The 72,089-nt window shown below is 32.3% G+C and overlaps 2 protein-coding genes and 1 pseudogene across 2 annotated transcripts; 1 reads left to right on the forward strand and 2 right to left on the reverse strand.

Annotated features, from left to right (window-relative positions):
- The first annotated feature begins 8,380 nt into the window (after window positions 1-8,380).
- Window positions 8,381-12,595, forward strand: LOC137834983 (LOB domain-containing protein 4). The gene is made up of 2 exons (XM_068643264.2): window positions 8,381-8,702; window positions 11,949-12,595. Exons 1-2 carry the CDS (start codon window positions 8,526-8,528, stop codon window positions 12,315-12,317), a joined length of 546 nt encoding a protein of 181 aa, XP_068499365.1. The 5' UTR covers window positions 8,381-8,525; the 3' UTR covers window positions 12,318-12,595.
- Window positions 12,596-25,645: 13,050 nt separating this feature from the next.
- LOC137836173 (uncharacterized) lies at window positions 25,646-26,551 on the reverse strand (annotated as a pseudogene).
- Window positions 26,552-61,887: 35,336 nt separating this feature from the next.
- ASML2 (activator of spomin::LUC2) lies at window positions 61,888-64,784 on the reverse strand. Its single transcript, XM_068645069.2, has 4 exons — window positions 64,283-64,784; window positions 63,833-63,970; window positions 63,563-63,721; window positions 61,888-63,404 (listed from the first exon to the last, which is right to left on the reverse strand). The coding sequence occupies exons 1-4, from the start codon at window positions 64,709-64,711 to the stop codon at window positions 63,321-63,323; spliced, it is 810 nt and encodes a 269-aa protein (XP_068501170.1). The 5' UTR covers window positions 64,712-64,784; the 3' UTR covers window positions 61,888-63,320.
- Window positions 64,785-72,089: the final 7,305 nt, after the last annotated feature.

Raw genomic sequence — 72,089 nt, forward strand, 5'->3', positions numbered from 1 at the left:
AACCGGTAACTGGATGGGCAAGCTTCGCTTCTAGATGTTAGACATTGCATAAATGTAATGCATGTGAAAAAGAATGTTTGTGATAGTTGTTAGAATTGATGACTTAAACAAGAGGGGGGGTGAATTGTTTCTAAAAGATTTTTGCAATTACTTTACTTTAGAATGAATCTTTAACAAACAACTCAGATAAGCATATCAGAAAATCAATCAAACAGTTTAACATAAACAAATATAGGAATTTCAACCGGTTAAAACACAATTTAATTGGTTGTTTATGGCAGAGAAAATATCAAACAGTTAGAGAGTTGAGAGAGAGAGTGATGGAGATCAAGCTCATGAGGACATGGAGGCCAATCAACAAGATCAAGACGAGGTGGAGGCACAAATAGAAGACGCCCATGGAGGTCAAAGTCCACCTCAAAGGATTACAAGAAGCATGTTCAAAGCTTTGGGAGCTAGAGGACATTTATTTTCTCTTTTTGTAATTTCTTTAGTTGAAGGTGCTTAGAGGGAAACATTAGAAACCTCTTTTGTTTTAGCATCTTATAGGCTTTAGTTAGGAGCTTTGGGGGGGTGTATTAGTAGATAGGTGTAGAAGTAGAATAGGAGGTGCCAAAGTGAAGGAAAGGGTCACACCTTCCTCATGCATAGAATAGGCGCCGGTTCTAGAATGATTTGGGAGGGAATTTTGAATTGTTTTAGCTTGCATTTTCAGCACCTTAGGCTATAAATAGAGGTGCTCTCTTTGTAAAATTCAGATTGGAATTAATCTAAGAAAACTCTACTCAAATTTTGAGTGATCATTGGAGAGCTTTTGAGCCTTCTTCTCTAGTCTTATCTTGATGGATCCATGGAGTCCTCAAGTGGTGGCAACACTCTCATCTAGGAGCATTCCACACTTCTAGTGGCGAGATCATCCATCATCCTTCCATCTTCATGAGCATTTCTTCTCTCCTTCCTTTCTTCTTTGTTAATTCTTTGTTCTAGCTTGTTGTCTTGATGTTTGGTTCGGCTTTTCTAATTTTTCCAGCACCTATGTTTTGTTCTTTGCCTTTTAATTTCATTTTGTTCGGTTGAAATGTGTTCTTATACAATTTTATTCGGTACTTCTTAATTCTACCTTTTTTGTTTGGTTCAATTTGACTATAATTGGTTCATCCAAATGAGTTTGGGATTTGGTACTAGTTTTTGGTGAGTTCTTGTCTTAGAACAATGATCCAACTCTAAGAAAAGTGCCTCTATAATGTCCAACTCAAGGTGATTCCTAAGAAGGTCAAGAACCTTTCTCTTTATGGCTAGTGGAATCACATCAGAGAGATTTACACATAGAGATTTTACTAGTTCACTCAATCCCTGAGTTACATCCAATCCTTAGTCAAACCACTGAGTATTCCACTATGTAGCCAAACACAGATTACAAACACCCACAAAGAGGTGATCTTGAAACCACAAGACCTACTCACCCTCTTTGCACACAACACACACCTTAAGCCATAGTCACACTAACTTTACAAGATTTTACAAACACGTTTGCAGAATGTAATTTGAACAATTACAAGAAACTAAGAAAGGGTAGAAAACATCTGGAATTACAGTAAACCAAAAACCCTATGATCAGTTCTTGAATCACAACAAAGCTCAAAAGCAATCTTGCTAAACTTTGGAAAACTCCTTTCACAAACAGATTGTAATCTCTCTTTTTGATCTCAAATCAGAGTGTAAAACTTCTATTTTTCTCGTCTATGAAATATTTGAAAGAAGGCTATATTTATAACCTTTGAAAAACTACCGTTTAAGGCAGATTTGAACAACTGAATCATTTAAAACAACTTTCAAAATACTGTTATGAAAACTCACTTTAATCGGTTGAAACTACGATATAACCGATTAAATGGTTTCAGCAGTTACACAACTGATTCAAAAACAGTTTCAAAACTCCTTTGCCATCTAAGTGACAAACAACCGATTGTCATGGAACTTTAATCGGTTGTTTTTCCCTTTGCATGAAAAAACACTTAGTTCTTTAAAACAGTTTGAAACAAGCTTTTTGTAGGAATCAAGACTGATTTTACAAAGATTCTAAACCCCATAACTAAACCCAAACCTAAAACGCAACACAGCTTCAGGTTCCATAAGGAGTTGATACATCAAAGCTTCCCATATTCAACAATAGTATAATTGGTGTGTTGTTAAATATTAAAGGAAAAATGAAGGATGATATAAATGCTTGTAAAGATCTAGTTGAGATGGGTGTTTGCTTGGAGTTGCAGCCATAACCTCATGGTAAACAAACATATTTGCCTCCAGCATGTCATACTTTGTCCCAAAATTATTTACATAAATTTGTCTCGTAAAGAGATTAGAAGAAAGAACATTTGATGCTTTGACCTATGTCTAGTTCTTCTTCTGCTGAGGTCCTTCTGATGTTTACTAGGGCCTTGTCTTGGATGCTGAGATGTCTGACGTAATTGGAAAGTGTCCATGGGGTCTTTAGTCATCTGCTTATCGAGTTGGGTTGTATCATGCCCCCCAAGTTAGAAAGAATTCGACCTCGAATTTAGAACCCCTGTAAATAACATAGTTAGTTTGTTCACTTGATTTCTATATGTGAGTTGTGAAGCAAACTTATGTTCATTGAATTTTAGGAGTTTGGGTGGAATGATTCTAGTTACATGTAATATTTGTAGAGAATGTGTAAGATCAAAGGAAATTTGGTGTGAAAAGCTTCTTATAAGGTGTAAAACTTTAGAAGGATTGTGAAAAATATTCCCACATTTCTCTAATGAATATTTCATGTAATTAGAGCTATGAATAGATAAACAAGAGAAGGAAGGAGAGTACCCAAGTGAGGCAGCAATATTTGTTTTTGGACGGATCAACAGTATGGTTTTCACCATGTTTGGTGAGGTGATGAGCCCCATTTTGTTATTTTTGTCATCTTTTTCAGATTTTTTTTTTGTTTCACTTTTATTTGGTCTTTATTTACCTCTTTTTGGAGATAAAGGTTTCAATATGATCTTATGGCCTTGGAAGTGAAAAGAAATCTTGTTAGTTAGGCCATCATGTAAAGTTTTCCTATCATATTGCCATGACCTTCCTAAAAGAATATGGGTTGCTTCCATGGGCACAACATCACATAACACCTCATCTTTATATTTTCCAATTGAGAAAGATGTGAGGACTTGTGTATTAACAATTATTTCACCCTCTTCACTTAGCCATTGCAATTTGTAGGGTTGTGTATGAGAAATGGTGGGTAATCCAAGTTTCTCCACCCCTCTTGTACTTGCCACATTTGTACAACTACCCCCATCAATTATCAAGGAACATAATTTGTCATTAATAAGGCACCTGGTATGGAAAATATTTTCCCTTTGACTTTCATCAAAAGGTTTTAAAAGTTTCCCTAACATGCGCCTTACTACTAACAAATCACATTCACATGGTATTTCACACTCGTCCTTGGGGTTTTTGAAGAGGAAGGTGAGCTAGCTCTAGATGATTGGGAACTATTGTCACTCATGACTATCCCCCTTTAACCATCATTGTTCTTTTACTTGGGCAATTAGCAACAATGTGGCCAAAACCAAGACATTTACAACAATTTTGACTTGAGTTTTTGGTGGGTGATTTAGGAGTAGAAGGTTTATCTTTATAATTTTTATGATGTGGGGTGGTTTATTTAGAGAAATTGGAATGAGAGCCTTGGTTTTGAAATTTGTGTTTGTCCTTCCAAGATGATTTGTAAAAGTCATCATTATGAGTATTTTTAAAAGAATTTCTCTTCAAAACTTGCGATTCAACCTTGATGGCTAGGTGAACCAATTTTTCCAAAGAAGTATACTCATATAATTCTACAACATCTTGTATTTATCATCGTAATCCACTCACAAATCTAGAAATCTTTGACTCTTCACTTTCATGCATATTAATTTTAGTCAAAGTTACTTCTAAATCTTTGAAATACTCGTCTACACTCCTAGATCCTCGATGAAGTTGTTGGAGCTTCAATATGAAATCCTTCCTATAGTGAGGAGGAACAAACCACGCGCGCATGCATAACTTTAAATCACTCAAAGAGACCACGATTGACCTCTTGTTTAGCCCAATGTCCATTACAATTTGATGTCACCATTGCATGGCATAATCATCAAATTCTAGGGAAGCTAACTTAACCTTTGGTCCTCTTCGACCTTATACACATTAAAAATTTGTTCTACCTTACCTTCCCATCCTAGATACACATTTGGGTCACTATCCCCATTAGAACTAGGTAATTTTACAAAAGGTAGGATCTTCTTTGGTTGTTGATGATGGCGCCTAGCTTCATAATTTTGCATTCTCCAATCTTCCGTTAGAATTAATGGCCTAAACAAGAGGGGGGGGGGGGTGAATTTTTTGACAAAAGATTTTTGCAAAGATTGGCTAAGAATGAAGATTTATCAACAATCACAGAAAGAGCAATCAAGGAAGCCAAACAATCAAAGCTGTTAAAACTGTTTGTAGAAAAACAATCGGTTGAAATTTCGTTTTAACCGGTTGTTTATAGCAGCAAAGATAAAAACCACATCAAACAGTTTGTAATGAGTGAGAGAGAGAGAGAGAAAAATTACATAATCAATTTATACTGATTCACTACTTACCAGAGCTATATCCAGTCCCCAGAAAACCACGGGTATTCCACTAACAATCAATCAACAGATTACAAACACTCAACACCACAAAGAGGTGATCTTGACCACACAAGAACACTCACCCTCTTTGCCTTTCACACAACCAATGTCAGAACAACCCTCTGACCTCACAAATTTACAAACATACAAGTATACAAAAAGAAAACAATTACAAGAATTAAAAGAAACATATTAGGCAATATTACAAAACTTTGAATCAAATCTCTTCTCAAAAACATTTTCAATCTTACTTTCTGTGTTTTTTTGAATAATGAGGGTAATCAGATTTATAACTCTTAAATATAGTCATTTTAGGCTGTTAATCATGAGCCAAAACAGATTCAAATAAACTGAAAACACATTTAACAGGTTTTTGAAAAGTTGTTAAGAAACTTGACAATCAACCGGTTGAAATGTCGTTTTAACCGGTTGAATTGGTTTTGACAGTTAGTCAACCAAGTCAAAATCAGTTTTGAAAACCCTCAAACAAGCTGGGTGTAAAACAACTGACTAAACCGTAAAATCAACCGATTGTTTTTCACTTGGTTTAGAAAAACAATTTTCTTTTTTAAAACAAATTGATTCAGTTGTGCAAAGGATTAAGAATGGACTTTACAAAAATTCTAAACACCCTAGAACTAAGCTCCAAACAAAGCAACACATGTATCAAGCTCTCTTTACAGATTTGGTTTCATCAAAGCTTCGTTTTCTACATCTTCTTCTTCCTCTTCACTTTTATAATGCATATGGTACCTTGTAGCTCTTATAGGCTCCCACCTCCTTTCTCTATCTAGTCTCTCTTGAGTATCTACTAGTCTTTGCAATCTCTCCACTAGTTGTCACATTTTCTCTTCCACTAGTTGTCACATTTTCTCTTCCTGGTGCGCCTTTTGAGGAGATAGTGATTTTGAAGATTCTTTTGAAGAAAAATGAGCCATGATTTGCACAAATGAAAGCAAACAATTACTGAAAAAGAACAAGTTAATGCACTCACTCACGTGTATCACTCGGCTATTTAGTAAATGATGGAAAAAGGGTAGAAGCAGTTAAGAAAGGTTTTCAAAAATGCCAAAGGATCTAATTTTGGTAGTAGCACTTCAAGTGAAAGAGGTCAAAACTCTTATCACTTGCTCATACAAAGAATCCCCAACAAAACTTTAAGAGACTTTAAAGACAAGCAAAAAAAGTTGAAAGAAAGAAAACTAAATCAAAAAAGAAGTAAGATGATGACAAAACTTAAACAAGACAAGCAAGAAAAACACTTATGAAGACTCAAAGACTTACTTAAACTTCTTAACTATGAAGTTTTTTTATTTTTAGAAATATTAAAAGCAAGAAGGATAAAATTTCACAAATATGAAAACAATTTGCCAAATAAAAAGAATCTCCATTTTAGTAATTTTGAACTTGAAAAGTGAATTGCATTAACTTTGTTTTTGTCTTTGCTTTTGTTGTATGGATTCAAAATGTCCATAATTTTCGCATGCATATTTTAATTCACTTTCAATTTTCACAAATAGATTGAGATTCAATTCATATAATCACTTGAATTCTTTGTTTGGAACTAAATCAACTACCACTTAAACAAATTCTAATTGCTTTTAGCTCTTCACAATTTAAAGTTAAAATAAGTATAATGGATTTAAAGACTCCTAGAACACTAAGAACATAAGACTCAAGCAAAATAGGTAAGGTAAAAAAAATTGACACAAATAATACAAAAGAAAAATTTAAATTGCTTATTGCTTAATGAATAAAAAGCGCAATTGTAAATGACAAGGAATTTAAAAACTGAATTAAAAGGTGTTGAATTGTAAGGAATTTGAATTGCTGTAAGATAAAAACATAATTGAAATGTGTTTGAATTTTAAAGCATAAAATCAACTCAGAAAAGGTAAGCACAATTAAAACCATGTTCTGAATATCACATGATGTGAGTTGATTTTTGGATTGCACATTTTATGGGTTGCACTTTGTTTATGAGTAGAATAACCAAGTAGAATACTTGGTTATAACTCAGAAAAGATAAGCACAATTAAAACCATGCTCTGAATACTTTGCACATGATTTAATTAGAATATGATGATAAGCTCAAAGTAGATTGCCACTAGACACGAACTTAACCAAGTGAGTGTGAAGGTTCTCTTCTGGAGAGCAAAATAGAAAACACAATATAAGGTGATGATGACGAAGAGGTGCAAAATTAAGAACAAAAAAAGGAAGCAAATACAATAGATGAACTGAATTGTAAATGAAGAAAAGGAAGAACATAAAGAATGGAAGAAAAGTGGTGCTAAGAAGGAAAGAAAAAGGTGAAGAGATGAAGAAAACTTATGGAAAAATGGAGTAATGAGTCACGCCACTTGGAAGGATGAGAGCTTCCAAGATGAATGGTGAGGAACCACCATTTGAGATGCACTACTCTCAAGATAAGACCCAAGAACAATTTAGAAGACAAAGTTCACTAATCACTTATGCAGAGTTTCTCTTCTTAATTCAAATTCAAGTGTGAAAATACACGAGACAAGACATCCTTTATATAAGAGAGAGTGACTTGGTGAACAATAGTGAGAAGGATAAGGGCGTAATTTGTGAGAAACCTTCTAGAAGATAGGTCAAAGAAATCTTAAACCTAAGTGGTACATGTCATGAAAGGTGGGTTGGGCACAAACCCAATTTACTAAATACACCATACTCTAGCTTATTCTTCTATTTGTACTCCTAGAAAGAGCCAAAATTATTTATAAACTTGCCTTGTAAAAATACCAGAAGAAAGAACATCTGCTGCTCTAGTGTATGTCCAATTCTTCTTCTGCTAAGGTCCTTCTAATGTTTAATAGAGTCTTATTTTAGATGCTGAGATGACAAACCTAATTGTGAAGTGTCCGTGGGGTCCTTAGTAATCTGCTTGTCGAGTTGAGTTTTATATTGTTGAGATCTACATCGATAAAGAACCAATGTTATATATCTCCTAGAACCGGTGTTATATGCATTTTCTGCACTAATGGAAGTTGCCTCTATTAGTCAACCTTCAAAATTCAACATTAATAAATTAGAGTCCATGTTTCTATAATATGCTAAATGTGCAACATAAATCTTGGGGTCAACTTTTGTTAGAGTAAGACAAAACTCTAATTAATTCATTTGTTTTCTTTCACCTCTACAAAGAGGGTGATTACATTGTTCCCTTTAATTTGTTTCTTGACAAGATCTTTAGTACCCTTAGTACTTATGCAATCTGATCTAATATTCTGTGTTCACCTTGTAAACTCCGAGAAACAAATTGAAGAAAAGGAAAATCCATGTCACTTTTGGATAAAAAAGAAAAAGTGCAGCACAAGAGACTAACGAGAAACACTTACCAATGTACTTGAGTCTGAAGAGAACAACAACAACCCAATCAACACCTAAATTGACTGAAAACAAAATGAAGTGAATGACTTGTTCTGAATCGAGCTGAAATAAACGAAGAACATTCAGATGGTGAAGCCAAGAAAGCTTCCGATAGCGAGAAAAACAATAAAATAAATCAGAGAGACAAAATATATTTTTGATTGTGGGGTCAAAGATCTTATCAAGAGAGATGATTTTGTCCAGCACAATCTATAACCTCTTCTTTTGTGGGACCCTTAAAGATTTGCTGTCACATAGGGTCTCTATATAACAACATCACCTCCAATTCCCTCTTAAGTCCACCTTCTCCACTCTCTACCTCTCTTTTTTCTCCTTTTCCTTTCTTCATTTTTCACCCTCATTGCTAAGAACTCTTCATTAATTTGATTTTGGCTAGGTTTCAGGAACAACCCTAATAACTCAGAGGGCTAGCACATTGTCTTGTTTTTCCATAAGAACATGAAAGAGAGTGGTAGAAAACAAGGTACCATGTCGCCATGTGCGGCCTGCAAGCTTCTTCGAAGGAGGTGCACGAGGGATTGTGTGTTTGCTCCTTATTTCCCTGCTGATGAACCCCAGAAGTTTGGCAGTGTGCACAAGGTTTTCGGGGCTAGCAATGTGAACAAAATGCTACAGGTACAAATTCTTATGCACCTCTCCTTTCTCTATCATCGTATCCACGCATGAAATTTCTGTCCTTTTCATGAAAATACGCTTGTGGAATACTGTTTTTGGTCCAATTCAACTTTTTCTGTACATTGAATGTCATGCAGCATTATAGAAAAAGTTAACTTACGGTTTGGAATCATACTGGTGGCTGCATTAAGTCACTTTTATCCATAATTTCCTTTCATTCTGCATGACAGGAACATAATTGCTGTCACAATTGTTGAAAACGTGAATATATTTTATGAAACTGTTGAAAAGGTAAAAACAAACACGGATTTAAATATTTTTTACTCAAACTGTATATTTTTCAGCTTTTAAGAATTATTTACGCAAAACCACCTATATCTAATATACCAAGTAAAGGTTAATCCACAAAGCCTATATTAGAAATCAGAAAAGAACCATATTGAATCAGCATATATAGCTGTGTAGATCATTTACTCATTCTATCAGTAACAATCATACTGTGTTTTTTCTTAATTATTATTTGAAATAACATTAAAATGATAAGTTTTCACAGAACTCGGTTAAATCAATTAACATTAATTACAAAATAACTTCAACAAACAGGTCTACTTTATCTTAAAAAATATATATATTAGTTTTAGAAGTCATGAAACCGCCTCATAGAAGAGTGAGAGAACACAAACATGATAGTTAAACTCAACATGAACCAATTATTTCTAAACCTTTTAGTTATGAGGTGAACGAAAGTGATTGATTTTACGTCTAACAACTTGCCTTTATAATTTCACTTTGGAAATGAAACTAACCCTAGGGCCAGAGTAATCAAATCCTATTTTAACAGCCTTTGGAATCTAACATTAAATTACTAAAACAACGTAAATCGTTATGTTTCTAATAATTGAAGAGGTTGCCACAACTTGAAAAGATCTAGTTTATTATCATATTCATTTGTTCTTTAAATTGAAAGTAGTTGTCCAAGAAGAACAGTGAAAAATGGTTTTGTTTCTCCCATATTTACTTCCGTTATAGTGGTTAGTTACAGTTGAGGAAGGCCCTACAGTGCAGACTTTAAATAAACTGTTTGGAATTGTGATTGTTTGTTAAAGTAATAAGGTAGCAGTGTAGCAGTAACACCCACCAAAGAAAGTAATAGCCCATATGATTCCATAATTAGTCTTATGAAGAGGACAGAGGATGAGATGTATATAAATTAGCTTTACTACTTGAAGGCACACTGAGTGTGAAGAGGATAAAGTAAAAAACGATGTTGCTAATTGCATCATTACTGGTGGTTATATGCATCCCAATTTGTTCAGCATCTGTCTTTATGACCACCGCTAGGACTTGGCTTTTAGTCTTGGACTCCTTGGGCAATGATAATTCTGCAAAAAAGAAAGTTTTAGTATGCTCATCTTTTCCTTTTGTCTCTAAAATCAGGGTTACATTGAAAGAGACACATTAGAAATATGTCCAAAAGTGATGTTGATTCCCCAGATAAAGATGTTTCAACCTGTCAATAAATTAATATTTCAAATCAATTATTTTGTAAGCATGATATCTTCATGACATACCAATCAAACTCATATATATGTGCCTAATTAAAAGAATTATATTTCCCCCATATAATGTTTATTGAATGAGATAAAACACTTATAATCCATTAAGCATGATCATAAAGAATGTACCCATAAAATTGCATGATTTTAATTAAAGTCAAAATTTGTAGTTTGAGTTACCGTTTCTATACTTTTGTGCGAAATTGATTTTCGTCTTTATTCTAAATTTTAGACATTTTAAGTATAATAAAACTATTGGAATGAGTTATACTGTCATTTTTTAGGTGAAAAACATTTTATTTTAAACTAGATGTTAAAATATTTTATGTTAACACCTCGCTGACATGAATATTATAATATTATAATAAAATTTATGCTGAAAATTCGTTTGTTACATAAAAAAGACACTATTAAATACCTATTCCAATAGTTTTCTTAATAAAGTTTAATAAAATATTGGAAAAGTATAAAATTTAAACTAAAAAAAATAATTTACTTTTAACCCAATTTTTTATTCTATTACTTTTACTTCTCTAATTCTAGCATATAAACTAGGCAAGAACTAGGGAAGGAAAACAAATTTCAGGGTTGCCCTTTTGGGTGATGGTTTGTTAAGATGTATATTGTATTTCAAAGTTTATGATTCTGAAATGGTTACACAAAATATTGTCTTTATAGTCAACTGTTTAATATTTTTGTTTTCCCCTCCAAAGTAACAAAACTTGAACGTGCATCTTATCATCCCTTTTTTGACAAAGCATGTAATGAGTTTATATACAAACAACCCCTTTGGTTTACATCATATCCCTCGATCACTACAAATTCAAAAAGCTAGTCCATGCATCTTTGGTCAAAAATTCACAAGCCCCCTTCAAGATCAGTTTTATTTTTTCTCCTAGTGATCTGTTTCTGTACGTAAAGCTTTTTTCCCTTCAATTTTATAACATTAACATGCGGACACAAGTGCAACCCACATATAAAACTTTTTCTTTTTCTATTTTCTTTTGCCTCAATGCTCTAACCTCACTACGACCAATTATTACCCTAAAAGTCACTTACACGCCACATAACTATGAGATGTCATGTAATATAATATTTACTTTATAGTTTGATCATTAGCAAGTATAAATCATTTATATGTTTCTTCCTACTTAACTTCTTTCACTATTTTTGTACATGTTGTCCAATAAATAATATGTTATACATACACTACAAAAAAAAAATCATTAAATAAAAATTAATTTTTAAGATAAAAAATAATTACTTACCATATTAATAAAATTAAATATTATTTTAAAGATTAAAAAAATTATTAGTATTTAAAATAGTTTTTATTATCAATAATTTTTTTAAATTAGCATATAATTAGTTATAAAAAATTATAAATAGAGTAACTAATTACTTTTTATCTTTAAAATTAATTTTTATTTAATGATTTTTTTTGAATAAATGTTATTTTTAGTTGTTACAAATTGTATTTGTATTGTCTTTTAGTTCCTATAACTTTAACCATAATATCCTAAAAAGAATTGCAATTGTATTTATAAGGACTAAAAGTAAATTATTTGTAGGAGTATAATATAGGAAAAGTAAAGTTTGTTATGAAAACTAAATACAAAGTTAAATGTTTTGGATGATTATAGTCATCTTATGGGTGGTATTTTTAATATTTGTTTATGAAAATTGGCAGGAATTACCTGAGCACCAAAGAAGTGATGCAGTGAGTTCAATGGTATATGAAGCAAATGCAAGGGTGAGGGACCCTGTGTATGGATGTGTGGGAGCCATTTCCTCTCTGCAGCAACAAGTTGATGTGCTCCAAACCCAATTGGCGCAGGCACAAGCAGAGGTTGTTCACATGAGAATGCGGCAACTGTCACCACCACCATCAGATCAACACCACCACCAAGCCTCCCTAATGGCACCTGAGCCCTCCAATTCATCATCAGAAAACTTGTTCCAATCTAGCAGGGTATTGTCTGCACAAACCAAGTCTCTTTTTGGCATGGAGATGGTGGTTGACCAGGCTATGATGGGGCAATCCTTGTGGTCATACTAGCATGTTTCATGGCATGCATGCCTTCACTTTCTTCATTTTCCTGTCATTATTACTCTATCACGGGCTTGCTTTCTTGTCTGCCTCGTTACCACTTTTGTCTGCTTTTCTATCCCTCACTATCATATATCTTTACCCTAGTCTCTTCTCATGACTCAAAGGACATATCCATCTATCTCTCTGCATTACCAAGAGATGATGATGATGATTAGTTAGCCCTAGTGTAAATGTCTAAACTTGTAATTATGAGTAATCATATCACTGCTATTAAGTTGACTATACTTTTTTGCCTCTCTTCTTCACCATCTGTCTCTTCCTTTTCTTCCAAACATCACCATTTATGAGAGAAGGTGAGGAGAACTAAGTATGAAAACGATTGATAAAGCTTGACTGGTTTACCGGCAACTCATTAAATTTTTTCTATTAAATAAGTCTTATGGTTGTTGAGATCATCTTTTCATAAATCTTTTGATCTAATAAATATTTTTCTGGAAGATATCATCTTATGGTTGTTAATGTGGTCTACTAGTATAAGTGCAAAATAATAAAATGATTATCCCATTCGTTGATGACTTCAAAGCAACCCTGGTTATATCTCTATTTATGAGGTTAAGACGCGTTTCTTTTTGGTGTGTAGTTATTGTTCATCTTTCTTATTGCCTTTGGTTTTCTTTGGGTTGTTGTTTCTTCTTCTTGCCTCGGTCCACCTCTACCACCGTCATTATTTCTCGTTAGCTCTAAATGTTGTGAACATATCAAGAAGCGATTTTGCAGTATAAAGCAAGATTAATTGAATTAGTGAGGGGATTTGAATACAAAGTTTTATCATTCAAGTATTAAGTGGATGAGGATGCAAAATGGGATTAGTGGTCTTAAGGTTTGCTATATGTGGTGTGATGACCCGGTTGAAGTAAAAGTTAGAGTGAAAGATTTTTTTGAGAAAAGGTTTAGCAAGGAGGAAAGAAGACATGTTAAATTGGATAATGTGTGGTTTACAAGTATCATAAGAGAGGATAATGAAATGTTGGTTGGAATTATTTCTGAAGCTGAAATTAAGGAGGCGGTTTGGAATTACGACAGTTCTAAAAGTCCTGGACCAGATGGTTTTAACTTTGCCTTTATAAAATTTTGTTGGGATATTATAAAAGGAGATGTTTTGAGTGCGGTACAAAGTTTTGCAAAGGGTGGTAGTTGGAGGAAAGATACTAATGCTTCTTTTATTACTCTTGTCCCAAAGGTTGTAAATCCACAATTTTCGAATGACTTTAGACCGATTTTCTTGGTGGGATGTGTTTATAAAATTGTATCTAAAATTCTTTCTTCAAGGTTGAAAAGGGTATGGATAAAGTGATGAAAAATCATCCAACCTCGAAACATTTGACTAAGAAGATTGGAAGCAAAAAAAGGATCTTAGAAGACTCTCATATCAAGGAGAATTAATTTTTGTTTGCTTCCATTTTTTAATCTAGTTTTATAAACATTGTAGAAAGTAGTATAGGCTTTATTTTGGGCTTGTATTTCGATCATTGTCTTGGTCCATGTTTTGGACCAATTTTCATGGGCCATGTATTGGGCCAATTAAGTAGGGTGTAAATAGAAAAAAGAAAGAGTCTAGTTAGAGTTACAATTGGGCCTCCTTGGACCCAATGGAACTCTAGACCATCTAGGATGCACAAATAAATTACGAGAGTGCAAATAGAAAGCATGGAGTGGTAAGGAAGGCATGAAGATCCACATGTCATCTCCTTAATGGAGAGGATTCCCACCAATGCCAAAAACACATTTGTCTTCATGGGAATGGAGATGATTCTCTCCAATTAGAGGAGGACAATTGTCAACCTCTAAATTAAGAGGATTTGCTCCAATTAGAGAGAATCACTTCTTTTTCTATGAGTGGAGAGTTTTTAGGGCTAAAGCTTGCACCTTGGTTTCCCATAACACTATAAATACAAGTGCTAGCCCCCTAGTAAATTAGATTTGAATTGATAATGAAATGTTGCCCAAGTTGCTTTGTCTTCAAATTCTCACTCTCAAGTTTGCACTTCTATTAGTGTTTTGCTTGAATCTTCTTAGAAGTTGGTCACACCGTTTTTAAGCCTCTACTTCCCCTCTTCATTTCATCTTCTCCACACTTCCATTCAGTCATTGATGTCATTTTCAAGTCCATTCTTCCACAACATACAAAACTACAACAAAAGAAGAAGCCAAAACAAACTAGTTTTGCATCATAAAGTCATTGACCCTAGGCAATTTGCATTCTTAGAAGGAAGGGGGTGGATAGTGAGCTAGTAGCTAATGAGACCTTTGAGGAAGTAAAGAGAAAAAAGAAAGAATGTGTAGTGTTTAAGGTGGATTATGAAAAGGCTTATGACTCAGTAAGTTGGGTGTTCATTTATTACATGCTAGGAAGATTGAGATTTTGTAGAAAGTGGATTGAATGGATAAAAAATGGCTTAGAATCTTCTTCGATATCTGTGTTGGTAAATGGCAGTTCAACTATTAAGTTCAAACCAAAGAAGGGCTTAAGGCAAGGGGACCCATTAACACCATTTCACTTCCTCATTGCGGCTGAAGGGCTTGTAGGGGTTGTTAGATAGGCGAAAGAGAAGAGATTAGTAGAGAGTATCGAGGTCGAGGAAGGGTGAGTAAATGTGAGTATGCTACAATATGTAGACGAAAACCTATTTTTTTTCTAAGCCACAACTCAAAGTGTTTTGACCATAAAAGCAATTCTGAAGTGTTTTGAACTTGCCTTTGATCTTAAGGTTAACTATTCCAAGAGCAAGGTTGGTGGAGTGGGTGTGAACGTCAATCAGACGATGGTTTATGCTTCTATTCTTAACTGTAATATTATGAAGGCACCTTTTAATTATTTGGGGGTGACTGTAGGAGGGAATCATAAGAGGTGTGTTTTTTGGGAAGGGGTGCTCAATAAGTTACGGAGTAGGTTGAGCTCTTGGAAAGGGAAATTCCTCTCTTTGGCTAGCAGAATATGTCTTATCAAATCTGTGCTTAATTCTTCATACATCTCCTTCTTTTGTATGCTAGCTATTGTGGTGAAGGAAGTGAAAAAGATACAAAAGAGTTTTTTGTGGAATTGGGGCTCAGAGAATAGAAAATTGTCTAGGTGGCGTGGGACAAGGTTTGTGAGTCGAAAGATAAAAGTGACTTAGGGTTTATTGATGTAAGAAAGTTTAACTTGACTCTTTTGGGAAAATGGATTTGGAGACTTAAGTCTGAAAAGAAAAGTTTATGGAAGGATATCCTAGATTCTAAGTATGATGTCAGTAGTAGTCTTGATGGAGTAAAGTTTAAGTGTTCTTTCGTTAATTTTTTGAATGAGAGAAGACTGGATGCTACTGAAATTAGGGACCACCTTCTGTGTAATGACTTTTTTCAAAATTATACAACTTGGACATGGCATGATAAATTATTATATTTTTAAAGTATTTTCCAATGTCAATAGTTTGTTGATTCCATTATGGTTGATCGAATTTTAGAGTACTTTCCAAACTTAATGAGTACTTTGCAAAAGAGACTTTAGCGTGAGGTGCAATAAAGAAAGCAACTTCAATATATTTTTTCTAAAAGGAAGCAGGGTAAACATTTATCGTGTTAATTTTCATAATGTTTTTGTGCTTAATTTTTGTACCTCAATCAAATACTTCACAATGAATGTATTGGTCAAAGGCATGCAAAACTATTATAAAGTTTATAAAAATGAGAATTTCATAACCTGCCATGTTATTTCTTGACTATTACTCCTAATTTGAATCACTAGACATACAATGGATGAATAATGCAACTTGTACGCTTACTTACTTTAAATATAGGTTCCACTATTTCAACTTCTACTAAACTTTTGCTCCCATGTACTTTTTCGCTGTCACCTTACTCTAATGAGAAGAGATTGTTAGAATTATAGGGTAAAACAAGAAGGGGGGGGGGGGGGGTGAACTTCTTTTGAAAGATTTTCGCAAGTATTGAAGGTAGAGTGAAAAGGTAAGAAGAATTAATCAATAGAATATGTGTCCAGCCAAATATAAAATTGTTTTTAAGCTTGATGCAGAAAATCAACCTGTTGTTTTTACGAAACAATCGGTTGTTTTTATCAGCAGTTTATAAAAACAAAGTTAAAGCAGTTTAAAGAGTGTAAGGACAGAGAGATTGACACATAATGTTTATACTGGTTCACTCAACACCTGAGCTACATCCAGTCCTCAGAACCAATAAGAATACACTATGTAATCAACCCTAGATTACAAGATACACACACCAAGAGTGATGATCTTGAACCCCTCAAGAACACACACCACTCCTTGGCAAAAATCACACCAAGAATGTTGATCTTGATCTCCTCAAGAACACACAACACTTCTTGGCAACACCAGTACAAAAATATAATTATCAAGAAAGAAGGGAATAGAATACACCTGGATAAATCACAAGATCAAAGTTCAGAATACAAGATCCAATCCTCTTCCACACCTAAGATGATCCAAAAACTCTTTGAAAACTTGAAAACTCTTTTTGATTGATCTCTCTCACTTAGTTTTTGCATAGAAGCGTAAAACCACCTTTTTATCTTTCAATCAAATGGTTAAAACAGTTACAACAAAAAACCAAAAGCTGTTGGAATCATTTAAAATAGAAAAACCACTTAACAAAATTTTGTTAAGGTTTTCAGAAAAATAGTCGGTTGATTTATCGAAATAAACGTCTGATTTTTGTTTGACAGCAAAGGCAAAGGAAAAACTTTTCCAAGTCATTTTAAAATCCATTAAGTGTCAAACAATCTGTTGATTTGAAATTTAAACCTGTTGAAATTTGTTCGACAGCAAAGGCAAAGGCAAAGCTTTTCCAAATCATTTTAGAATCCACTAAGTGTCAAACAACTTGTTGATTCGAAATTTCAACCTGTTGAAATTTGTTTGACAGCAAAGGCAAAGACAAAGCTTTTCCAAATTATTTTAAAATTTACTAAGTGTCAAACAACCTGTTGATTCGAAATTTCAACCTATTGAAATTTCACTTCCTTTTAGAAAACACATATTTTCAAAATGTTAAAAATTTAAATGAACTTGGATTATCTTAAGGAGTGAATTAACAAGTTTCAAAGAACTAGACAACACACATACCCACAACATCAAGGTCTTCAAGCTTTCCACTTGGATTTGGAGTCATCAAAGCATTTTGTTCAACAAAGATGTGAGTTTGTCAATGTGTAGTAATATTACCCTAAAGGGAAGCACAAGGTACACATAAGAGTCAAGGTTAAGGGATTAATGTCCATGGGAGTAAATTCACAACTTAAACAACCAAAAACTTATTTTTCTCACAATTATTTAATTGCACCTAACGTAACTTATTTGTAATTAATTTTTAGTGTTCATTTCAATCAAGGATATTGTGGATATTATGTAATGAAACACATGCACACAATCATATATGCAAAATTAGTGACTCGTGAAGAGAGATAAAAAAAATTCACTCAAACATTTTGATTATTTAAATGTGAATTTTACTTTTTATTTATTAATTCAATTTTTTGTAAATACCCCATGATTCATGCCCATTGAAGGATAAATATTTGTGGTGGGATTTAATTTGTTTAACTGTTTCTAAGTTATTAAATTTTTAAGTTTATTAAATATATAACTGAATGTTATATTTTAGTTTTTTTTATAATTTTTATTGGATAATACCATTTAATTATCAATAAATTGGTTTGTCTCCAAATTGTACATTGTGATATGCAATTAATGATATTATTATGAATGGAGGAAACTATCAAAACATTTTTTTTAAACAATAACTTTATGAGACAATTATTACAATAATCATCATAAAAGTTTGGCTAACTATGATGCTTGTGGGACTAGCTGTCATTGTAACGCATACTTTCTATGTCGGTTCCAGAAAAACTCTTCATAAAAAGTGATATCAGGATTACAGGTGCATAAGATATTATGACAGTTATTGATAGTTATGAATAATTGTCATAATAAGTTAGACTTTCTATGATGGTTTTCATTAGAATAGTCATAAAAAATGGTGTACAAAAATGAAATTTAACATTGATTTTGTCAATTTTATGATGGTGTGTATACATCCAACATAGTAAGTTGGACCTACTATGACGAGTTTTTAACTGTCATAGAAAGTGTAAACTTTCTATATTGCCTATTAATGAGTACATTTCTATTCACTCTTAGAGCATCTAGCATTAGCTTCTTAGACTATAATTAAGAGTAAAATCAACTACTTTACACGAGATTTGCATAACTAGATGAAATTGTACCATAATTAGAATCATTGCATAAATATTTTGTTTGGATGAATATTGCTTTTGTCTTGATCTTAACCATCCACACAGACTCTGGACCTTATTAATGATAATGCAAATGAAGAATTACAGTGTGTTGAAGTTTGGAAAGTCTCACTGAAGAAGGACTAAACACTTCCATCTCTCACACCCATTAGATGGTCTCCCTAAATTGTTTAAAGTTGGAAAAGTTGCTTTGAAGAGAAAGATTCAAATTCAGTTATCCTTTGCAAAGATGTTAAAGATTTCTAATGAAAAACTATGTCATTTTTGAAGATTGGAAAGTTTAATTATGGAAGGACTAGATGCTCCTTATATTTCTCCATTGCTCTTCCATTTTGTCCATCTTTTCTTTCTTGGGCTTCCATTTCCAGGGCTTCTCCACTACTACAAGGGTGTTTCCGCCCTAATACTCTTTGCCTTGCATTGTCCCTCCCGCGTTGTCGTTACCCACCACCACCAGGTTAGTAAAGTTTTTATTTTATATTGTTATATATTTATTTTAATTTTTTTCCGCTAATTATTTTTCATAAGTATGTCAATTTATGTTTTTTTTTGTAGTTCTTATTAACTTAAATTGAATTTGATGTAAAGTTATTATTTTTAATGAGGTTATTATATTTTAAATTATAAGTATTATTTATTTTAGTTTAAATTTTTAAATTGGAAATTTTAGGTTATAATTATTAATTAGTTATATTTGTAAAGTTAGATTTGTAAATTATAATTGAATAATTTATATTGGATTTGATATATTTTAATGAATTGTGTGATACATGTAGGTATTGGGTCTGGGGGTGTTCGACCCCGAAAAAGATTATTCTATTTTGAAAAGTTCATGTTTTAAGCATTATGCTACCCAAATTTTGTTAGATTTAAGTTCAATGAGAGATCATTAGTATTTGTCTACTACTCCTCCAAAATTGATGAGTATGAAAGAGGAGTAGAAGAATTTATACTATTAAAGGAATAGAAAGAATAGGGTAAATCCCTTGTGTATATTGAACACATAGGGTTATGTTTATATAGGAAAAGAAACATATGGGTTAAGCCCATTACATAAATATGAAATATCTAACAATATCTATAATATCTCATAATATCAAATAATATCTAATTATATATAATAATATCTAATAATATATAACACTCCCCCTCAAGTTGGTGCATATAGATCATATGTACCCAGCTTGTTACAAATGTAATCAATCCTAGGTCCTCGTAAGGCTTTAGTAAAAATATTTGTTAATTGATTATTTGAATTAACAAACTCAGTCTTGATATCTCCTTATATAGTTTTTTCTCTAATGAAATGACAATCAATCTCAATATGTTTGGTCCTTTCATGAAAAACTGGATTTGAGCTAATATGAAGAGCACCTGATTATCACATATAAGTGTCATTTGAGTGACCTCTCCAAATTGCAATTCCTTAAGTAACTATTTAAGCCAAATAAGCTCACAAGTAGCCGAGGCCATAACTCTATATTCTACTTCTGCACTAGATCTTGCCACAACACTTTGTTTCTTGCTATTCCAAGAGATCAAGTTATCACCAATGCAAACACAATAACTAGAAGTTGATCTTCTATCAGATGAAGATTCTGCCCAATCAACATCTGAATAAAAAATGACTTTAGTATGGTTATTATGACCATATAACAAACCTTTTCCAGGAGAGCCTTTAATGTACTTCACTATACGAATGACTGCATTCCAATGATCTTCACATGGAGAATTAAGAAATTGACTCACCAAACTGACTACAAAGGAAATATCAGGACGAGTAACAGTGAGATAGTTCAATTTTCCAACTAATCTCCTATATTTCTCAGGATCTGAAAAAGGCCCCCCCTGATTGGGTAGAAGCTTGACATTGGGATCCATGGGAGTATCAACATATTTCGAATTCATCAACCCAATTTCCTCCAAAATATCCAATGCATATTTTCTTTCAGAGATAACAATACCAGTATTGGATTGTGCTACCTCAATCCCCAAGAAATATCTGAGTTTGCCAAGATCTTTGGTCTGAAAGTGTTGGCAAAGGTGTTGTTTTACTTGTGAGATGCCATGGTGATCACTGTCTGTAAGAACAATGTCATCAACATATACTACAAGATAGATACACCCAGCACTCGAGTGACGATAAAAAATTGAATGATCTGCTTCACTGCGAATCATAACAAATTGTTGAACAACATTGCTAAATTTTCCAAACCAAGCCCAAGGAGACTGCTTGAGGCCATATAAGGATTTGCGAAGACGACATACCAATCCAGAAGACTCCCCTTGAGCAACAAAACCGTGAGGTTGCTCCATATAAATTTCTTCCTACAAATCCCCATGAAGAAAAACATTTTTGACATCCAGTTCATAAAGAGGCCATTGTTGAAGAGCAGCCATAGCTATGAATATGTGAACAAATTTCATCTTTGCCACTGGAGAAAAAGTATCACCATAGTCTAAACCAAAAATTTGGGTATAACCCTTAGCCATAAGATGAGCTTTGAGACAATCAATAGTACCATCAGGACCAACTTTGATAACAAAAATCTAGTTGCAACCAACAACAGATTTCCTAGATGGTAAAGGAATAAGTTCTTAAGTTCCATTATTCTGAAGCGCATTCATTTCATCAAGCATGGCCTGACGCCAACCAGGATGAGCTAAGACATCACCTACAGATTTTGAAATGGATACAAAAGAAATAGACGAAAGGCAGGTATAAAAAGGTTGATATAGTCTATGGTAACTCAAAGCAGTATAATGTGGATAGGGATTACGGGTAGAACGTATACCTTTACGGATAGCAATAGGAAGATCAGGTTCAACTATCGGAGGTTCAACTGTAGGAGCCAGATGGGGATGAGGTGTTGGCATCAGAATAGAGTCTGTTGATGGACGATGAGACGTTTGACAACGACTATACACCTGAAGAGTTGGTGGTGGTGGTGAATCGTTAGGTGCACTATGTTGGGTTTAATAGTGCCAAAGTTCAAGAGGGGGATGAATTGACCTTTTAAAACTTTCTCACAAAAACAGTGTTTAACCCAGTTTTACAGAAAATAAATTGATTTATGTGAAAATGAACAGATTTATTTCAGCACTGTTTTTGTTTGAAACGCTTTTAATACAGCAAGGTTAATCACAAGATTATGCAGATAGATTTTCCAGATGCACACACATAGATATCAGATTGAGATGTAGGCTCTTCTTCCCTTGTTCCTTTCAATTTTCTTGCTGGCAGATTTGTCCCTTGTTTGATTGTCTGGACAATCTGTTTTGATATGCCCTATTTTGCCACATCCAAAGAAAGTATATTTAGAGGAATTTGAATCATTGGGTTTAGGATACCTTCTTTTCTGCTGGTTCCTATTTTTGCTTTTCTTCCTCAGGAATTTGCTGAATCTTTTTGTAAGAAGGCTGATTGTATCATCATCTTCAGCATCTTCTTTTTCTTCCTTGATCTCATTCAGTTCAGTTGCTTTCAGTGCAAGACCTTTGGGTTTTCTCTCTGTTGTTTCCTGCTCTTTAAGTCTTTTAAGCTCTAGCTCATGTTCCAACAGCTTTCCAAACAGTGCAGCAGTTCCCAACTTTGACAGATCATGGCTTTCAGAGATAGCTGTCACCTTTGGTTGCCAGCTTCTGTCGAGGCACTTCAATATCTTTATGTTGAGTTCCTCTCTGTCAAATTCTTTTCCCAAGCCAATGAGGTGATTCACAATATGGGTGAATCTTTTCTGCACATCAGCAATGCTCTCCTCGGGTTGCATTCTGAACAGTTCATATTCTTGGATGAGCGCATGTTTCCTTGACCTTTTCACATCTTCATTGCCCTCATGAGTCACTTCTAAGACTTCCCACATCTCCTTAGCTGACTTACATTGAGATATCCTGAAGAACTCATCCATTGTCAATGCAGAGGTTATGATGTTCTTGGCCACAAGATCATGTTGAGTCTTCCTCCTTTCGGTCTCATTCCATTCTGATCTTGGCTTTACCTTTTCTTCATCCTTGACAACCTGCATTGGCACATAAGGTCCATTGACCACAGCTTCCCAAATTAATGCATCAATGGATTCCATGAAAATTCTCATTCTAACTTTCCAAAATGCATAATTCATTCCATTAAACATAGGTGGTCTATTAACAGCAAAACCCTCAGCAAAAGGCACATTAAACTCAGACATTATTACAAACAAACTTGATTAAAATACAAGTCCTAGCTCTTGATACTAATTGTTGGGTTTAATAGTGCCAAAGTTCAAGAGGGGGGGTGAATTGACCTTTTAAAACTTTCTCACAAAAAACAGTGTTTAACCCAGTTTTACAGAAAATAAATTGATTTATGTGAAAATGAACAGATTTATTTCAGCACTGTTTTTGTTTGAAACGCTTTTAATATAGCAAGGTTAATCACAAGATTATGCAGATAGATTTTCCAGATGCACACACATAGATATCAGATTGAAAAACAGTGAAACACAAAACAGCAAACTTCAATTTCAAGCAAGTGATTAAGGTTCAATTGATAACATGCTAATTAATTGAGTGACCTTTACAAACAACCTGTTCCAGTGGCTTTTAACAAACTATGAGTGTTCTTCTTGATGTCAAGCAATTTTCCAGAAATTAAGAACAATGAATCACATAACAGCAAGCTTCAACTTTAAGCAATTGTTTAAGGTTCAATTAATAGCTTTGACAGTTTCTTGAGCAACCTATCACAGTCAATCTGTTCCAATGGCTTTTAGCAGATTATATTTGTTCTTATCAGATTCAAACAACTTTTTCAGAAATTAAGAACAGTATGCACAGTGCCCAGAAAGAACAGATTTATTTTCAATTGAACAGATTTATTTCTTTGTTGTTTTACCAATTATGCAGAAACGAAATTGCAGAGAGTGAGAGAGAATGAACACAAGCAGTTATACTGGTTCACTCAACTGAGCTACATCCAGTCTTCACCAACACCAGGTGGAAATCACTAAAACACAGTACAACCAAGTACAATTCCCACTGTTCTTGAAACTTACAAGAACTTAGGTACTCTTGCTGAAAAAAACCTATTTCAGCTCACACACACACTCCAAGAAAACCTATCAAGAAGAGTGTTCAACCAAACTATTACAAGAAATAAGAAGTGAAACAACTACACCTGATTGAGGATACAAAGATCTGCCTTAAACCAGTAGGCAAGATTGCTAGAACAGTAGCAGCACCTCACACCAAGCTTTTGGAACCAAACCAAGAACAAACACTTTGTGATTTTTGAAATCTTTGAAGAACAAATGCTAATCCTTTGTAAACACTTAATTCTCTGCTGTCAAAACTTGTTTTTGCAAATGTATGAATGAATATTAAACTCAGAAACAAGTTTGCATTTTATAGAAAACCAACTTATAACAGATTTTTGAAAAACAGTTAAAGCTGTTATAAAATGAACAGATTGAAAATAAAATGAACAGATTTATTTTCAAAATCAGTTAGAGAATTTGTTAAGTGAGGAGACTTAGTCAACCATTCTGGTGCTGAGATAAAACTGAAAAACGTTTAAGCTTGACATGGCACCAGAGACAAAAAGAATCTATTCATTTACAGATGAACAGATTTATTTTTCAAAACGAAAACAGAGAAAGTTTAACTATTTAAAATTCAGTCGTTTTGAAAGATAGAAGACTTAGTCAAAATACATGATGCACAAAATCTAATTTTTACAAGACTTAGCCAAGGCATCAGTGTAAAAATGAATCTGTTTATTTAGAAAAGAACAGATTTATTTTTATGCAGTAAAACGTGTTTTTTGTAAAACATGTGAAAAACAGTTTAAGAAAACTTATGCTTGTTCTTATCACATGGTTAGTGGCTTTGAGGTGAGTTACTCAGCAAAAAGCCCACTCTTAGACAACCTCTAAGCACTACCTAAGACATACTTAAAGCAAAGCAAAATACAAATGAAATGTACATATAAGTCTTCATCAAACACAATCTTGAAGGGGCAACAACCATCTTCAACACACTAGGCACAACAAGAGGAATATTAACTTGATTAGATGAAGAAATTGAAGGAGAAGGACAAGACTTAAAGTAAAGGGAAGATTCACTAAAGGTGACCTCTGCTGAAATAAAATAACAGTTTAAAGAAGGTGAGAAACATTTATATCCTTTTTGTGATCTAGTGAACCCTAAAAAGACACATTTGTGTGACTTAGGAGATAATTTATCAAGACCAGGACTAAAATTATGAACAAAACATGTGGACCTAAAAACTTTGGGAGGTAAAGAATGGAGAGGGTCATGTGAAAATAATATAGAATGAGGAATTTTGTTATCTAAAACTGAAGATGACATGCGATTAATGAGATAACATGCATTAAGAATAGCATCACCCCAAAAACGCTGAGGAACATCACCATGGATTAAAATAGTACGAGTTGTTTCAACAAGATGTCTATTCTTACACTCATCTACCCCATTTTATTGAGGTGTATAAGCACATGAAGTTTGATGAAGAATACCATGAGAAGCCATAAATTTTTTAAAAGAATGAGAAAGATACTCATGTCCATTATTACTGTGCAAAATTCGGATGGAAATTCGAAATTGATTTTTAATTTCATTGTAAAATATTTGAAATATAGAAAACAACTCAAAACGGTTTTTCATTAAAAAAACCCAAGTACATCTGGAATAATCATCAATAAAAGTAACAAAATACTGAAATCCTAAATTAGACCTAATACGACTTGGTCCCCAAATGTCATAGTGAACTAAGGCAAAAGGAGATGAAGTACGTTGTGAGACACTATTAGGAAAAGAACTACAAATGTGCTTCCCTAATTGACACAACTCACACGATAAAGTAGACACATTAGACAAACTTGGAACAAGCTGCTGCATCTTGGCAAGACTAGGATGACCCAACCGAGCATGAATGAGAGATGAAGAATCCATAATCGCGCCAACATGTGCAAAGATTTGTAGTTGATAAAGTCCGTGAGACTCACATCCAGTGCCAATCATCCGTCCCGAACTCTGGTCCTGTAAAGTAACAGAATCTTTGTTAAAAGAAATAACACAATCAAGGGAACGAGTGAGACGATTAATAGATTATAAGTTAAATGGAGACCCAGGGACAAAAATAACATTATCAATAGATAAAGAAGAAATAACATTATTAATAGTACCAACAAGATGTGATGGTACCTTATATCATTAGCCATGGTAACTGAAGGTAAATAACCCGTAGTAGATAGGGAAGAGAAAAAAATTTATTACCAGTAATGTGATTTGTGGCACCTGAATCCCAAGGGCCAAGGGAAGTGGAGTGAGTAAGGCCAAAAAAGGATGTACCTGAATGTGCAACAGAAGCCGTGGAACTAGGATTCTGACGATCCTCATACAATTTAAGAAATTCATTGAAAATAGCAGGCTACCCTGGGGTATCAATTGAAGTATCATCCATAGTAGAAGGTTGAACATGGGTAGTTTGAGCAACCGCAACAGATTTAGGAGGACGACCATATAACGCATAACATCTATCAATTTTGTGGCCAAGTTTGCCACAATGGTCACACTTGTGACGCCCTTTGCCCGGCTTGTGAGGGCTAGTACGATCATTATGTTGAGAGACTAAAGTAGAAGAGTCATCAACATGAGACGTTATATCAGTGGTGTGTTTACCTGGCACATGCAAAAGGGTAGAACAAGTGGAGGTAAAATTGGGCACGATAGAAGATCCCAAAATTTGATCACGAACGTGAGAATAATCATCAGGGATGCCATGTAAACCTAATAACATGAAGAACTTGGATCTTTGTTCTAGTTCTTGAGAAGGAGTGGGGGCAGGAGGTAATAACTCATTAAAATCATGAAGAAGAGCATGAAGTTTACCCAGATATTTCCTCATTGTACCATCAAGACGTTTGGGAGCAACAATTGTGAGAAGATTTTGACACACCATAAAGACGTTGAGTATCATTGGTGTATAATAATTTTGCTTGTTTCCAAACTTCTGAACATGTCTCATAAGTACGAAAAATTTGTTTTAAATATGAGTGAATGGTAGATTTGATAAAAATGCATAATTGAGCATCAATTTTCAACCAATGGGAAACCTCATTTTCAGCAACAGTAGGATGAGTAAGATGATCAACATAACCTTGACTCTGAAGCCATAATTTAATATATGATGCCCAAGTGTCATAACTGTCTCCATCCAATTTGTCAATGGAAAGATGAACATTGACGTAATTAGTATAAATAGATGGATTCGGCATAATAATTGTGGAAGAAGACACAGTGGTAGCGGCAGCAGAAGAAGCGATAGTGGCAGCGGAAGCGAAAGAAGGCATAAAAGATAAGAAAAAATCCAATCACCGATTAATTGGTGGCAACAACAAATATGAAGGCTCTAGCAGCGATTCCGGCAGCGTCTCCAGCGGAGGATCCGACGAGATTCTGGCGACGACTTCGACGAGATTCTGGCGACGTCTCCGGCGACAGTTTCGACGAGGCAATGGCAGTTCTAGCGAGGCAGTGGGGCGGTGGCTGGAAAATTCCAGTGAATAGTGGGTTCACCAATAAAAATTGAACCCTAAACCCTAAACTCTAACCTTATGATCTAGATACCATATTAAAGTAACAAAAAGAATAGGGTAAATCCCTTGTGTATATAGAACACATAAGGTTATGTTTATATAGGAAAAGAAACATATGGGCTAAACCCATTACATGAATATGAAATATCTAACAATATCTATAATATCTCATAATATCAAATAATATCTAATAATATCTAACATATACAATTTGAACAACGTAATGCCAAAAGTAGGTGATGAAGTAAAGTTTAGGTATTTGTGCATTAATTGTTTAAACGAGAGAAAATTGGATATTTAACAAAATCAGGGAGCACCTTCTATGTAATGGGTTTCTACGATCTTATACAACTTAGACATGGCATGATGAATTATTACATTTACCAAGTGTGTTTGTATCCCAATAATATGTTCAATCCACCATGGATGATGATCTATTGGAGGACATGATTCGCGATGTTAGAGCTTAGTCTTTTGCAGAAGCACATGGATACGAATGTCAACCAATGCATAGATTTCATTGTATCCTAGATCAACTAACTTCGCACGGTTGTTGGTGATGTTAAGATTCATGAATTTGAAGGCAATAAATATGAACAGATAAAAGTTTTACAAAATTGCTTTTGTTGTTGAAGGAAATGCTTCCAGGGGGAAATACTTTACCTAATTGTAATTATGAGGCCGAAAATATTCTTTGTCCGATGGGTATGGGGTATAAAAAGATATATGTATGTCTTAATGATTGCATATTATACAGGAAGGAATATAAATTGTTGAAATTTTTTGCAATGTGTGCGTTATCACGTTACAAGTTGAAAGAAAAAGACGAATATAATATTTAAGAGATTGCAAAACATAGACCCCCAATGAAGGTTGTGTGGTATCTTCCGATTATTCCAAAGATTAAGCGTTTGTTTGAAAATCCAAATGATGCTAAAAATATCATATGGCATGTACATGAAAGTAAATGTGATGGCATGTACCACCATCTAGCTAATATTATTCAATGGAAGAAATTTGATGACGAGTTTCCCGAGTTTGGTAAAGAAATATCTGACTTGGTTTACTAATTGTTTTCATGGATGATGCAAGGGTCACTAGGAGTTACTTGTGCTATCCGTAAATGATAACAGTGATGTGTGGTTATGCTCATTGCACAAGAAGTCACCCACATATCTCAAACAAATAGTGGACGAGTAATTAGATTATTAACTTACCTTTGTATAATACTTAAATGTCTCCTAACAAATATTTTTTATTGATTTGCTCATACCATGGATATAACATACTGAGAGGTTGACATAGTTCAAAGTTTCATAAGCTTACATAGTTGATCCTAAAGGTTTTTAATTTTCGTTTATAATTTTTTGTCTTCATCTTTTCTTATTTGTCAAAAATATCAATATTAATTTTTAATTAATATTAAATTGTAGTGTAATAAACAATCGAGAAGGTATAAGTGTGGCTACTATGTTATGCAATGGATGACTATTATTATAACACTTGACATTAACAAAGGTTGGGAGCATGTAATGATATTTAAATTATTATTTATAATAAACTATGTGTACTTTAAACGCTAATTTTAACTTATTATATATTGTAGTATTTTATGGATGTTGAACCACTAAATTCAGTCTCATTGGACCATGTGAGAAATGCTTGGACCACATATTCATTAGGTTCTATAACACTCTAGGATACACGATGAATAATATAGATTTAGTTTATATCTTCTTAACTATTATGTTATATTACATGTTTCTAATGCATAAGAAATTAGCCAAATAGATAGGAGTATATAGGAATATATATATATATATATATATATTTATTTATTTGTGAATGTAAATGATTTATTAATATACATATACATATATATATATATAAATGATTGGTTGAGTAAATGTGAAATTGGTTGTCTAGCTAGGCTTTTAAAATGAATAGGTTAACTATGAGGAGGAAACACATTAAATAAACTGAATTAAAAAAATCATTATAGACAATGGTTACAACCAAAATCGTAGTCTACGAGACATTATAGGCGGCGATTATGGACATTATATCGTTTGTATGGTTCGCTAGCGCAAATCAGAATTTTGAGTCCTATAGCCGGTGAATCATCCCCCAAACCACAGGGGTCAAAACTCTTCCTTCGTTCTATGATTTGTTGAGTCTTCCCATTCCTTTTCATTCTTCTCTCGCAAAGCATCTGATCCATAATCATGTAGGGAAATTTATCCCTGGTCCAAATGAAGTAACTCGTAGTGGGACACTCCACACCCGAGCTAGAGTAGAGCAAGGAAGAGTTTGTTCCTTGAGTCCATGAACCCAATCCACGAGACAATCCATTCTCTTTGTTCCATATAACAAAACAAGGTTCCAAAAGATTGGTTAACGAATGACCAATCATACTATCCATCATTGTTTAGTGGAAAGCAATTGGAAATGATGCTTATCTTATGAGTCATTTACTTATGGAAGACATGGGGCACGAATGAGAACATGGTTAATTAAGTAGGCTATGGAGCATGAGCCATATTAGTACTAGAAAGACTTCCTTTTTCAATATGTCTTGATAGTAGGAGAGAAGTAGTACCCCTACAAGTAATGGATAATAAATGCTTTCTTTTCAAGCGAAAGGAAGAAACTTTACTATAGGGGAAGACTGGTGTCACTCGGATGGAAAAGTGATCCAAATTGAGTGGTCCAAAAATTTCTTGAATGAGTGTGTCAAAAAATTATCCGTAAAGCAATCCACCAATCCGTAATTGAAAAATTGCTTCTGGATTCAACAATCCGTAACTCAATAAATTGCTTCCAAAACACCCTGTTATCCATAAAACATAAAGTTTTACTTATGGAACGACCAATTCGTTGATCATATTTTCACTTTCAGATTAATCCATTCGTAGCACAATCCCAGATCCTCATTTCCATGAACCTAAAAACATCATAACTATCCAACCTCTTAAAAAGATTTCAGTTCTTACCTCTAAAAGCTTACCAACACTTTGACATGCAACCCACTCCTCCACCAACGTAACGTCACCGATCAACGAAGAAGAACGGTAAAGGTTTAGGGTAAATAAAAGGCAAAGGTTAGTTTAGAAATTTTAAAAATTGTGGGTACGAGAAGAAAATATAGGGGTGCAGAAAAAAAACATAGGGGTGTAGGAAGAAACTCTCAAATAGTAAATGGGTTCAAGTAACTACACACCCTTCTAAATGACATTTTACATGAGTTCCGTGACAAGATTTCTGGAATAGGTTTTCTAGAATAAGTTTTTCATAACATATAAAATGTATTCTCGAACGAATTTTCTGAAATAGGATTTTTAGAACAAAATTTTCAGGGTATGAGATGTTCTTCAAAGTAAATTTTCAGAATAAACTTTTACAAGATTTCCAGAACAACAAGAATATATATAATACCTCAAGACAAGCTTTCCATAACAACTCCCTCTTCTTCTTCTTCATCATCTCAAAGAATGTAGCGACGATGGAGAATAGATGTGAAATTGGAGTGCAGAAGCAACTGCGACATGGTGTAACGAAAGGGGATTTTTAAGTCTTTTTCTTTAATACATGGTGTAGATACTAATTATGAGGGTGGAGGAAACAAAAGCCCAACTCGAAACCAATGTTATTCTCACACCCAATTATCCTTTTTCACTCACCATTCTTTTTCTAAAGACTAGAACACCCCTCATAATTTATTTCTCCTACCCTCTCCTCTACGCTTTACCACCTATCATTCACACATTCCAAGACTAATCAAAATGGAAAGTATCGTGTTGATCTAGCCCAACCCCCAACTAAAAAAATGACGATATGGTTGGTCTAACTTTAGGTTGAACCATTTTTGTCTATTAAAAATAAAAAATAACTATGTATTTTTAAAATTTAAATTATATTCATAAAATTATTTGTAATCATTAAATCTAATGACTTGTATATAAATTATTTCACATGTATATATTTTGATAAAATAATATTAATTTTAATAATTTTTAAATGATAGTATGTGTGGACTACATGTACATGTATTTGTTTATGATAAAATGATATTAATTTTGATATTTTTAAATTATAAGATTTTAAAAAATTTATAATGTGAATGGATTGTATTTGATAGTTTCAACCATATATTGATTTGTCCAACTAAATGATTAAGAGTTTTGAGAGTATTGAAGACTTTGAAAGATTCAAGTGTTTACGATGATCTTTCAAAAGTAGAAACATTCAAAGTCAAGGACTTTGATAGAAATCTTTTATATAGTTATCTTATGCTGATAAACCTTTTGTCGTAAGTTCTCTTTGTCTTAATTTGATCAATTACTAAGTTGAGAAGCTCCTTGAAGAGAGATATGGAGCACTTGGTGGTTGAGGATGTGTTTTAATCAATCAAAATATATTTTGAATATGTTGAAATGTTTTTGGTTTGCTAGAAAATCTCCAAGAAACATTTTAATTGATTAAAGTGTTAAATTAATCGATTAAAATTACTTCAAACCCAAAGTTGAACATTTTGATTTGTTTTAATTAATTAAAATGAGTTTTTAATAAATTAAGAGGGAATGTATCTTAACTAAAGTCGATTATAGGGTCCTTTAATTATTAACAAAGAGATTCAATAAAACTATCCAAAATCTTAGTAAAAAAATAAAGGAATAACTACTTATAATACTTGAAATCAGTTGAGAAAGATACAAACTTTAAATATAGATAATATTAGTTAAGATTTAGAGGATAAAAGACAACTAACTAGCGATTATAAAATACATCTCTCACTATGAATAAGGGAACACAACTTGAATGTTCTGGTTTGAAGTCATTTAAACTTTGAACTAGAACAAAATCATTTAAGTCTCAATTTTTTTTTTTGAATCTCTTTGTTTTATCAAGTGTTGTTTCCATATATCTCTCCTTTTTAAACCAAAACTTATGAAATCAATTTATATTCTTTTGAAAATAATTTTTCCTTTTGAAACATATATGAGACTGTAGTAAAAACATATTCTTTGATCCTTCTTGCGTTAACCTTGTGATCAAAATATTTGCACAAGAAAAGAATCTTGTTTGATCGCCTAGGTTTTTGCATCAATTCTATTATGTTTCAGTTTTTTTTTTCAAGTGAATTTGTTCCTATATTGATTTGTTTGTGGTAGGTTTCTATTCTCAACTTCTTTGGGTAAAGTATTAGTTAGTAGATTACTCTAGTGTTCAAAGCAATATACTTGTATATTGAAATAATACTAGTGCAATAAATCTTTTAAAAAAACTCTATCCATTATTTTAAGGCTAAGCATATTGAAGTGAGATATTCTTTTATTTGTGATTATGTCCAAAAAAATATTTTTGAAATAAAATATGTAAGACCGATCACCAATGGAATGATATGCTTACTAAGGATGTTTCTATAGAACTGTTTGATTTTATTAAATCAAATTTAAATATTTAATTACCAGACTCGTGACGAGTCAGATGATGCCATTCTCCATATAGTACTAATGTGTTTATATAGCCTTTATAAAGTAACAACATCTTAATGAGTAATCATTTGGAAAGATCAAACATATTGAAAGACATTAATGACGAAATGATAAATCTCTTATTGCATGTGAATCCAAGCGTCTTTGTGCGGTACAACTGTGACATTTTAATGTTGCACGACACCACTTCAACATGCACGACATGGAAGGATAACTGTCTCTCTACTTTCAAATTTTCTTTTTCAAAAAACCTTTTTTATTTCCTAAACTTTTCAAATGCGTGCTTGCATTTTTACAAAAAAAAAAAAAACTTACTCTTTGAATTTCTCTTCTCTTTCATTCCAAACTCTTTGTTTCAAAACTACAATGACACCTAAGAAGATCACTAAAAAGGTTTCATCTATCTCTAACCATGGAAAAGATACGTTGGTGAAGGTGTTTGTGGCCAATATAACTAAGATTGGTCTGTTGAAAGAAGAAGGTCCATCATTCTTAAGTGGGTGGGACGGTGACCTAATTATTGAAGAGGTGGAGATTGAGTTGTATGGTCAGTCCCAACTAGTGTCTAGGTTAAGCACTGAAGTTAGGAGCTATATGAAAGCTCAAACCTATTTTCGTTGGAAAGAGTGATTCATAACATCCTCTTCATCATCACCATGCCTCACATAGGTTTTCAAGACCACGCTTTGGACAAGAATCAATTCGTCTCATATCATTTTTTTGCAAGCAAAGTTGATAGACCTTCCCTCTCTCATTCCGGAGCATTGTGCGACTTCCTTCAAGGATAGGTTCGCACATAAGAGGAACAAAACTCGCATACCCTATCACATGTTGTTCACTAGGGTCTTGTGTCTATTTGTCATTCATACTTATAAGCTGCCATCAAATGAGAATGATGGAGAATGGAATGCCTCCATCCTTGCAAAAATGCATGTTGCATACAAAGTAGAAGTTGCACTGAGCTAAAGTTATTTCATTTCAACAAATCCATTACTCTTTCTTGGTCAAGTCTGGAAAAGAATTTCTGCCATGAATGAATTAGTGCTTTATGCAATTTTGACTAAAGTATCTTTGACCAGAGCCTGATATTTTCATTTAATTAATCATATGTTAATTTAAAATGTGTATAGCATTTAATGCAACTTCTTCATTCAAGCTGCTTAGATGTAAGGAAGACACTCAAATGATTTGAAGTTGTTCTAGAGTCAAAAAAGGATTTGCAATGACTTCTTTCTTTTACATCTATATAAAGCTTTCTTTGAGGAAGAAGAGTACAAATTTTGAATTTGCAAAGTTCCTAAACACTATTAAAATATTTTTGTGCTATAAAACCCTTATAAGAACATTGTTGTGTTTGTTTAGAAAACTATAAAAGAGAGCTTAAACCTTGTTAATAATGAAAGATGTTACCCTTCTCTAGTGAGCAACCTTGTGATCTTTAAGATTACCTTTTAGAAAATCCTTTGTCTGAATCAGAATCGGTTTTGTGTTAAAGAATACTTGCTAGGTTAGCCAGGAGTTGGTATGTCCTAAAATAATACTCATGTTTTTATCTAAAAGCACTAGTGTTTAAAGAATACTTGACGGGTTCGCCAAGAATTGCTACGTTCCAAAAAAATACTCGTATGGGCTAAGTAGAAGTGGCTGAGTCGAAACAATACTTGTGTTTTATCTTGCAGTGTTAGTTTGCATAGTGAAACTCAGTTTGTTGATTGAGAGCTAGATGTAATATGCACTATTAGCGAACCCAATATAAAATTCACTAAGTAGTTTCCTCCTTCTTTATCTTGTTAAAACTGCATGTTATTATTCCTGGACTAACTTATGAAGCAGATTTTTGAATAAAGTGTTTGAAGGTCTTCGAAAAATTGTCTATCAAACATAAAATTATTTTCTGACTATAGACCATGAAATGATATTTACAAAAAGTTGTGATAATCTTTTAAAACACAATTAAACCCTCTTTTCTTATGCTACCTATCTTTGATAAGTCACTTAAGTATATCTGAGAGCAAGGCAAGTTACGCAATAGACATGTTAAGTGGGTAAAGTTTTTGGAATAACTCCTTCATGTCATTATATCCAAAAAAAAAAGGAAAAGTAATGTGCTTATGCTTCATCTGGAAGATATGCATTACTCATCTTTTTGGGCTCACAAATATTGGGATTTGATAAGACAAAGGAGTTGTATGAACATGATTTAGATTTACAATCCACTTATGCAATTTTTCTCAAGAATCCTCTTAATGGGTTCTACATTTCCAAGGGGTATCTTTATAAAATGGGAAAACTTTGTATACTCCAAGGATCCATAAGGGAACTTCTTGTTGGAGAAAGTCATGATGGAGGTCTCACAATCCATTTTTGAATTGATAAAACTCTTGCTTTCATAAAAAGTAAATTTTATTGGCAACACATGAGAATAACTTGTCTTCAAGCTAAGTCTAAATTAATGCCTCGTGGACTCCACACACCTCTCCTTATAGATAACATGCTTTAGGTTGACATCATAATGGATTTTGTGCTTGGTCTCCCAATAACTCAAAAGGGATTTTGTTAGAGCATAATTGCAATAACCATGTGTTTTTGACTAAGTGTTTAATCCAACAAAGCATGAAATATGAAGAAGTTGCGTATGATAGATGATACATAAAAGAATAAGTTATACAACATGCAAGTGTTTCTTCTAACAAACCGTAAAGCACCATGCAAATTTTTTGCTTCATCTAATAAGCATTAATGATGATCAAACAATTAGTGCAAACAAATTTTAAGTTGATGTGGACATAAAGAATATTCTTGAGGATTAATTTTGTGTTGCAAGAAATTTCTTCTCTGTTTGTCACCAAGATGATTCGTGTCAAACTCTACATGAAAGATCTCTTGGGATATGAGCTAAAGTTGCATTGTCTACCAATCATCCTGACAACAAGCATATTTCAACTGTGGCCCAACTATCTGCCAGTACGATATGCATTTCTACAGTATTTTGGTGCAAAATGCTATGTTACCTAGAGAGATAATGTGAACCTTAATAGGTTAGGAAGGATCTTGATAAATGCAAGAGATGTTGGAGAAAGAAACTCCATGGAAAATACAAGAGAAGTTGGCATAAACAAGAAGCACCATAGAGAAACCCATTAGAATTGTATTAGTTTCAATGTAAAAACAAGAACAAGTAAAGAAATGAAAGTAAAAATGGATTGAGATAGGAAAAAGGATTAAGAATACACCACCTTTAATCTAAGAACTAAAAGACTAAATACAAGAGGATTCGTCACTTGAGAAAGCTTCTTAAGATAAGAAGCAAAACAAGAGAAGAGAACAACTCATACTCTCATAAACTCACAAATGCAATTTTCATTCAAGTCCAAGATGTATTCATGTTTACAAATGGAAGAGACTCCTTTATTTAGATAGGGATTTCATCTAAGTAGTGGAAAAGACAAAAACATGTGTTAAATTTGCTTATCAAGAGTTAACTTTACTAAACAATGATTAGTACACGATAATCCCTTGAAATTAGGGAGTGCACAAGGGTAGTTCCTTAAATATAGGGAGATGTATTGATTACATGTGAAAAGCAATGACGAATCTTGGATAATTCACATGTGAGACACCTATCTATTCTCCAATGGCACAAAAAGACTCTTTAAAGCTTGAAAGGTCAATTGGAAGAATCAAACTACACCATGTGCACTTTGAAAGTGACATGTGGTAGTTAAAAGCTCTGAAAGACACTTCCAACTACAAGGTAACATGAATCTCGTCCCATGCCTCTCAAGTTCAACTTATGAAGTTCATACTTCTCTCAAGTTCATTTAAAAGCTCAAAAACTACCTAAGTATAAGTCTTCTAATCTCCTATTCCAAAGCTTGGAGTTTTCCACTTGTCAGTCTTCATGGAATCTCCTTCTTTATTTCGTTTTATCATAATTCCTGTATTTATTCCTCTATTCTCCTCTTCTATTTCTTTAACAAGTTTTTCTTCATCTTTTTGTGCATTAGCAGGTCCTTCATTGGAGCATAAGCACACTGATGTATGAAACCAATGTGAATTTGAAGATAACCCCTACATTTTGTGATAATTGGTCGATAAATTTAGGGAGGTTGGTGTCCCTCTATAGTCCAATTATACGTGGGTAGTGGTTGATGAAACTCAAGATTTTGTTGCTCAAGTGCCTCTGCCTAATATAGAGGTTTAATTGGTAGGGAAGCTTTTGGCATATTTTTGGTTTGGCCTAGAAATTTGGTCATGGAAATATTAGTATGGGCAAATGTATTACATTGTGTTATTATTATTTTCATTGTTATAATTTCTATCAATGTTGAACTAACATTTTTCCTTTGTTTATGCTTTTTTCCGTCATGAAAAAATTTATAAGAGAACCTATTATTGATTATGATAACATGACAGAAGCTCAGGATGATCTCATATCTCAACTTCTGACCATATTACATAGGTTGAGGAGGAAATCCTTATAGATAACATCAGAGTATTTGGAGTTGATACTTTTGTTGTTCCTTAGTACATTTCCTTACCATAAGCCTTAGTGGTTGTTGGGAAAACTTCCACGTTGAACATTTTAGTCATAAAGTTATGGGTCATGTAAGTCATATTATGTTCTCTATGTTTTTCATATTATAATATTTGGAGCAAGGAAAATTAGAAATATTTGGATTTGTGGAGGCTTTATCCATGCAGAAATCTGGGAACAAAAAGGTCTAAATCCAACAATACTTGCAAACATGGATGGGTGACTCCTTGAAACATATTTACTTAGCTCCATAAATTGCAGAGTTAGTTTTCTAACTTGTATTTTTTCAAATTACACTAATTATATAACTAATTCTTTGTTACTCAATGTAGGCCCCATTAGCAGTTATTGGTAATTATACCTAGAGGTTACATAGTAGTGTGGTTTTGTTCACTTCAAAGAAAATCCATCTAAGAATTTGAAAAGTTTATTAAAGATAAATTTAACATTTTTCATTTATTAGACAAGTAAAAGTGTATTCAAATTAACATATGTCTTTACTGTAATTAGAGTTATGGTTGACACATATATTTTAACTGGAACAAGTATAATAAGGTCATTACAATTCATGTACCCTAAGGTTAGAAAACTTTAAATACATGCAATAATTATTTTATTTAAAAGTTGCATAAAAATAATTTATAGATATACATATTTAATTTAAAGGATTGAAAACAATTTTGCATTGCCAAATCATTAGGAATAGTTTTAGAAGGAACTCGTTTGTTAGGAACAAAATTAGAAAGTTTTGCATTAGATGCATATTTTGTCATGTTAGAATAAACATAAGTTATGTTAAACTTAATTTATATAAAAAACACTATAATTGTTGAAGATCTCACATTGATTAAAGATAGACATTTATAAACATTTAATATATAAGTGAATGCACGTTGATTTTTGTAAAATTAAATTAAATTTAAAGTGTATTTCTTAATAATAATTATCGAATAAACAAACAAGATTTCAATAGTTATAGAAATATGAAGAACTTGGATGAGAATTTTGCAATATTTTTCTGGTCAGGGATTGTAAGAATCTTGGTGTGGCAGTCGCTTTATCCCATGTTACTTGATTACAAAGTGCTAGACTTGTGGGCCCATTTACATCGCCATGATTACAACATTGATATGCTTGCTTGTACTATATAAGCCATGAGTAGTTTTCTCATTAAAGTTCAGTGGCCGAGGTGTAAACATATGTGGTCACCCAAACAACTTTCTAGATTGGTTAATTACAACAACAACGTAGTCCTCATATTTTGGCTTCGAGTAACTTTATTAAACAATATAACAAATAATAGTCAACCAATTATAATTATTTTTTCCTAGCCAAATCCAATGGGGCCAGTGTGTATGGCTGTCTTCTTTTCTTGTGGTTTTGTGGGCAAAAATTGGAGGCGTATGCATGATACGACATGCACTTGCCACTCACAACAAACTACACCTTCATTATTTTGATTTCGATAGTGTATGGGTTTAGTCTCAAACACACATAAAGACAACAATTGAAAAATGTTTTCAAATTCATCAACAGTTATGCACTTATTTCCACTTCACTCTGATCTTGCCTTCCCTTGTCGTGAAGGGACAATGAACTTAATGAGTATCTTTGCTTGCAGGACCCATTTGTTATTATATTGGGCAACCCTAGAAAGCTTATTATTGGAGGAGTAATAAACTTATATTATTCATTTAATAACACTCGCATTTGCAATCATGTTTTGATGCGATTGCAATAACCATGCAACAGACCTAAAAACAATAATAATAATAATAACCATATGAAACATTTCAAATGTTGGAATGTAGAAAAATAATGTTGTTTAATTTTGTATTGATTTAGTGGCAGGAGTCTGAATGATGTTTTTAGGCAAACTCGAATTCCTAGGTATGAATGCAAAGGCTAAGGTTTTACACATGGCAGTGAGATGGAAATCCATTATGAATAATAATGCCAACAGGTCAACTTAGAGAGGAATGAGAATGTTTCGATCACTAGGCTGTATTAGTGCTTTCTTACGATTGTAAGAATGCTTGCTTGTGACCTCCATTTGCTTTATTTTTTTTTTCTTTTCAATAAATTTTTTTTGTTTTTTTTGTTTCCCTTCTACTAGTAATAATTCTATTTGTTTTTTACCTTCTACTAGTAATAATTTTATTTATTTGTTTCCCTTTTACTATTAATAAGAGGAACTGAACTTTAAATATTAGTGTTTGTTCTCTTAAGTAAGGAGAGGAATGAAGGATTTAAACGCTGTAAATATTTTGTTGATCTCTTTTGATCAAGTTAGTTAGACTGTGTAATATATAATCAATTTCTTTTATTCTGTTGGGTAGAAACATCTTTAATGTTTTATATTTAACATATGTTTTATTATTGATAAAAAATAATCTTAAATATAATTCAACTTTATAAAATTATTTCAATTCCAGCTAATGATGATGCTATTTGTAAGTGAAATTTTATATTATAAAATTAATTTATAAATTTATACTTATTTTATATTATGAAATTATGAAATGTTTTTATTTCTTTAATGAATATGAGATTTTTAATAACAATTTTAATGTGAAATTTCCAACAACTTGCATTTAATTTCCTTTGTTGATTTTCTACTTGGACTTGTATGTGAACTATCATATGACTTTAGCACCGAATATTGACCATTTTTGCATTTCCTTTTCCATGCTAGTTTGACTTTCCTATGCCATTTACATAGGCAAAATGGCTACGCGTAGAGTTGAAGTAAAAATAGCACATAAAAAAGTATTTAAAATTTAAAAATATGTATTTTTTAAAATCGTAATTATTAATTTTAAAATCTGATCAATCCATAAATCATATAGTTAACTCGGCATTGAAATTATGAATTGAATAGCCTTTATCACTGTTTTTCTGAATCGACTTATTTTACACACTATTCGGACTTATTTTCTAAATCAAAATGCTTATTTTACAAACTCTGCATTTATGTAAACAAGGCTAAATCCATAATTTACACCAAACAGATTCATATATTGTTCATACTTTGTTTTCCTAACACCAAAAAAATTTATCCTCAGTCATCTCAATACTAACTTCTTCTTCATCCTTTGTGGTGTAAGATACAAGTAAATTAATGAAGGGTAAAACAACCTACTGCTTTTAAAATACTAAATTCAAAAACTTTTAATAAGAATTCTATAATTCTTTAAAAACTTACCTAACAATCCAACTATAGCAGCTTTTTTCCTTACAGTTAGTTTTTTTATTCATGGAGACAAATATGTGGGTGCCGTCTTTGTCTTCATCAAGTGATCATCGCGGAAATGCGACTAGGAAAAGTGAGGAAATGAGATAACGTTTTCCTCGAATGTGAAGAAAGAAATGCACCGAAAACCATGTTGATGTTTTCCAAAATACCTTATTACCCTTAACTTTTCCATGCCAAGATCTTTGATGTTCTAAAAACATTAATTGATGGTGCATGAAGATTTGGGATTATCAGTGCCGAGAGAAAATTGTTAAACAAAGTTGCTTCGATGATTTTCAAATTCAATTTTGAAAATTTGAAAAATTTGTTGTTATGGGTATAATTGTATAGATTTTGAATTGTTAATTTGCACTTAATTATGATTCAAGTTTGTATGATCGTAAATCTTTTTTTAAAAGTTTTGTTTTCTAAATATGTGTTAATTTAATTAGTCGTTTCCTGTTTTAAATTAGTTGAAAAAGCTTTTGTTCAAAGTTTGGTGACTACAACAAATTTTTTCAACAGGTTGATTTCTCGTGACAACTGATTTAATTACACTTAAGATTTTTAAAATGTTTTTTTTATAAATCATAATAAGTCGGTTATTTTGATAAATTAACTTGCTTTTTTATGTTCAGTTTTTAATAGAAAAGAAATCAATCATATTTTTTTAAAAAATCAATTAAGTGTTTTTAACATAATTTTGTTATGATTTTCAAACTGTTTTTAAATTTTTTTAATTGATTTCAATTAATGATCAAACAGTTTTAATCACTTTCTAAAGTCTATATAAATACTGAGTTATGATCTTTTAAAAAAAATAAGAAGAGAGTTTTGATAAAAACGTTTTCAAGAGAAGATCAAAGAGTTTTTAATCATTCTTGGAGTCTAGGATCATTGCTTTTGTGTGAACTAGGAATATGAGTTTCCTGTTCTATTGTTCCACAACTTTGTAAAGCCTAGGTGTACTCTATTTCTTTATTTCAATACTGTATTGTGTGTAAAACAGTTTCAGATAGTGTTTCTGGAAACCGTGGTGTTGGCTGAAAGTGTTGTATGTTCTTGAGGGGTTCAAGATCAACACTCTTGGTTATGGTTTGTAATCTAATTTTGATTACATAGTGAATTCCAGTGGTGTGCTGAGTACTGGATGTAACTCTTGGTTATGAGTGAACCAATACAAATCTCTTTGTGTGAATCTCTCTTCCCTTACTCTAATAAATTGCTATATAAACTGTCATGTGTATTCTGCTATATTTAGCCAAAACCGTTAATCTGTTAATTAAACCAGTTTAACATATAAATCAATTGATTAATTTAACTTATCTTTTCAATCTTCTTCCAGTCTTTGCGAAAATAATTCACTCCTCTCTTGTTTCAGCCATACATTCTAACAATTAGCATCAGGAGTTAAGTTATTGAAAGATACTCAAGTTTCGATCCTAAATATTTTTTAAAAAGTGGATGAAAATCTACCCTTTAAGGAAGGTGCTTTTATAAACAAACCACCTTTGTTTTGTGAGCTAAACTATCAATCATGGAATATAAGAATGAAATTTTTTGTTGAGTCGATTGATAGGGAAATTTGGGATGCTATCACTAATGGTCTTTTATTCCTAAGCTTGAAAAAGATAATGTTTTTATTGAAAAAAAAAATTGGTCTCAATGGACTGAAAGTGAAGGAAAAAAGGTTCAATATGATTGTATTGCCAAGAACATCATAACCTCTGCTTTGAATTCAAATGAATTTTTCAGGGTTTCGTAGTGTGGATAAGCAAAGGACATATAGGACATCTTTGAGGTGGCCCATGAAGGTACACATACGTAAAGAGGGCAATGAAGCATGCCTTAATCCAAGAATGCGAGATGTTTAGGATGCTGAAAGGGGAAACCATCTCAGATATGCAGAAGAGATTTACTTATATAGTAAATAATCTTATTGGTCTTGACAAATTCTTTGAAAGAGAGGAGCTAAACATCAAGATCCTAAAATGCTTGGACAGATTTTGGCAGCCAGAGGTCACTATCATTTCTGAATCAAAGGATTTGATTGCATTGACCACTGCATCCTTTTTTGAAAAACTCAGGGAGAATGAGCTTGAGATGAACCAATTAAATTATCAAAAGAGTGAAGAAAGCATGTCAAAAGCATTGCTTTAAAAGCTGCAACACAAAAGATTGATTAAGATTTAAGTGATGCACTGATAGTGAAACTCTCAACCTGCTCACAAGGAAATTTGGCAAGTTCTTGAAAAAGAACAATAGGGACAAGGCTCAACCACCAAACAGGTATATTAGTAAGAAAACAACTGTTTTTAATTATGCAAACTATACTTGTTTTGGATGTGGCAAATAAAGACATATCAAGGCTGAAAGTCCAACCACTATGAGAAAAGAGAAAGGTGTTGACAGGAAGTATGAGAGGAAAGGAAAAGCAAGAAAAGCATACATAGTATGGCAAGGCAATGATGATTCATCTTCAAGTTCTTCATTAAAGGATGATAAGGAAGCCAACCTTTGTTTGATGGCAAATGAAGAATTAGAAAAAAAAGCAGTGTATGTTTAAGTAATTATGTTAATTTTGAGAATTATAGTCAACTTCTTGATGCCTTCAAAGAAACTCATGAGGAAGCTAATAGACTGACCCTGTTAAAAAAACTGGTTGAAAGGGTTAAACAACTGGTTGGAAAATCGAGTCAGGGCCTTAGAAGAAGAGCTAAGTCATTTAAAAACTGATTTTGAAAACCTTTAAAACATTTACAAAAACTCTTCTTGTAGGTGTGCTGATTTTAGCTTTTGTGGGAATTGTGATTCCCTCCAAAAGAAGGTTCAATATATTTTCAAAACAGTAGACAAGTTGTCAAGAGGACAATCCAATTTTAAAACTCAAGTTTGAGAAAGACCATGTATCTGAACAATGTTAAAAGGTGATGTGAGTTGATTTTAGATTGACACATTTTAGAGGTTTCTCTTTTGTTTATGATTTTTGAGATTAACAATTTAAGGTGAGAACCCAAAGAAGATCCCCACTGGACACGAACTTAACCAAGCGGTTAAGTAAGTGTGAAGGTTCACCTCTAGAGGGCAAAGAGAAAAAACACCATATGGTGATTATGATGATGACAGTAAATTGCGAAAATGGAAGGAACATAAGATGAAGAAAGAAAAGTTATAACCAAAATTAAAAGACAAGCATGATATCATAAAGAGAAATGGAATGGATGGTGAAAAAAGAAAGATAAAAAGAGGAAGGGATGAAGAAAACTTATGGAAGAATAAGGGTTGTCACGCCACTTGGAGAAAGGAGGCACTCCAAGATGAGTGGTGAAAGAGACGCCACTTGAAGTGCTCACACACTCAAGATAAGACCCACTATGAGAACTCTCAAGTCTCACAAAAACACTCATGTAGAGTTTCTTTACTATCCAAATTCAATGTGTGAAATAATGAGACAATGAACTCTATTTATAGGAGAGAGTGTCTTGAAGAACAAGATAAAGGGGTAGGGGTGTCATTTGTGAGAAGCCTTTCTAGAAGGTAGGTTAAAGAAACCCTAAACCTAGAAGCACTTGTCATGAAAGGTGGGTTTGACACAAGTCCAAATTATTAAGCACACCTTGCTCAAATTATTAAGCACACCCTACTCTAGTTTATTCTTCTATTTGGACCACCAAAGTGAGCCCAATTTATTTACAAACATTTTTGTCTTGTAAGAAGACCAGAAGGAAGAACACTTGATGCTTTGGTCTACTAGTTCTTATTCTACTAAGGTTCTTCCGATATTTGGTGGGGCCTTGTTTTGAATGCTGAGATGACTGATCACAAAGTGAATTGTCTCTTATGTCCTTGGTCATCTGTTTGGCTAATTAGGTTGTATCAAAAGGGGAACCAAATCAAAAACTCTTTTAAACTAAAAAATATAGTTTCAACTTCCAGACCTCTTGAATTGCTTCACATGAATCTGTTTGGTCCTTTAAGAACCATATGCTCTTGTTATAGTTGATAATTTCTCTAGGTTTACAAGGACACCATTTTTGGAATCCAAGAGTGATACATTTTCTGCATTAAAAAAGCATGCCAAGAGATTGCAAAATAAATGTTGCATAAATATCCAGTGCCATCTACACTGATCATGAGAGAGAATTTGAAAACGAAAAATTTTCAATTGTTTTTGTGAAAAACTGGGTGTTCTTCATAATTTTTCTACTCCTAGAACTCCTAAACAAAATGGGATTGTTAAAAATAAAATTAGATCTCTTGAGGAACTTACTAGAACCATTTTAAGTAAATCTTCATTACCAAAATATTTTTGGATTGATGTTATGTAATGAATAAAGTCATTTTGAAAATGTTTAGACAATAAAATAAAAAAACTCTAAATGTAAGGTTCCTAAACTTTTTAAGAGAAAATACCACTGCTTCGTACAAGCCTCTCTTTCAGTATGTTTTATTATATACTTTTTAAAAACTTAATTACTCTTAATCATAATTAAAGGTCAAAAATTAATTTAGTATCCCAAATTTTAAGAAGTTCAATATGATTTTAACTTTTTATAAATAGTTTAATATGCTAATTTTATTTTTTCTAGAACGATTCAATATATTAATAATACACATCTAATTCAATATAAAATAATACAATTATTGAAATAAATATATTTTAATAAAAACAATTTAATATAAAAAATGTATTCAATCGTTTAAAAAAAATTAAAATCATATTAAAAAATTTAAAAATCTGAATACAGAAATAAAAAGATAATTAAATCTACTTTTTATGAATGCTAACGGTTCTACTTTCATACAAATAATAATATCGTCTTGTTAGAAAACTACAATAAAGAAAGCTAAGCTTGTTCAAGAAGCTATTTCAACTAACAGAGTTTCAATCTTTTCAACTTTTATTCCTTCTTCTCTAGAGACTCATTCATTGTTCATAAGCACACAAACACTTGCTTATTTCAGTCTAGTAAATTTACTTATTTTCGATTAATTCATTATCATCTATTTATTTTTCACCGATTTATAACCTACTTTTTTTTCACTTATAGACTTTGGTTGTCAAGGAAAAGTAAATTATCAAGGAAAAAGAGTTACTGCTACATGTTGAAGTGGCCACCATCAATGATTCATCTTCAGAATCTAAAGAATATGAAATTCCTGTGACCCAAAAATCGAAAATGCGACAATTTGAATTCAAAAAAAAAATCATCTTTTACTTCTTATCTTCGAATATTTTTATTTTTTTTATACTTTATATTGAAAATCTTACATCGACTAAAGATCAAAACATTTTATTGTATGAATACAAACTTCATTCTATAAATTAATTTTATTGAATTAAGTTAGATTTAAAAGAACATTTATAATATTTTTTTATTTCAAATAACCTCATCTCACATTGATACTAGCACTATTCTCCCTGCAAATGTCCAAACGAATCCAATTTCAGAACGCAACCAAGGAATGAATAAGCACTTGGATATTTTCATTTAATCTTATCTCTTTCGGGAATAAATTGTTCCATAGTCAATTCTCACATTCTTGTTTTGTTATTCAAATCAAACTTAAAATATCTTAGTTTCATGGGGACCATGATCAGAATCTGGGAGATGAAAACATTTGAAACTAATCTTCAATCTACGTATTCATCTCCCTAAAATCAAAAGGATCAAGAAATTATACTAGAGAACACTTGAACTTTGCAGTCATAGAATAAATTGAAAAGGATCTTCTCCATTTTTGGACATGATTGCAAATAAATCAAAAGTCTTCAAGTTCACGAGTCTACTTCTTTACAATCAAAATCAACTATAGAACTTAATCACTTACGGTCCCAAGGCAGCGGAAATCCAAGATAATTTTGCATAAAATTCTTCAAACTAATAAAGCTTTTTAGAGAAACTCTTTATCCTCTTCCTTGAGGAAGAAACTTAAGGAGTAAGAACAAGAAAATGGCTTAAAAGAATATTCTTTCTCATTCATCAAAAGTGGTTTTAAAAAGGTAAGAGAATCTATTTATAGATTTGCATAGTTTCTCTCTTACACTTTATAGCCTATACAATATAGAACTAGTACCTCTCTTAGCTAAAAGTTTTATAGCTTCTTGATAGCAAATTTTTGACCTCCCTACAATGTCTCTTTCAAGAAATGTAGGACTTTTACTTGAGACTTTTTTGACTTGCTTTGGATGCCTCTTCTTGGTCTAAATGGAGGTCCAAAATTGGCTCACTTTTAAGTCTAATTTTAATTTTATGTTTACTAAAATAAAACTAAAAAATTTCAAACAATTTTTTATCCAATATAAATATTTATAAATTTAAAAAGAAGAAATTGCAATATTCTACTCTCTAAATAAGTAGAGTCCTTTTTTTATTATAGCTTCATCTTCTTAACTATCAATGTTATAGTTGGATGATTTTCAATCATACCATTCTTCGTATCCTCATATATGATTTTTTTTAGTGACAACAATCATTTTTACTTGACTATTATATCATCTTCCTTCGGGATCAAGTAGTAGCCTACAGTAAACACCGAACAATAACATAATAGATTGTATATTTACAAGCAAACCAAGAAAAACACCTTTAAAAGCAAAGGAAAAATAACAAGGCCCCTTTAATGTTTATAGAAATTGTATCATATGAAGAATTAAGGAACATTTTATTAGAAACATATTTATTTATTTAATCTTGCTTCTATTTTATGCGTTTTTTTTTTGTTCACTTTGCTTTTGTCATTGTTTTGTGATATGTAACAACAAAACCAAACAATTTACATTGTTTTGTGGTATTTTTTCATTCCCATTGTGTTTTCCAAGATCTTGCCACGAGGAAGACTATTGGAATTGCTAAAGAGCAGGGCATGTTACATTATTTACAACATGAAGAAAATAAAAAGTGTGCTAGACTATAGGCACACACTTCTAATCTTCAGCAAGGCCTTAAATCTTAGTCATCCTCTCAGATATGGCTTCAACACAAATGTCTTGGTCATCCTCCATGTAGTACCCTAAAGTCCTTATTTCATGTTTTATTTACAAAAGTGTCTGTTGGGTCTTTTCATTATGATGTTTGTCAGTTTGCTAAACACCATCAGACCACTTTTCTTCCCAATGGTAATAGAAGTTCTAAACCTTTTGATCTTATTCATTCAGATGTATGGGTACCTTCTCCTATTCCTAATATCTCGGTGCAAAATGGTTTGTTTCATTTATTGATGATTGTACTCGGGTTACCTAGATACTCCTCATGAAAGATAAGTCTGAAGTTTTTCACTTGTTTGTAAACTTGTACTGAATGGTTCAAACACAATTTGAAAGTCCAATTAAGAGATTGCATTCTGATAATGGAAGAGAATAAGTGAACCAAAACATTTCCATGTTCCTTAAGGAAAATGGAGTTGTTCATGAAATAACTTGTGTGGATACTCCTCAACATTGAGGTTACTAGAGCTTTACTTTTCCAAACGTTTGTTCCTAGATCTTACTTGGGGAAGCAGTCTTGACTACAACTTATTTGATTAATAGATTACCCTCTCGGGTTCTAAAGGGTGTTACTTCTATTTAGCTTATGACCATATTTTATCCTTCTATTCCCATTTTGACTTGTCTTCAGAATCGTATCTTTGATTGTCCTACTTTTGTCCATGTTCATAGTCCTTATCAAGGTAAGTTAGATCCTCGCGCCATCAAATGTTTCTTCATCGGTTATGCCCTCAACAAAAAGGGGTGCAAATGTTATCACCCTCAAAGTCATAAAGTCTATGTTTCCAAGGATGCCACCTTCCCTAAAACAGAGTCTTTCATTATCAAATGTATTTCTGAGATGTCTTTACAAATGTGATTATAGTCTCAATTTATAGACTATTTATAGCCTAATTAAGGAAATAAATAAAAGGTAATTAAAGCAAAAAATAATAGGTAATTAAAGCTATACAAATCAAGTCAAATCACTAAAAGATATCAAATCTCTCCTAATAAATAGAAAATGAAATTTGCACTTAATTACCTAATAATTATCTCCTAATTATGCAACACTCCCTCTTAAGTTGGTGAATGTATATCTGTCATTCCTAACTTGCAAGATCTTTGAACTGTTTTGTAGGAAGTCCCTTAGTAATCATATTTGTCAATTCGCTGGTGCAGAAAAGGTTAAAAGTTGCGGCTATTTTAACCGTAAAACGGTGGCTTTCTATCCGCCTTAGATCAGCATGTAGTCTTATGTCTAAAAGCAAAGAAGGTGGCTATTTAGCCGCATTCTTAGATTCAAACAAAGAGGGGGGCTATGGTAAAAGTCACCCTTATAAACCATTGCGAAACATCTAAGAAGGCGTCTATTTGCCTTAGCCACCCTTATAAGTCAGTGTGGAGCATCTAAGAAGGTGGCTATGTTAAGCTATCCTTGTAGATGGTATTTTTGTTTAGTACATTTTGTTTAATGCTAATTCCCATCTAAATTGACCTGTTCAATTATAACCCAACTAGAGAAATACATAAAGAACTGCATTACAAAATAAGGTCCACATAAATTAGTGTTAAGATACATATATGTTAAAGGCAGATAAAAAAACATATATGTTAAAGAATTAATAGAAAGTAAAAATTAATATTGATAAACAATGAATTAAACACATTAAAGTGAGTGGGCAAATATACTTTAAATACCTTAAGGTGCATCAAAGTGAATTTATTTTTGCATTTGCACTTCCCCTCCCACTGAACAAGCACTGAAATAATAAGATTTCAAGTTAGAACACATAACATCATTTAATGTATAAGTAATAAATTTGCAAATGTAATATAATCATAATGGTTTGATAAATCTCTAATTTACAGTAGGAAACATGATGAAAAATTTCAGAATATTTTGACTAGTGAAAGTATGAGAACTAAAACCTTAAGATACCTTAAAAGTACCTAAATAATACTTAAAAATAAAAAAAAATAATAGTTAACGGTGGAATTTTGGAATTTTGGCAATCCCCTTCGGGTATTGGCCACTGTGTTCTTATCTCTGTCAAAATTTATGATTGTTTGAAGTTTTTTCATGCTAATTTTTTTTGCCAACTCCAAATATATCACTCTTCTCCTCAATGTCAGGACTCCTCCATCAAATATCCACTAAATCAAGTTCCCACAAACCCTAAACTATTAATTAATCAACACATACATTCAAATATTTATTAAACATTTAAAATCCTAAACCCTAAAAATACTAACCTTATATAGTGGAGTTGCGGGTGCAACCAAGTCCACGATCCGCGGTGGCAGCGTGTGGTGGAGGTGTTGGCGGTGTGCGGAAGGTGTTGCCAGCGTGCGGAGGTGAAGGATTGGCGCGTGGAGGCGGAGGCAGCTATTTGCTTGTTTGGTAGAAAACAAACAAATAAGAGAAACCAAAGAAAAAAAAACAAAAAACAATGGTGAAGAAGAAGTAGAGAGCTCGAAAGCAACTTACCCAATGGCACGAAGAAAACAATGGCTTGAGGGAAACGAAGAAGAAGCACATAGAAGAAGAGGAAAACAAAGCGCTAGAAGAAAAATGAAGTATGAAAGCGTAACTAGAACACTCTGAGTTAGGGTAATAAAAAGACTCTAAGAGGGTGGCTGTAAGGTAAAGTCGCATTCTTACAACAAAACGCTTTATATAAGAAGGCGACTATGAGGTAAAGTCGCCCTCTTAGACAAAACACTTTCTTCTAAGAGGGTGGTTTTACCTCATTTCCCCCTTCTTACACTAAGCGCATTGTTGTAAGAAGGCGACTTTACCACATAGCCACCCTTTTAGATAAACTTAATTTCAAAAATGCCACCGTGTTTTGAAGGACAACACCTGACCGTAAAAGCGCCTTAAATGTAGTGTTGAAATAAGTCCTTTTTGCACTAGTGATTGGAGTCTTGAAGGAATGTACTCGATGGCTATAAGATCATTATGCAACTTCTCCTTAATGAAATGTCGGTCTATCTCTACGTGCTTTGTTCGGTCATGTTGAACTGGATTGTGTGCAATATTGATGGCAGACTTAATATCACACACCAAACCCACAGAAGCTTCATATTTTATTTTGAGGTCATCGAGTATGATCTTCATCCTTAATATTTCACAAACCCCTTAAGCCATGACTATAAATTCTGCTTCTACACTTGATCTTGCAACTACATTTTGTTTCTTGCTCCTCCATGTCACCGGATTTCCACCCAGGAACATGCAATAGCATGTGGTGGATCTCCTATCAACAATTCATCCTGCATAATCAACATCAGTATATATTTTCATGGATAAGTTTTCCCTTTTTTTGAATAACAATCTTTCCTTGGAGAGACTTTTAAGTACTGAACAATTCTATACTGCTTGCAAGTGTCTTTCTCTTGGATCATGCATGAATTGGCTAACCACACTAACTGCATAAGCTATGTCTAGCCTAGTGTGTGATAGATAAATGATTTTTCCCACAAGTCTTTGATATTGTTCTCCACCTTTGGATTTTCCTCATCATTCCCAATCCTATGATTTTGCTCTACTGGCACTTTAGTGGTCTTGCAACCCAACTTACCAGTCTCTTTGAGGAGATCAAGGATGTATTTCCTTTGAGAAATAAAGATGTCATGTCTAGAGCAACCGTTATCCCAAACAAGTACTTCAGCTTCCCAAGATCCTTCATCTAAAATTGAGTTGTCAATCTCTCCCTCAAAGTTTTTTTTTTCAATTTCATCAACACCTGTAATAATCATATCATTTACATAGACCAAAAGTATATTGAGTTTACCATTTTGAGAATGATTTATAAACAGAGTATGGTAACCTTGGCTTTGTCGGTACCCCAAAGACACCATAACTTGATTAAACCTTCCAAACCAAGCACGTGGTGATTGTTTAAGACCACTATATAGGGCCTTCTTAAGTCTGCACACCTTATTCCCTTCATAGCACCATAACTAGGTGGAATCTCCATGTATACTTCTTTCTCCAAGCTTCCATGCAAGAAGGCATTTTTAACATCAAGTTGATGCATCTCCCAACCAAAGTGTGTTGCCAAGGAGAGAATAATCCTAAATGTATTCATTTTTGCCACTGGAGCAAAAGTCTCCTCATAATCGATCCCATATGTTTGAGTATACCCTTTAGTAACCAACCTTGCTTTATACTGATCCAATGTGCCATCAGACTTATACTTAACTGTGTATATCCACCTACAACCCAATTCCTTCTTATCTTTTGGTTTCTCTACAATCTACCAAGTCTCATTCCTTTCTAATTAGGGGGGGCAAAGTGGGGCGCGGCCCGCGGTAAAAAACGCGGGACGGGCTAACATTTTCAACCCGCTCACCCGCATTAGCCTGCCCCACATAACCCTCACCCCGCGCGGGCCAGCAACGGGGCGGGCTGGCCTGCTAGCTCGCAAAAAAAAATTAAAAAATTAATTGACTTGACAGTAATGGTCCACTGTAGAAGTGACAACTTTGAGTGAAAGAAAATTAGATTTTCACTCAAAACACAACACAATTACGTTGTTCCAAAAAACGCACACAACACATGACACATTCTTCTTTACAGTGTCGCTCGCTCCGCTTGCGACTCCGCGTGGCTTCACCTGCAACTATTGCGCGTTACTGTCGCTCCGCTGTTACACACCACTACTGCCTCCACTCCTTCTTTACGGTTCAAAAAAAAATGCGGGCCAACCCGCATGCGGGGCGGGTAATGAAAATCATCCCGCATTTTGTATGCGGGGGGCGGGTCTATGTGGGGCGGGTCGGCCCGCTTTGCCACCCCTATTTCTAATGCACTCATTTCTTCTTTTATGGCTCGAATCCAAGAATATGTTCAGTCCACCATGGATGATACAATACATGATGATCGATTGGAGGACATGATTCGTGATGTTGGAGCTGAGTCTTTTGTAGAAGCGGATGGATATGGAAGTATGTCAAATGATATGGAGACTCCATTGTATCCTGGACCAACTAACTTCACACAGTTGTCCGCAGTGTTAAGATTGATGAATTTGAATGTAATAAATGGATGGACTGATAAAAGCTTCACAAAATTGCTTTAGTTGTTGAAGTTAAGATGCATGTCATGTTATTTTGCACCATCAATGACTTTCTGACATATGGTAACTTATTAGGGTATAGTGTTAAGGGTAATAAAGCGTTTCCAATACGGGAAGAAGGCACTGTTTCTCAACAATTGAAACATGGAAGAAAGACAATATATCTTTGGCATCGTTGTTTTCTTAGAAGTCGTCATCTTTACTAGAGGTTGAAAAAAGCCTTTAATGGACATCAAGAGATTGACAGTCCACCAACTCTATTAACTGGTGTTTAGGTTTATGAAAAAGTAAATAACATAGACCACACATTCAGTAAGTGGAAAAAGAAGTCATTTGTGACAAACATATGGAAGAAAAAATCAATCTTCTTTGATCTTCCGTATTGGTCGAAATAGAAGTCAGACATTGTATAAATGTAATGCACGTTGAGAAGAATGTGTGTGATAGTTTAATTGATACACTTCTTAAAATTAATGGGAAGATGAAGGATGGTCTAAATGCTCGTTTAAATTTGATTGAGGTGAACATACAAGGCAAGTTGACACCAATATAAATGGGTAATCGTACATATTTTCCCCTAGCTTGTTACACCATGTCGAAAGATGAAAAAAAATAGTTTTTTTTCAATGTCTAAAGGGTGTGAAAGTTCCACAAGGACATTCCTCAAATGTGAAGAGCCTAATATATGTGCAAGATTTGAAGCTAATTGAATTGAAGTCTCATGATTGTCACATCGTGATGCAAAAATTGTTGTCGATAGTTATTCGCAAGATCTTACCAAAAAATGTTAGACATACCATAACCTGTTTGTGCTCATTTTTCTCTTCCATTTGTTGTAAAGTCATTGATCTAGTAAAGTTAGATGAACTTGAAGATGAAATTGTTGTTATCTTATGTGAATTTGTGATGTTTTTCCTCCATCCTTTTTTGACATCATGGTTCATCTAGTTGTGCATATAATAAGAGAGGTTAGATTGTGTGGACGAGTGTACTTAAGATGGATGTATCTTTTTGAACGGTATATGAAAATTTTGAAAAGGTATGTCAAAAATCATTATCGTCCAAAAGCTTCAATGATTGAAAGGTACATAGATGAAGAAAATATTGAATTTTTTTCATAGTACATGTCAAAAGAAAATCCAATAGGTCATCCAGTCAACTCATGACACCACAAACGTTCTATAAGTAAATGTTTATGTGGTGTACATGTGGTAAGCAAATCTCGATTAGAAGTCTTGCAAGCGCATTTGTATATATTGAATAACACATATGATGTTATACCTTACATAGATGCTTATAAAGTCATTGTGAAGGAAAATAACCCAAGACAACCAAAGAAATGGGTCTTGATGGAACATAATGAAACTTTCAATTATAAGTCGTCAATTATTATTATTTCATGTTTTAAATATTTACTAACTATTTTCATGGATGATGTAGGGATCACTGACAATTACTTGTGTTATCCGTAGTTGATAACACTGCTATGTGGTTTTTTTAACTGCACAAGAAGCCATCCACACATTTGAAGCAAATAATTGATGTGTAATTACATTATAAACTTAACTGCGTATATTACTTAAACGTCTATTAATGCGGTTTTTTATTTTGTCTTCCTCCTTTCATTGTTTATCAATATTAACTTTTAATTTATATTGAATTATAGTGTAATAGATAATTGGGAGGCTATGAATGTGGCTATTACGTTATGCAATGGATGGTTACCATTGTAAGACTAGACATTCAAAAAGATTAGGAGCAGGTAATAATATTTACATTATTCTTTATAATTCTTTAAAGTATATGTATCTTAACACTAATATGAACCTTATTTTATAATGCAGTTCTTTATGGATGAGCAACAACTGTACCTGGCCGCCATAAATTATGTGAGAAATGCTTGGGCCATATATTTTCTTAATTTCTATAACTATAGGATAGTTAATCATTAGTATAGGAATTAGATAGATAGATAGGAATATGTATTAGTGTTTGTAATACATTTTATCAATATATATAAATTTCTTTTATGAACGAATGTGTCTAATTTATGTATCTCGCTGGCTGGGTTTAAATGAACAAGTTAATTAAGATGGGAAAATGCATAAAACAGAATGAACTAAAAAAAATGTCCACAATAGATGGTAGTTATGAGCATAACCGTCGTCTATACCTTGACCTGGAAAACATTTTGACCAGTGTCAGGGAAAAGTATAAACGACGGTTATGGTCATAACCACCATTTATATCTCGACCATGTGCACTTTTTTAACAGTGTCATGGAAAGGTATAAACGGCGATTATGGCCATAATTGTTGTCTATGTGTGACTTATACATGGTGGTTCTTGAGCTGTCGTCTATACTGCAATAGAATAGACTATGTGCGGATAGACATTGGTTTCGAAACCACTATCTAATTACTAAAAAACCGTTGTCTTTGACCTTTTTTGCACTAGTGTACAATTGTCAAATCAAGATTCAATCGATTTATAATTTTATTTGTAAAATAAATAAATAGAAATTGATATCATAAAATGAAAATCCAAAAAATTGGAGAGAAGGAGAACAAAATCGAAGCGATAAATTATTAGATCAAAACATAATTCAAATTGTTTGATATTGATTTTGTGAATTGATATTCAAACATTAGTTCTCCATGATCAAAAAATGAAAATTAGAGAAGAGGAGACAATTTGAAATTTGAGAGAAAAGGAGAGGAAAATACAATTTTTGAAACTTAAAAACTAAACAAATAATTTTTTATATGTTTAGAGCATATTTAGGTTATATTGTCGTAGGTGACATTAATTGTCTTATCGCGATTGAATCATGGTGCTTAGGTTACTATGCTCTTAAATAGAAAGATTTTTTGTATGACTATCCGCTATAACTTTTGACTTAGCAATAAGCACTCAATCCAACAATTGATTTCAAAGTCAAGGTCACAAGTTCTATTTCTAGTAGGACAATTGCTGAAGGGAAAATTGTTGCAAGTGGCATCACTAGGTGCCCTGAGTATCATCTTTATGCTCTCTTATTAAATATGTTCATATACAAAATTTTAGCAAATTTTCCACAGCTTCCAAAAGTCGTACACAATAGTAGAAGACTCTTAATCCTACAAACCATATGTCCATGTTTAGGTCCAATAAATATAAAATCCAATACAACTAGAATCAGCCTAAACTGATATTTAAAAAAAAAAAGTTATGTCTAAAACAATAAGAAAATGTCTGATTAGCTGAAAATACAAAATTAAAGTAATTATGTACATTGAGTCTAATTTATTACTACCAAAAGTGAAAGGTTAGAAATATGAAAATAAATCACATTAAAAGTTTTTCAATGTACAATAAAGTTATAAATGAGAGCACAAAGTATATGTAATCAAATTCCACCACATTTAAGCTTTTTCACTTCCAAGCAAAAGCAAACTATTAAAAGAAAATATAAACACTAAAAATGAAAACAAGAAAGAAAAATTTCCAATGGATCCTAAGAGAAAATATTGTAAGCAAAATATAAAATGAATCATACATTCAAAGTGTTAAAGAATTAAGGCAAAAATATTATTCCAAAACATTGAAATAACCAAGAATTACAATTAAACTAAACCATGGATCACATATACTAAAATTCTCACAAGAATGTGTATTAAGTCATTAGCTAAAGATAAATAATATTTAAAATAAAAAAATAGGAGACTATACTAGTTCTTCTAAACAATCTAGAGTATGTCTAATGCATGATCAACACGATCAAGGTTCCACTAACACAGACTAAAACTACAAGTTAAAAAGTAAGTATTATTTGGATTCAACCACTTCTAGTTAAACTAAATATTATTTGGACATAATCACTTCTAGCTACAACAAAAAAGATTGTTTGGATCCAACCACTTCTAGTTAAACTAAATATTATTTGGACACAATCACTTCTAGCTACAACAAAAAAGATTGTTTGGACACAATCACTTATGGATAAGAACAAATATTTGGACCCAACCTTCTTGGCTAAACCACTTTGATAAACAAAGGTTGTTATCTAAATAATCATGGGTTTCACTTACTAAAACAGAATAATGTCCTAAGACGAATACAATTTTGAACACACCCTTTTAGGTAGCTATGAATACAAATAATATTTTTCCTCACAAAATGAAAGCTAAAGATTGCTTTAGAATACAAGAGCTTGATCTTAGTTCTCATCTTAAGAGTTTTCTCAACATGTCTTCTTCACATAGATCTTTTATATATAGAGTTGAGAAGAAAATAGTCATTGTAAATTCCTTTGGAACTATTGTTAGGTTTACAAGCCTTTCATCTTTTTTGTCTTATGACGGGCAAATCAAGCATGTAAATACATTAATGTTTTTCATGTAACATTAAATACATGTGGCTTCTTTACGCAACTCCTCTAATACACGACATGACTTATTAGATATAAGATATGTATCTTTTTTCCTTTTTAACGAAAGGCATAAGACTTGACACAACTTGTTGACTTCGCATGATTGTCATTTTTCCTTTTAAAAAAGTTGTTTATGTTGAATATCTTTAAACATGTTATGCAAGAGAACTTGATTTGAACACTTCAATGCAAAATCCTATTGCAAGAAATAAACTTATAAACATTTCATACACATATAATAAACATTTATAAGTTTTTGACGTGGACTATGAATGCTCAAATTACATATTAGTTTTATCTGCCAAGAAAAAAACTTATCAAATAAATATACAACTAAAAAACTTGCATTTTTTTTCTTCTAAAAAACACATAAAGATAAACACTTGCATTAGTTCGCATTTAAGTTTGCATTTATCAGAAACTAATATTAATAAAATTATATTATACACTTTATTGTTTAAACACTAAATTAAGGTGTCTATTGAACTTTAATCTAACACATGGCAGTCCTTAAGAACTTTTTGAAGATTACCATGGTGGTATTCCCTATGTCATTGGCAGAGGCAATATTGTTTTGGTTTCTAATCATAGAAGTTCCTATCCTGGTCATTGTCTTTCCATGAAACATGGGAATATGCTCAAATCGAGTAATCATAATTTGTTTTGTAGGTTGGTACTGGACTATTATTTGACCCATTGGTAAATGTTGTTTGACTCGACAATATTGTGTTTGTGGCTACATTAATTATTACAGTCATTGTTTCTAAGGTACTCAATTTTGATCGACAATTGTGAATGATAACACATTTGCATTCCTAATGGTGATATTCACTATTAAGAAAATCATTTAAATAAGATCTAATTTTAGAGACAAAAATAATTAGTAATTATATACTATTTTAAAAACTAAAAAAATTATTAATATCTAAATTAGTTTCTATTAATAAATAGTTTTTAAATGGTATCTAATTAATTAGTTACCAATGTTTTAACTATCAACTAATTAGATTCTAAAGTTGGTAGTTAAAATTGGGCTAATACTGTTTTATTGAAGATACGCGTTAGATATGACCCATGAATGAAATAGTCTATTATTAAATACTATAAATAAGTCTTCTATATAAGAGTAAGGTATACGTTTTTATCAATTACATCATAGGATCTTAATACAGAGTATTTACTTAATTGTCGAAGAACCTTCTACATGTTAACTCCCGACCAAGCACCAAGGAGTTGAAGAGTTGAAGTTATAAGAAGTGAAGGAGGAATGACCGATTATGAAAGAGGGACTACGAGAAGAACAAAAGAGGAACGATCAAGATATCGACGACAATTGTTACTGTTAGTTCCAGTTCCAAGTACTATCTGTCTTTTTAGTCTATAAAAGAACAGTAAGAAAAGTAAGAAAAATTAAAATCTTTCTAGTAATTGTAGAAGAAATAAATCATGAGAAATTATCTATAAAAAAAATAAAAAATTTAAAAATACATTTGTAAACTGCAACGATGAAAGCATATTTCTCGAACTTTTGTTTTTTATCCTGTTCGAGATGTTAAGTTTTTTCAGTAAATGGAAATTTGATACCCTTTACTTATATTTATGAAAACTTCTTTATAGATAATCTGTTCAAGTAGTTGTTATCCTTTAAAATTTTTTTAATCAGCACAATTTTTATTCTTAAACTAACATTACTTACAATAATTAGTCTATTTATCCTTTTGTTTAATGACATCTACAACTTCTGGCACTTTCTAATATATAACCATCCTATTATTAGTTAATTTTATAAATAATTTCTGTCCAGTGCATTTCTTACTTATAACTTTTTCTCCTATATGTCCTTTTCTTTCTGAGATATTTTTATCCTTCTTCCATATTTTTTTTCTTGTTGACAATATATTCTGTCTTTATAAGTTTTGTCAATCTCAACAGAGTCTTTATTTCACTAATATTTTGTTCTTTTATCAGATTCACAGTGGACGTAACTCTTTGATAACATCAATATAAAAGTTGAACGTAATTCTGCAATGTCAAAAAAGTTACACAGAACTATTCACATATAACATGATATAGTAAATTATATATATATATATATATATATATATATATATATATTGCAACAAGGTGAAGATCTAGAAGGAACATGGATACTTGTAGGTAGAATCTGAAAAGGACCATACTATATACCACTTTCAATCACATAAAGTGTGCTCATCTAGCTTAGTAATCAACCCCATTGTTGACTAGAGAGCTTTTGGTTGTAGTAGACTCTCCACCAAGTTAAAATCAGAGAAATTGCTAGGAATTACTTTTGAGTTGTCACTGATTAATTAATATATGAATCAACCATAAACATCAAAACTACATGGAAAATTCTATCATGTCACCAAACTATTATACATAGGTTGTTTTAATCAATGATATGTTTGTCATTATTTATTATTGTTGAAAATCTCATATTGATTAAAGATAAAGACATTTAATAGTATATAAGTGATTACAAATTTCATCTTATAAATCGATTTTATAAAGTTGAGTTAAATTTAAAGTTCAACTTTTAATATATAGAGTCATTTAGAATCTATCCTAACGAATGTTTGTTGATTTTATTACATGACTCGTTACCAAATTTTAAAGTTTAAAGTTTAGATCTTACTAGCTATTAAGAAAAGTTAATTTGTTTAAATTTTGTAGATACACTTCTTCTCTATGCTTGATACAGATTAGATTATGTGGATGCAGATTTTCTACGCAAAATTGTGTGACTATTATATGTATGTGACAATAGTCTTGATTGAAGATGATGAGAATGAGAGAGCAAGATAACTAATGATAATGACACCACTAAGAAGCAGCATAGGAAGTTAATAGTTCCTATATGGAAAAGCAATGTGATACAAAGAAATTGGAGATATAAAGAACGTGACATTTCCACAAGGTGGGGGCCACTCTCCAACATATTTTTTTTGCAACAGTGTCATGTGGAGCTATGTGACCTACTTATCACATAATTAACACTCAGAATTGTGATTTTGTGCATTAGAAGAGGGAGAAAGAACTAGTATCAAGTTGATGGTAACAGTCCTTATCATGAAAGTGACAAAAGCTTATATATATAATTGTTTTGTTTAATCTTTGGCTGCAATTCTGTGTTGAGTTATAGGGTATTAAACAATAGAAAACTACGGAAAATATCATGAAGTTCCTTCTTATTCTTGAATTTCAACAAGGATAAGAACCATTTTCTAGATGCTTGCTTGGTACAGATAAGCATATATGTTCTCGGCATGGCATTGTGGTCTTCAAGGAATTGGAATTCAATTCCATATATCATTTGGGATGAACACCTTATTTTTTATACATTCACATTAACGCCAATAAAAAGAAGGGTTGTATATAGTGTACCTATTTTTTTGCTATAAATTTTTTATATAGATTAGAATACCCTAATATTCTTATTTATTGGAATAATATGTGCTATATATGTTATTGGAAGGCGTGATAAAAGAAAATGTTATTGGAAGCCTTTTTCTAGACTCCGTTGTAATGTTTACATATTGGTTAGTGAAATTTGGAGACACAGGAATAATTGTTTATTTAAAAGTGGTGTGGTTGATCATTCTGAAGTTTTTTCCCTAATACAACTTAAGGTTTGGTCCTGAATTGTTTTAAAGATACCGTCACTGAATTTTTAATGTTCTTTTTTTAGTTGGTAGTGTAGGGAAATGCAGTAGGAGATTCCTTATGATTTTAAATGTGTAGGTGGAAAGATATTTCTGTTCATTCTTGCTCTTTATGAGGATTGGACCACCCTTTGAGTGGACCAATTTAATTTAGTTGTTTTTTACTGATTAAAAAAAATGTTAATATCGTGTTACTTATTATTAAGGTTCACTTAACATCTATAATTTTTAATTATTAAGACTTGTTATTAACATTTTATTTTGACTTTACTTCGTTGACTTCAATCATCAACTATCAAACTTTCGAAAGTTCTTGTGCTGCTCTCTGATTGGATTGGCAAGGTAACCGGGAATAGATTGAAATGCAACTAATTAATACAAGTAAAAGCTTTGCAAGTGTTTTACACTTTTCACTTTTAGGCTTTAATCATAAAAAATTTAGGAAAAAAGTTTAGGTGCTTTTGAGAGAGGAGGTGTTGCTAGAGTTTCGTCTATCAGAAAGATAAAATTTTAAAATTATTAATAGGGATTCATAATGTGCGTTGAAGTCTATTTTCTTGGATATTGCTTTTAAGTTCTTAATGGAAAGTTTGTGAACACATTTCTAAAACACAGCCCATAAAAAAAATTAAGTCGAATGGCTTGAATCGGTTGCACTATAAACTAGTTATAGTTATATTTCGAATCTCATATTTACACCAACCAAGTCACAATTAACCTAAATTTCAATCATTTTATTTTTAAATCATTAATGTTGCCAACAAAATTTACAATAGAGTGTATTTTCTTTTCTTTTTTTTCTTTTTGTGTCCTTTAATATTCTTAGGTTTTTGTCTTCAATTTTCTCATATTATATTTCACAATCAAATGAAGAATAATTTCTTTTTCGTCTTCCCCATACACAAGATTGGCATCCAGAAGAAAATGGAAAAGCTATACGCTAATAATTATCATATCCACAATATGTCCAAACTTCAAGGTGAGAAGAAAATCTATCAAAGCAAATTATTTAATAAAGAATCTTATATATATATATAAATGTTACAGAAATTATATTTTTTTATCTTTTTTTGTTCTTTAATTTTCCCTTTTCACACACTACCTTGACAAAATACAGGAATATATTGCTTAATGTATGAAAGCATCTTTTTACGCCAATAATATGAGACGGTAAATGAACAGCAACCCATAATTTCAATGAAATATTTCCTTTTGTATTTCTTTTTATTTAACTTTGTTATGTATTGTTTTGGTAAAATTATGTACTGTACTCTGACATAAAATTCAATTTCAATGCAATCTCAATTGACAGAACTTTTTTAACCATGTATATACCTCACTTTAAGTTAATACAAAGTAATTAATATGACAAATGTTATAATTTAAAAATAAATAAATAAAGTTTTATTAATCATAGTAATACATTAATAGAATAGAGGAAAATGTAAACAAGATCTTTTTATCAATAAAGTATTATATTAAAGGACTTTCATAATTTATACAAACTTTTTTTATTAGTAAAAATAAATAAATAAAAAACACTTAAGATAAAGATTAATAAGTTATCCTTAAAAAGGTCAACCAACAAAACAAAAAACAAATATATAAATATTTAAAAACTCAATAACATATTAACCTGAAATTCCTTCATAAGTTTCATAAATTACACAATTCTCCAATTAGCAAAATACTAAAAAAATCTAAACTAAAACCAAACAAAACACAGAAGCTCCAACTCCAACATTTGTTCTCGCTAATGAACTTTTTGTTTATGGAAGCAGGGGCAAAAATCTTCTAATCTAACTCTCTTTCTTTATATTATACGATCTTCATATTATACGGACTATGGTTATACAGTAAACAAATAAATATAAAGTAAATTTTGCAGACTTATACCACCTGTTATGTACATGCTTAAATTATTTGTCGAATAATATATAAATGTTTCAATGCACATACATTATTTTAAAATCAACATTTAAAATGGAGAAAAATATTTGAAAAATATGTATTTAAGGGCATATATAGAAGCTCGCTCATTGCTTCTCTTCCTTCAAAAGGTCATTTTTATTTTACCTTCAATGAGAGGGAACTCATTACTTTCTGACTATTTTATTTTTTATTTTTTTTATAAAGATGTTGAAAATTGAGATTCCAACTAAATTTATACATAAAAAATAGAAAAATTACATTTTGAAAGTAAATGTAAATCTAAAACGTCCCTTTAGAGAGGCCAATATCCATTAGAATTTGCGATTAGTGGCTTTCAGTAATGATCACGATGACAATTACATGAATGGATATAATCGTCTCCGAACAGTTAGAGAGATAGTGACTCATAAGCTATTTTTATCGGAATATTTGTGTCTTCTCAAACATAAAGTCCCTTCCTTCTGTGGAATAATATTATACCTTCAATCAACCCCCAGTATCCAGTCAAACTATGCCCATCCAATTCCTTAACAAAGATGCCTATAAAATTATCATCAACAATCTACATCCCCATGCAGTTACATTTTACACATCTACGTCATTAATTCTCAAACAAAACAAATTAGCATACAATTTCAAATTAATTAACTCTGGTAATCTCCTCCTCCTCCTATTCACCTTCCACTACTGCTTAACATGACGAGCTTCCCATGTGGATCATTCATGCTAGGTTACATATCTTCTGGTGAAGAATGAGATAAATAAACTAGACTTGCCATAGCCTCTTGCAGCCAATCCTCCTCATCATTCTTTAACTGCATGCATAACAGTAATCAAGGTTAGAACTAATTCATTATTTACTAGATTCTTGTTTCTTAATATCCATCTTAACAGTATATATATATATATATATATATATATATATATATATATATATATATATATATATATATATATATAGATTGAAAGTTACCTGGAACTGGATTGAATCACCACCGTAGAAGTCTTCTTTGTGGTGATGATGATTCTCATGTTTTTTTGATGTCATGTCTTCATCACAAAGCTCATTGTTTCTTGCAAACCTTCCCCTAACTCTCACTCGCCTATCAGCTAACGTTTTCCGACAGGCGTACTGTGGAAATAGGTCAATGGAAAGTGAACTCCATATTCCAGATTATGCAGAAAAAAAAAAAAGAGTCATGTATAAGTGTGTCTCTGTGTGAAAGAGAGAATATAAAAAGACCTTGATGGTTTTGTTAAAGTTTCTCTGATTTCTTTTCTTCAAATATCGGAGAATTCTTTCTTTCCTCTCTTCTTCTGAGTACCTTCCTACCTTTATGTTAGGCTCTTCAACTGCTTGCATTTGATTACCTTGAAGTCCCTGCCATCAATTTCAAAAACAACATTCAATAAAACGAAACCACGTATATTCATCACCAGGACCAAAATCTCTCCTTTATATGTCATGAAAGAACTTTTGAAATCTTTTCTGAAGCAGGTAGTGAAAACTTTGGCTGTTCTACCTTCAACTTTTGATGAAACTTTCACATACGAGACATCTCATAAAAGAAACACACTATGGCTTAAAAAAGGGTTTAAAACGAATTGATGATGGTCTAAGTAAGACCTTGGCATGCGCTATACACTATGAATGAAACAATAGGAGGAATCGAACAACAAAATTGAAGCATACCCAGTTTTCTCTTGCAGCATTAGGATATGCAGGAGGCTTAACATCCTCCACAAACCCACAACATTCTTCTCCAAACTCCCCAATATGAGGCTGGTATCTGCCGTTGAAGTTCTGAAACCCTCCATAAAAGCCCATTTTGCAGTCTGAAATGGCCAAGTTCGAAAGCCCCCCAACTTGGTCAGAAAAGGACGGCATCCAATTGGCACAAGCCATGGTTTCACAATCCAGTGACACAATATGATCAAGTGCACCATTATTGATATCAAGCACGGGAATCAAGCTATCTTGACCACCCCACATGGTGTTCTCCATAACTGAGGCGTTGCCACTGATGAGTGGGGTAGGGAACTCGGAAAGATCGTGAGTAGTGAACGTGTAGTTTGGATAGAACTGTGGGATTGAGGCCATGGAAGAGGGAGAGAGGGGCATAGAAAAGGAAATTTCTCTGTGTTGTGTGGTGCTGTGTTGTGTTTTTGTTTGGTCTTTCTTCTTTTGTGGCTTGAAATATATAGGGTATTGTGATAGTGCAAAAGAGTGGGTTGAAGCAAGTTGTTAAAGCAAGTGGACAAGACTATAATAGGGAATTAGGCAGCTAAGAATATGGATATCAAAACAAACTAATTAAACTGTATGTCTCTACTTTCTCTTGTGGAACTGTAAACGCGTAAACGTTGTGCTCATCACAACAAAGTCCTTTTTCTTTTCTTCATTTTCTCACCAAATAGAATATTTTTGGAGTACAAAACATTGGTATTGTGATCACCATTTTTCAAAATGTCTTGTTTAATTAATGGATCAATTTTTTTTTTGAATTATAATCATTATTAATTGGCTTATTGGAAGACTAGTACAATATTAGTTTTCTAATATATGTTGAATTAATATCCATTATTGAATGCTATGTACAATTTGTATATATAGTTTTTTTTGTTTTTGTTGTGTACTTGAAAAGGGAAATGCACTTTCAATAAGAAACCCTCTAATTTAGGATCATGCTCTCGGATTTCCGAAACGTGTAACCTGAGATCTTTAAAATCTCTGTATGTACTTACGTACTTTAATTTTCATCTCTCTTTTCATTTTCAATCATATTCTAAACCTGTCACGCTAAAATACCTTTTTCAAAGTTTGTAGGATTTCGGTCCATATGTTATAGGGTTAATATCTTATTATCTTTTAATGAACATAAAATGCTGTCACGGTCTTTCAATTTTCGTTTCTATTTGACCGAATATTGAACAAAAGGACGAAAAATCACACATTAATTAGTATTAAAAAAAATCGGATCAACAAGTTAATGGATTGGGTTATGTGTTTTTTAGGTTTGACAACGTTGTCGTTAAAACGTGACCGTAAGTTAAAGGAGAAAATTAATTAATTTTTTCCCATTTGGATAAGTTTAAAATTAAAATAGTAAACGAGTAAATTTATATAATATTTTCTTATTCATAAAAAATAAATAGGACATAAAAATTTACAATACACTATTTATAAAAAAAAAAATTGCCTTTTTGTAAGTATCTATCATGTTGAGCGATAATATTTCTTCTCCAAATCATGCAACACAAGGAAAGTAAATGGGTCTTGATGTTTTATGAGACATTAATTTGACGTTGGTTTAATCGACTTTTGTAACATTTGGTAGTGTGTCTTCTATACAATATGATCAAAATTCAGTAAAAATGAATCTATGATAATTTCAACAGAAACAATGTAAATATTAAGGTTGTATTTAAAGTGCTTCCGAATAGACACGGACAAGAATTAATGTTGGGCTAGGGTTCAAAGCATTCATGGGAGACCTTTTACCTACTTTGGTAAGAAAAAATTCCATCAATTATAACTCCAATTCAAGATACATTCTTCTATCCATAAATACATTAAAGTTATGTCGTAACAAAATTGTTTGTGATAGACTTGGTTCCAAATGTCTTTAGTTCATTTGAGCTTATCATTTGAGGTGATACATTTTGTCGATGTAAGAAGAAGAATATCATTTGCTTGATGGTTAAAGTTGGTCTTTTAAATTTAAAGTTAATGATTAAATATAATTTTTTTATTTATCAAAATATTTACCCTTTATCAACCTTTTTATTAATTATGAAGGGTAGAAATTTTGATAATAATAACAAAATGCTCCGACGTCCTAATAATTTCTTAATTTCTATGGTTAAACAAACAAATTTTATAATGTTTTTTCTTTATTTTTCATACGAAAAATGTTAGAAAGGCATAAATGTGCAATAGTACGATTCCTTGTCTGTTCACCCACCACTCAACTTGCTATTTCTTTTAGCAATACATCGTTTTATTTGTACCTCTTTTATCTCTCTCTCTCTCTCACACACACATGTTATATAATAAAAGAAGATGATTAACTCTTTTTATATGCGGAAACACGTATATGTCTAGTAATAGATAAAGGTAACAAATGGTGAGCTTTATAGTCAAAATGGAAAATTCTTATGTTAATAAAGTGCTTATTGGCTTAACCTATTAGCTAGCAGTCATATGAAGGGTAACTATCATAACCCCCCACACATCTCATGTAAATCTTTTTGGAAGTCAAGGATTCATATTTTAAAATAACATTTTCAATAAATTATTTTCATTTCTCTAGCTAATATTATGTCTTTTGTTTTTATTAAATTCGATGTAAAAAAACCATTTTCATAAACAAATTAAATTAAATAGGATATTTGAGAGATGTCTTAAACCCAATTAGATACATAAATATAAGTATTAGTATTGTAATTCGAAATGCTAGATATTACTTTCAAAGTCTTTGATTGAGTGATTTTGCAACATTTATGAGTATCCAATCAATGTTGAGATTCGAAGGAAGTGAAACATAATATATAATTCGTATACAATGATATTGTTGTCCAAGGTTAAAGCTAAAAAAGCATATTACATATTTATGCAAATAGAATAAAGTAGGAATTTAATTTTTGAAGCAAGTTATAGGCAAGGAGAAGAGGAATTTAAGGTGTGTAGAAGGAAAAGCTGAAGCGATCTGTAAAAGCAAATCGTAGAGGGCTTCATGTGCACACTATTCTTCCATACACTTCAAAACCTGTGCTTCTACAAGTACTTGGAAATATTTATCCTAGTTATAGGGCAAGAATCTAACACATGGGTTTGTTAGATTTTTAGTAAACAAATCAAGTACAAGATATTTCTCTCTCTACCCAAAGTTTTCATCAAATACTTAAACTTGCCCTAATATACCCATCACATATAGAGAAACATAAGTACATTGACTTGAGGTTTGTAAACAGATCTACCCTTGGCAAGCAAAGAATTCTAGGTCACATATATGTAGGCCAAAGTGCCCCCATGATTGGATAGCCTCTTAATTTTGTACGATAATCAGACATATTCGTCTTCATTATATGTCTTCCAAGCTCTTCTTGTTTGCCATCAACACTAACTTTATCATTGCAAATGCAAGAAGATGAATGTACATAATTAATGTTGTACAAATTTGGTCTTCCTCTCTAGATATCATGATACATTTAAGACTTTTCGTCCAAGAAGTAATTTTGGTTCTCTATTTTACAACATTCACAATTTTGGTTTTTAGTTTTTAATTATATAAAAAAAATTGAGTAAAGTTATGAATAATTTTAAAAAAAAATTGTATAAAATATTAAGGACCAAAGTTAGGGATAATTAACAATTATATTGGATATGAGAATAATAATATAAGAACTAATGACTAAAATAAAAGATGAAACGAAAAAGAAAAACAATATAGAAAATAATGTAATTTAACTAAAGAAAATTAGAATACACTTATGTGGGTTATGACTCACCTTTCCGTTTTTTTGGCATAATTAGGAGGTTACTTGCCACAATTAAATTGTAATCCAATGGAGGTTTCTTACTACAATTAATTGTCATCAAAGGGAGGTTAATTACCATTAATTGTATTTATTATTGTTGTCTCCTATAACCATTATATATAGTGGTTTCCTTCGAGCAATGTAACACACAACAAACAGCAACATATACTTGCCTTCCTCTCTCTTTTTCATATACTCTTTATTTCTTCTCTTGGGTGTAAGTGTTTAACCCATATAGAGATAATTTGTTTTGGGGCTATTTATCTATTAGCTTGAGAGGAATTCATTGTACTCCCAGTACCATTATAGTGGAAGTTTTGGCTCTCTCGCCAGTGGTTTTTTACCTCTATCCACCTAAAAATTTCTGGTATCATTCTCATTTTCCTTGTTACTTTAATTTCTCATAATCTTTGGTTGAAATTATCACGCTTCCGCACACGATATCCTTACAACTTCTCTCTTCACTTAAAGGAAAAAAAATATTATCTTTTGAAAATAGCACGACGTTATTTTTTTTTTTTTTACTTTAAACAACTTTAAAATGTTGTTTAAAGTAAAAAAGACCATTATCTTAATATTAGGCAACGATTTTACCATGATTTTTCACTCATGGAGTATGCAATTATGGTCATTGCTTGAATACAACACCTTTTTTTCTAAAAAGTGTTTTTTACAATTGTTTCCTTAGATGAATGGGCATATTTTTCATCCAACATTTAGACAACACTTTATTTCATAATTTTAGGCAACACATTTTAGTCATTGCATGTTTCTTAGGCAACAACTGTTGTTGCTTTTACGTTTAGGGCATAGTTACTTTATTGTTGCCACTACAATTTGTAATAAGAGTGGACTTGTGACCGTACGTCTCAAAGACCAAAAAATTAACTTTAAAGATATATTTGTGTCGGTCTAACGTGAGTTAAAAAATGAACCCTTTATACGTGGAAACTAATTTTGTTGTTGTGACTAATAGAGTGGGCATAATCATTGCTAAGAGGGATGCTTTTTTTTTTTCTTTTTTGATCGGCAATAAACTATTAATTTAAATCGGTTCACTTAATGGGTGATCCAACCCTTATACAGATAATAAAAGATAAAAGTTCCTTTCCACCTTCGTATCTAAAATTCACAGATTAATCATCTACTTCCTTTCCAATACTAATAACTATAACTGAAGAAAAAAACAAACAATGCACCAACATTAAATCGAGTACATACATACCAAGGGTTCAAGACACCATTCAGAGAATGAGAAACTTACTGACGGTATCTTTGAGTTGATCCAAGACCAAACCTTGACCTGTGCCAGAGAAAATACTTCAGTATGATCAACCACTCCTCCTTTAAACAAACAATTATTCTTGTGTCTCCAAATCTCACTGACCAAAACTATCCAAATATTACCCATAGTAAGATTAACTGAATTTGGTGCATCCAAAATTTTGAAGTGTTCAAAATGTGACCCGGGAACGATAAGATCTACCGAATTCATTCCTAACCAGTCATAACATATGTTCCAAATTAGCCAAGCTACCCTGCAATCGAAGAATAAATGTTTGTTGACTCCTCTGATAATCTGCATAAGCTGAAAAAATTACACTCAATATGTATCCCTCGTCTCACCAGATTTACCTTGGAGGCTACCTTGTTTTCAATCACCCTCCAAGCTGTGACATGAGCTGAAGGCAACGCTTTAATCCTCTAGAAAGATTTGTAAAATCTCGAATTTTCCTCTTCTCCTTCTCCCTTTAATAGCCCGTAAGCAGACTTAACTGAAAACATTGTTGTCTCACTATCCTTCCAGACCCATTTATCCCCTATCTCCGACTCAATCCTCCTATTAGTAATTGTTTCTAAGAGCTGACTTACTTGATCCTCCTCCCAAGCGAACAAACCCCTTCTCCACCTTAAATTCCACTCCCATACCTCATTAGCTTTTTGATCCACATTCACTTATGTTTGCTTCCTTAAGAACAAATAAAGAGAATAACCTTGGGAATCTACTTTTCAAATCACCAGATGTTACTCTATTATCTGACCAGAAAAAAATGTCTTTCCCATTTCCAACCTCCCAATTAACATAATCTTCAAACTTCCTTCCCCACTTTTCTGAACTCCACACCTTCATCAAATCTCTCTACCACAAAGAAACTTTGTTATTATCATTCTGAAGTCCCTTTAGGCCTCTCCATCCACTGTACTTAGAATCGATTACCTCCCTCCATAACCCTCCTTCATCCGAGTTCAGACGCCATATCTATTTTCCAAGTAATGCTAGATTAAAAATTCTAACATTAATAATTCCTAGCCCTCCCGCGTCCTTGGAATTGCAAATCTTATCCCAAGCAATCTATGCAATCTTCCTCCCTTCTGACCCCCAACCCCATAGAAAATTCCTCTGTAAACTCACGCTAATAGAGTGGGTTGAGCCCTTGCTAAATGGAAGCTAATAGTGTGGGCTAATTCATCACTAAGTTAAACATTTATAATAATTTTTGTGTTTCGAAAGGGTGTAGCTACACCATATAAAAAAGTCTAGATTGAGTTAGGCCCTCACCAAGCCCTCGCTAAGTTGGAGCATCAGTCTAGCTCCCACATACTACGAGTGAAAAAAAAAACTTGTTTGTATAGGTATAATGCTAGAGTTGTTTACCTGGTTACACATTTCCAAAGAATAATTTTGCGTAATGCAAATAATAAACATTAAAAGAACATAATTGGTCTTATAACAAGCATTCACTACAAGAAAAACCATAAATAGTGACCGAAAAATCAACCACTAAATGATCGAAATCGATCATTGTTTTAATTAGTGATTGATTTAGTGACCAACCAAAATCGGTCACTAAAGTCGTGGTTACTAATGCATAGTGATTCATTTAGTGGTCGAAAACTATGAATGGTTTAGTGACTAAAAGCTATGACTGATTTAGTGACAAAAAAACTGTGACTCAATGTGTGACTGAAATTTGTGACTAAATTTGTAACTGAATCAGTGATTGAAGTTGTAACCAAAATTAGTGATTGAAATAATGACCGATTTTAAAATCTTGATTTCATCACTAAATCAGTCACTAATTTTGTGTTATTTTGAATTTTGATTTCTTTTTTCAAACAAATATAAACTTGATAGATGTTTTGTACAATAAAATTTTATCAAAATAACATTAATTTTACATAAATATATTTTTAAGTATTACAAGAATCCAAACACACACACACACAAGCATCCAAAATAGTTGATAGTTGATAGTGTTGTTACATAATTCAGATGCAATGCAAACAGTCTAATTGCAATTGGCAGTATTGAAACTTTGAAGTTCAATTACTTCAATTTCAATGATAACATCTTTGAATGAAATTTAATCCTTAATCCAAATATGATTGGAAAGTTCAAATTGAAAACCATTTTCAATTTGGAAAGGAAAAATCAATGTGAAAACTACATATATAGGTAAAAACCATATGAAAATTGAAATTATCCAACATAAGAAGTAGTAATCGAAGTTTTAAAAAAAGTACGAATAAAATATGTATATTGCATAAAAGGGAGAAAAAATGTTCCATTTCACAAATATAGTGTTTCCCGAAGCATTATAGTGAGTGGACAATGGAATGTAAATATGAGAATATGGATGAATTGAAGTAAATAAAAATATAAAGCACAAAGTGCTACTCAACCTGTTTATTGAAACTCTTAGTAGTTGAAAACAATGAGCAACTAATTTAACTTACACTGTAAGTGGTCAACAAGGAAAGGGGTGATCATCAAAGTCTTCAACATAGTGGGGATGGACATGACTAGTACCTGTTGAATGTCACCAACATGTCGTTCCATCATCATAACTAATTGTTGTCGCATCAACTTCACTTTGTCCTCCAACTGTGCAGTCTTTTCATTATCCTACTTTGCTCTTTTAGTTGCTTTTAGGGTTTGTTGTCTAAGTCGTTCGTTC

Source organism: Phaseolus vulgaris, chromosome 5 (genome assembly GCF_051622355.1).
Source record: "Phaseolus vulgaris cultivar YP4 chromosome 5, ASM5162235v1, whole genome shotgun sequence".
Lineage (NCBI taxonomy): Eukaryota > Viridiplantae > Streptophyta > Magnoliopsida > Fabales > Fabaceae > Phaseolus > Phaseolus vulgaris.

Coding starts and splice junctions, on each gene's coding strand:
- ASML2 (XM_068645069.2), bottom strand. CDS start 64,711: ATGCCCCTCTCTCCCTCTTCCATGGCCTCAATCCCACAGTTCTATCCA. Junction 63,722..63,832: donor ACTTTAACAAAACCATCAAG/GTCTTTTTATAT, acceptor CTATTTCCACAG/TACGCCTGTCGGAAAACGTT. Junction 63,405..63,562: donor GTGATTCAATCCAGTTCCAG/GTAACTTTCAAT, acceptor TTATGCATGCAG/TTAAAGAATGATGAGGAGGA.
- LOC137834983 (XM_068643264.2), top strand. CDS start 8,526: ATGAAAGAGAGTGGTAGAAAACAAGGTACCATGTCGCCATGTGCGGCC. Junction 8,703..11,948: donor ATGTGAACAAAATGCTACAG/GTACAAATTCTT, acceptor GAAAATTGGCAG/GAATTACCTGAGCACCAAAG.